The following is a 64,798-nucleotide window of genomic DNA, read 5'->3' on the forward strand; positions in this document are numbered from 1 at the left end:
ATTTATTACAATAATTATAGCAGGTAATGTTTTCGATGTGTTATTGAAAACTTTAAAAAAATTTTTCATAACACCCAGCAGCATAGCTAATTTATGGCAATAACTTATTCTGAGTATATCTGTAATGCTGTTGGTCAGACTTGGATATTTGTGAATCCAGGTCGGTCGTTTCCTAACTGACTTTGCCAATTTTTCTGATTTCATTGTTGAAATTTGTCTAAAAAATTGGCTAAAAACCTTTCTACCTACTACATAGTAGGAAGAAAGGTTTTTAGCTAATTTTTTAGACAAATTTCAACAATGAAATCAGAAAAATTGACAAAGTCTGATAGGAAACGACCGACCTTTGATTATGAAAATCACCACTATTTGATTATGAAAAATGCACAGTAAAATTTATGGATGTCTCGTTATTTTCGAATTTCCAGTGTCTCGTAATTCAGCGACTTATGTAATAAAAATGCTGCATTGTTTGTAATTGGCCAGGAAGGCGCATTGGGGTTTACCTGTTAGGCCTTCCTGGTATATATGTTTGTATGTATGTATATAATAAAAAAAAACCAGAAGAATTGTATGAATGTATGTATGTATGTATGTATATGAAATTTTAGTGTTGTGGTGGATATATGGAGAGGATACACATTTAAGATTGAAACCATATATAATTCCTTGCATGCTGGGATCATTTATTTTCGTTATATTTTAAATTACATTTAGAAAACGGTTCTTTTTATGAAATCAATCACGTAAACGCGTAATAAATGAATGTTAACATTGCGATTTATTACCGAAGAAAAAAAAGAATAGAAAATTGATGGTGGCAGAACGATCCGAGCGTCGAAGCTGATCCGATGGCCACTTCGAAGCCTCCCGAAAGGAGCAACGGCTGCTTCGTCCCGGTCGATTCTGGCTCCAAAAAATAAATAGAAAAACAAAAATATAAACCGACTCACTTTCGTCGGTGAACTATACACTTAAACGACTAGAAATTATTAAATTTTAACGAACGGGCCTAATAGTTTGGCCCTCGGAAACGTGTGCAACGGTTAAACCGGTCGATCGAGCGTGTTTCCAAAATATGCACTCTTCAATCCGAAACAAATAAAAATTCTAATAACAATTAATTAAAACAAAATAAAAAACACTTCAACTATACGACCTACATGCTAAAAAAAAGTTGTTTCGGAATTTCTCGTGAATATTTTGCACGAATCGCGCTCGATTCGACAGGTTCGACATTTCGTCCTCAATGTTCTTATTGAATTAACCAATTGATTGCCGATTAGAGATTTAACCATTTGAATACCGCTCGAGTCTTGCAAAAACGCGATTCCCAATATTGCACCGGAAGTCTAAATATAGTAATAAAAGCTTTTAAAAATCGACGAGTCGCCGATTCAGTTCTGTTCCGGTCCAGCTTAGGAATTGTTTTTTTTTTTTAGTTGATAATTTACGCAGCTGGTTTTTCTTCCGAGACAGTTGTTGCACCGGAAGCCACGGATCCCGTGTCGTCTGATGAAGATTGGCAAGACAGTGAAGGGAACTTCTTGTACAGAGCTGCCCGATATTTAGGATGGCTAAATCAAATAACCAAATTTTATATTAATTTGTCATCGTTTTAAATTATGATATATTATGTTCTGAAATTACTATTTTACCTGATGCCGTAAACGATTGGGTTATAAACTGCGTTAGCTTTAGCGAAGAGGGATCCCCAAATGGTGCCTAGAGGACTGATTGGAGCAGATTCGAATACCCCAGTGAAGTTGATGACCAAGTAAGGTGTCCACGCGATGAACCACAGAGATATTGTCACCAAAGCGACCTGAAATGTATTAAGTAGATTAAGACCCGTATTGTTAAAATTGCTAGGTTGGAATGAAACATAATTAATAATAACCTTTGCTAATTTGCACTCAGCGCTCGTGTTAGCTTGTTCAGATGATCGCAATGATGCCACATTCATCTTCTTTGCTTGTTCTTTCATAGCTTTTTCGTGAGCTGATACTGCCTATAATTTAAAAAAAACATTTTAAATCGAAAAAATGGAGATGTCTTCATAAAAATAAGATTGCTATTGACAATACGCACCTGAATAATGAAGAAATAAGAGTAGATGATTAAGAAGAGAGGAGTAAAGTAGACGAATATCGCATAGATAAGGATGTAGCTGCGACTGAACCAATCCTTGTTCAAATAGTCTGTTCCGCAAGCCGTCATGTTGCCTTCGGGTACATACCTGTTGAATTTAAAATATCAAGGATCTGCCTAGTTGAAAGTTACGTCAAATTTTGAGATTAATGAGCTTTACCTGTTCCACCCGAAGAATGGAGCCAAAGTCCAAATAAGAGAGAACGACCAAATGAAAAGAATCCTGAGCAGTGCTCCGTTGTTGGTCAAAGGTTTGCCAGCAATTCCTTTAACAATGACGTTGTATCTGTCGAAGGCGATCATGGTCATGGACCAGATTGACACACTTCCGAACAGAGATCCAAAAAAGCCGTATAGTTCACACATGAAAGGACCTATAGAATTTTTATTGTTTAAAATCAATCTGTAAATAAAAATAATTGAAATGAAGAGAATTTCGTTTACCTAATATCCAAGTTTCATTATAGCAATTGACAACCATCGGAGGAGCCATCGTGAACATCATGAAGAAGTCGGAGAAAGCCAAGTTAACGACGAAGAGATTCGATGGAGTTTTTAGTGACTAAAAAAAAGCATTGCAATATTACAATGAGGAATTGTCAAAATATTAACAATATGGTGAAGTATTAATTACTTTTTGTCCTGAAAAAATGAAAATGACCATTCCATTGCCAATGATTGATATAACGCCTAATACACCGATTGTGAAGCCTAGAAGTCCGTGCCAGAGAGGGTTCATTGGAGGGAATTGGTACCTGAAAGTATAAAATTTATTTAGTTTTTTAATTGTTCAAAAAATTTTGGTTTATGGAAGAATCTTTACCAATAGGGGTCAACCATGTGCAACATATTGGGTGGCACATGGTCGACGACGGTCACATTGGAGGCACCATAAGCTGCAGCTTGGGGTCCCCATGCCTGAAGCGCGCTATGACTAGCTGGGAGAAGGCCGGAAGACATCCTCGACAGCTATCTGGCCTAAGATCACTACAAAATTATATAATAATTGATTTGAAGTTTGGTTTAAAAAATTATAGGCAATATTGAACATTTTAAATTGATACCCGAAAAGAAAGAGGAAAATACAGAAGTGGTACTGAAGAAAATCGATGTATCGAACTACTTCAGCTCCTGCACTGCAAGGCTGCAGGGGAAGAGCCTCAACAGCTACTCACTCACTGCCGGGGTGCTCACTCGTTATATAGTCTAAGACAGATTAAAGCTCTGTCTCCAATCGATAGTCTTAATTCAATAGAAGACTCTGAAGAAAATGCAACTCGTTCAGGAGTGAACTGGAAGGAAAATGGAAAAATACTCGTTCAATGTAAAATTAATAAGATGACAATTTTTACTATATCTATGTACTTAGTAACAATACATAGATGAAGTTTTGTGATCATGCGAAAATTTGACCCCGAGATTTTGACTGATTCGAACTCAGAATCGATCACTGATCACGTTTTCATGATCTAGAAAAAAATGTGTGTTTTTGTGTATTTTGGGGATTTTTTGAACACCATTAGTCCTATCGAACTGAAACTCAGTATCGGTAACTGAAATGCTTATCGATATTACGTAATTTTTTTTTTAATTTTTAAGTTGACCGAAAATGGTACCTCCACTTATAGGTGTCCTCTTTTTTTTAAGTTTTTGAATTCAATTATCTCCCAAACCGCTAACTGAATCGGACTAATTTTTTTCTATGTAATATAAATTATAACTTTTATATCATAATATTTTTACCTGAACCGGAAGTAGTACCTTTACTCTAGAGAATCGAGGTTTTTTATGTTTTTCTCAAAAACCTTTAGGTTTTATTGAACTAAAATTTCATATCTAAAAGTTTAAACTTAATATCAAATTATGTATAAAATTTGTTAACCATCCATCAACCGGAAGTGGCAGTTTAATCTTTTTCGATTTTTCTTCCAATATTTTTTTCGACCGCTTAAACATGTGTGCTCTTCACAAAAAAAATCAAGTATAATTCTTGTATCAATGTGATGAAAATAAAAAAGATCACTAAATTTAATAAACCGGAAGTGGGATTTTTTCCGACAATCGGAAGTAGAACTTTTGTGTTATGTAAGTTTCCCTACATTTTGTATCGAAAATACTCTCATAACCGGTATGTGTGAACGGGTATGTACATATGTTTAATTATTTATCGAATTTCGTTTTGTGACCTTCATATATTCCTCAAATACATAGATAAATTCATGGGTTGGTCACATCCGACTTTTTTATTTTACTTAGTTTTCTTTTTGTTTTCATGTAAAAAACATTAAATCAAATAATATAGATTTTCTACACATGTACATACATGTATACGTACATTATGCATTATTTATAGAATTCTTCGGTTAAAGCTATGAATAGTATATGAATACATACATAGAATTTTTAGAATTCAATAATACTGTACATATGTATATACATATGTATGTACATACATATGCACGTCGATTTGCTACTTTTTGCTAGAAATAAATCTATAATTTATTAAGTAAGATTATTTTCATCTCAGTATTAAGAATTACTTTTAACTTTTGTGAAAATACATATGTTAATTATTCAATACATATTTTTTGGGAATACAATATTACAAAGTTCTATTCTGTTCCTTAAGAAAATTTTCTTTTTAATACTATTACTTAAAGCACGTGTACATTTCCATCGTCAGTTGGAAACAAGGACAAAAATAATGGGATTATATAGTACCCTCCATATTACGTCTTATCTGTGCACTTAATACATCATGAACTTGTATTATTTCTTAAGTTCAACATTCTTCACCCGTTTAGGAACTAGTTGTCACTATGTTGAAAGATAAATTTATTTTATTTTCTAATTTAACCATAAGAAGAAGCAAACCTATTGGAATATCAACAGAAAAACTGCCAGGGACGTTATGTTAGCTTTTTCCTGAGGAGACGAAAGTTGTTTAGTTTGTGGTTGGTTTTTATAATATTTTTTTTTCATCAACATTAAATTTAAGCTTGTCGTAGTTTCTTCCGGCCTAAACTTTTAGTTACGAATAACCGATTTGATTAAGTTTCATAGTATTTCATCAAATGACATGCATCTTCCTGGCTTGGCCAAATCTAGTGGATGGAAAATACCCCCCTCCCCCCCCCGCTTGTAGTTAAATATCCATAGTTTTCGTAAGCTTATAAACAAGCAGTATTTTTATTTAATTAAGGCATATTTAAAAAAATATATTGTACAGGTTTTAAACGCATACGAAACAAATACTAGTTTCAGGGCCGGCCCGAGGAGCAGGCAGTACAGGCGGTCGCTTGGGGCGCTGGAGAAAAGGGCGCCAAAAAACAAAATTAAAACATAATAATACCTTTTAAAAAACATAATTTTACCCAAATTACAGCTCAAAATTTACATTGATCATTGAACGATCTTCTAGTGTATGATAGTTGATCGTAGATCTTAATGTGTATATAGTAGATCTCGCGATTAAACATGAATCTATAACGCTATCCCAACAGCTATGCGATATTTTATTTCTCACCCTCCTCATAACATGGTATAATATTTTGAAACACATAAATGTAATTAACAAATCAAATCAGTCGATAATAATGGATTTAGGATCAGTAATATAACTGTTAAAATCATGCACGGAATATTTAATCGTACGGATTTGAAAACGTCAAATGTGAAGGGATAGAATTAGCAAAAATATTGGATGTAGAACTAATCTTTACAGAAAAAATAACTCGTATAAAAAAAGAATGTTTGATTATGAATGTGTAGACTAAAGTATCAATAATTCAGAATGAAACTTTAAAAACAAAGTATTTAATGTGATTTTAGATAATGTAATAGCTCTCTTAAAGGGCGTTTTCAACAAACTGACGATTTTCAAAAAACTTAAGGATTCTTGTTTGATTTAAAATATAATCCCGAAATAAATTACTTGAAGAATACATACAAATGTAAGTAATGGTAATGATTTACACATTATATAAATGGTAATGATTTACACGAAGAAATAAAAATAATTAGCACTTTGATATTCGGCGGTATAAATACTTCAATAGAAGTCCTAAATTTTATAAAAATTAACCAGCTACAAAATGTTTTATCAAATTTATGGATAGCTTTAAAAATTTTACTAACCTTTCCGTAACAGTTGCGTCATGTGAACGTAGTTTTAGCAAATGTAATTATTATTATTTATTGACCTATCTCAGGTCAACTTTATCGAACGAACTTTTAAATTCATTAGCTATATTATCAATTGAAAACGAAATATCTCAAAAACTTGACGTATCAAATTCTATTAAAACATTTGCAGATTTAAAGGCTAGGAAGCAAAATTTTTATTCATGGTAGATTTTTTTTTAATTCTTACTATTTTTCTACATATTTATGTAAATAGCACTGTTCGACACGAAAAATGGTTCAGAGACGAGATATGACTTTTCTTATACACAATTAACAGAAACAACAGCGTCTTAGCACAACACACACACACACCGCGTAACAAAATCTAAGCACTTGAAAATCCAAAGTACGACTGAGAAAATCATATTCGATTCTAAATAGCACAGGTCTCATAAAAAGAAAAAAATGTTAGATCTATGCCCAGTAAACTCGAATCTGGTAATAAAAAATGTTGATTGGCTCGAGATTCGGAGATACATATATGTTTTTAAATCGCGCGATTTTTCTATATATTGGTGTTGTTCGGTCGATGTCTCAAAATCTGTCAATTTCCTGTTCAAAATTAATATTGGAATCTATAGTCGGGTATTTTTTTTATCATCCATTTGTAGGATTGGGTTAGTGTTCTGACTACATTATTTTTTGTTTTCGTTTAAATGGGTTAATGGGAAATGTGCTGAACTTTAAATCGGTAAAATTGCGAGCAAAAAGCTTTTATTAGTATTTACTCGTATTTACACGAATCTGAATTGAATTAATAGGGATAATATATTAAATTATCTTTATATGAGAATTAAATAAAATTCCACTTAGAAAAATCATATTTCGACTATTCTTGTGGATTAATAACAAAAATTCGTTTATTTTATCGAGGTAATCCAGTTATCAATACAATTTTTGCTATGTGAATCGTAATAAAAACACTAATAACATCATCATCATCATTTTCAGCTATTCGCCATCCACTGCTGAATGAAGGCCTCTCCAACAAGCTTCCACTCGTTTCTGTTTTGGGCAACTCTCATCCATCTCATTCCACGTTTTTTTCTGATTTCATCCACCCATCTTCCATGTGGCCTTCTTTTTAGTGGCCTTTTACAATCTCTCGAGTACCATTCGAGCACTTCGTTCGTCCATCTATCATCTGGTCTTTTAGCTACGTGACCTGCCCATTGCCATTTCAATCTCTTTACTCACGCCATTTTATCAACCATCTTTTTCATAATTCCCACCCACGTATTCCGTTTTCTGTTTCTTCTCGTTATGCCAAGCATATAGCGTTCCACCTCTATGACCACCTATTTTTTTCCTAATAAGAGAATCATACTATCCGATTTACGGACCGATTCTGTAAATTTGGAGTAAGAAAATACAAATTTAAAATGGTTATAAAATAAAATCTCGATGGTTCTGACGTTTATCATTAATTAATAGCAACATACTCGTATGAGTTTATCTTCAATTAGCGTTAATGTATTATTTTAATCCAAGTGGCCAACGATTACTGCACGGCCGACAGCTAGAATTTCTTCTAATATTCTGACGTTTTTCACTTAATTCAGTACTAAAATGAGAGATTTTAATATTATTACAATATTACCTTGAATTTAAATCGAATGGGTTGGCAAATTTGAAAGAAAATAATTAAAAGAAACAATTTAAGGTCTGTTCATACCTATCCAGCACGACCCGAATCCTGCAAGTATCCTGCAAGTACGGACAATATTATTTAGTACATTCTATATGGACGCGCATGAATGCGTAAATGCGCATGCGCGAATGGAGTATGAATATGTCCATATAATGTACCAAATAATACTATCCGCACTTGCAAGACACTTGCAGGATACGGGTCGTGCTGGATAGGTATGAACAGACCTTTAAACGTTTAAATGTTGTTTTCAGAAGCATGCGATTATAATTAAAATACAGTAAACGGATTATTCCGCAAAAAGTGGTCTCATGTAAGTCACTAAAATCTCGATCACGGAACATCTGGCACTCGTTAGTACAATATTTCGCATGTATTGATGGAGTTTTTGGGTGCCAGATGTTCCATGATCAAGATTTTAGTGACGTGTGCGAGATCACTTTTTGCGGAATAATCAACGAACTTCAAAATGCATAAACGGACTACTAGTCATATGTAAACCAGTCACAGGACAACCGGTCGCTCTAGATCGGTCACACGTGATCACCCGTCACACTAAAACTGGTCACACCCTAAAATCGGTCACGAGAAAACTGGTCACACCCTAAAATCGGTCACGAGAAAACTGGTTGACCGATTTTAGGGTGTGACCAGTTTACTCGTGACCAGTTTTAGCGTGACGGGTGATCACGTGTGACCGATCTAGAGCGACCGGTTGTCCTGTGACCGGTTTACATTTGACTAGTAATCAACGAACCAAATAAAAATGTTAATATTATTGTGAGTTTACAAACACATAGGCATGTTCGCGAGCAACTTTACGCGCCAAATTTCATTCAACTGTCAAACGTAGGCAGGTTATGTTGTTCAAGTGTCATTTGAGGTAGTAATATTTATGAATATTGAAACATCATGGAGAATGGACATAGTGCTAGTTTCAGTGACGACGAAGAGCCCATAACGGCAGATATAGTTTTAAAAACATTAGAGTCTGCTTGGCTAAACGAGAAATTCTCCCCTGAAATTCTTCCCCATCAAAACGACATGGTGGAGTGTATGCTGGGTCAGATTCAGCATATGGAAACCAATATTAATAAGTTGCCCAAAACGGACTTCCGGTTGCCGGTTCACAAAATGGAACTATGCCGGATAAAGTACATCATCAGCAGCTATCTAAGAACGAGACTGGAGAAAATTGAAAGGTATACGTTGCAAATATTGAAAGAAGAAAGACAACGCATGGCGAGTGATACAAACTATTTAACACCAGCTGAATATCAATATGCCAGTTCTTACATTGAAAATTTGAAGTCATACTTGACCACGACTGCTCTCAATAATATGCCCGATAACATGCACAGCTTCGAAGACGATAAAATGACGATCAACCCAAATATGAACGCTCACGTATTTTTTAAAGCCAATGAAACTGTCAACGGCGTAGTATTGGAAGGTTTGGGCGAAGATCAAGATGAGGAAATTGATTTGGAAGGTATGTTTTTATTATTGAGTGCCTTATTTACTATAATTTTCATTTATTGTTTCCGTTTTTGTTTTATAGCCGGATCTCAACACATTCTACCATACAAATACATAGCAGATTTAGTTAAAAATGGCAAGGTGCAACTGATTTAATTGTTTAAATTTGGCACATATACTCTAAAATAATGCTTTATAAATACATATACTGATTTGTCATTTGAGTCATATCAATATACCTGTAAATAATTGCTTATGATTAAATATACATATACGCCATATAACATCAATGGATATTATAATGAAAAAAATCTGGTATTTCGATTTTACTACCTTAACCGAATTATTTCTCATAATTACTCGGATCATTGCAATAATTCTTAAATTGATATTAATCTAATAACGCAGTTAACCACGGAAATCAATCTGCCGGTGATGTGAGATTAATATGATTGTAGATTGCTAATATTTTACAATGACTAATCATTATTAGCCCAAGTTTTATATGATTGACATTTGCTCATGTTGATTTAAACATATATTTCTAGATGTTCTCTGTTATGCATAACATGCAATAAATACAAAATTATGTATCTATTTATAACATTTTTTTAACTTGGGAGTTTATTTAGGAGGCAGTAGAGGTTGAGCAGGTAACATATTTTGTTACAAATTCAATCAAATGCATTAAAAGATTATAAAATCTAACGTTCTTATTTTATCACAAAGTTCCAAATGAATTCGGTCGCGACTTTTTTTGTAGAAAGATTTACCTGGTTATGCCGCTACATATGTATAATACTTGGAATAATTTTATTAAGATGTTATATTTGAAGCTCAATCAATAGGAACTCTTTAGATCAATAGTTGGTCAGTTTTTCCTTTATTCATATTAAAATTATAAATTCTCATAATCTTATGAAACTTAATAAGGGTTTTTACAATCTTATTAATCCCGAAGAGCAGAAAAAGATATGCAAAGTTGCCTTTTCTTAGTTTGATATTTACTTATATGCATATATTGGATTGTTAACAAGGTCATCCATAGTACAAATTTCATCATTTTATTTATGTGTGAATAATGGTATTAAGATATCAGGAAGTCGGAAGAACTACGTCATAAGAGAAACCATATAACTACTGTGTTGACAACCTTGAAATGTAAAAATTTTGCTTGTCAATTATTATTCAATTAAAAATATTAGTTTCATAATAATGATTTCCAGTATTGCGTTTTAATGTGATTTATTTTATATTTGTACATACATCACATTTGTCATACATTATATGTAGTAAACGGCATTCAAATGAAAACCTGGACAATAGTTTATAATATTAACACAATACATATATCTTGTCAAATATAATTCATTTGATAAAGCTCTCAAGGTGATCATTTCTTCAATTAATACAAATAAGTATGATAAAAACCAGATATGATTCAACAAATAGACAGTAAGTATTGAGCCTTGTACAATTATAAAAAATAAAAATCTAAAAACAGAAGTCAATAAATGTTAAACATAAAAATTGTCAATCAATGACATTTTGATGAGTTTGCTGTTTTTCCAATGTCAGGCTTCAAAATCAGAAGTGAGGCCAAGACATTGTAAGGCCACCTTAATCGGGACTAATCCTTTGTAAGACAGATTATATGTATATGTATAAAAGTCAAGTTCACAAATACGTTTCATCACACATTTAAATTTCATGAATTACCAAATGCGCAAATTATCAACAAAAAGTTACTAAATAGTATATCTAATTAAGACATAGTATTTTTGGCACATTATATGTATAATGAAGGCACCATATGAATACAACAACAAAAAAAAAGGTTAAGTAATTACATATCAATGCATATTCTCAAGCATACCTCCTATCTACAAATACATACATACAACATATTTTAAGTAGTGTATACTTCATATATTATTTTTTTTATTAAAAATAAAAATTCCAATTGAATCGCTAATAATGCGAAATTAAAAAAAACGTTATATGAATTTATGAAAATATATCTTCCATTAGAAGAGCAGTCTGGTGCGGTGATATAAAATAATATCATGTTTAAAGTTAAGTAACATTTTAATTTACATACATACGTATATATGTTCACCATCAGTGTTCCCGTGAATAATTTAAATCGGAAACATACAGTTTATAATACTAATTGTAATAAGACTGCAAATCGATTAATGTGCCTTTATATCATATATTTTCATTAAACTAGTGGCAATACGTATTTACATTAGTATTTTCATCTCACAATAGTGTTTTTTTCGTACTGACAAAAGGGGCGAATTTTCACCCTTCTAAAAGTTTCCTATTCAAGTAGCCAATATATATAGGAATTTTAAAGTTATCACTAATACAATTTCAATGAACACATATTTGTTTCTAATGCATTTAAAACCTGCCCAATAGAATGCGTAAAATACGCTTTTGTGAGATAAAAACTATGTACTACTTAATTAGCTCCAACTTAAACATTTTCAGTTGTCCATGAAAAATATACGCATTAAGTCTAAAATAATATATCTTAAGCTGTCAGCCGCAAGGTCCAGAAATGCATATTTTCCATTTTAAAAGGAAGACAAATCTAAATTGATTATAATACTTGTATAAATATATTGTATACATACATAAGTGATTTCGCCCAAATCGATAAAATATTTTTAAATATAAAAAAAATATTTACTAACACTTAAGTAACACGGTGCATATGTATGTTTTCTAAAAAATACGAAAAAAAATCTGTTGATAAAAATAGGAATGTGCATCAAGAATAAAAAATGAATTAATGATCAAGTACGTATTTCAGTGATTTTGCTTCAACATTTTCTTAATATAAGAAAATCAAATATACATAAGTTATAAAATAAAAATAAAATGTATACAAATCTATCGTAAAATAAATTGGTTCAAACAATTAACACTGATTGATATTAACTATCGCACATTCATAAAATCCCATGCTTACATACATATATGAAACATTCATACATTGAATTATTAATGTCTGAATAGTAGTTATAAAAGCTCGTTTTTACAAATTGGACCAAGCAAAGTTGCCAAAATATGTAGATTGCATCCAAGAGAATTCGCGTACGATTCCGAACATGTATGAAATTTTACAGCTCGAATGATATACGTATACACAAATACTCCTCACTCAAAATAATACTGAACATGTTTGTAAGAACAATAATAAAAAATTCGACTGCAATTTATTTCGCAAAAGATCCTTATATTAAATTAATCTCGATGGTCATAAGAGAATATCTTCCATCTTAAGTAGGTCGTCAATCGGCTGGTTCTTCAATGAATTTTATGTGTCTATCATATGCTTCTTTTGCCACATCTTTCAAGTGGTTCTCGGTAGCCTTGCCGAGTTGAGCTACCATCTGTGATAACATGCTGTCTGGATTCTGGAGCAATTTATGTGGGTGTTCAAACTCCATCATTTGTCCACGATCCATTACCAACACCCGATCGGAATCCATCACTGTGTTTAAACGATGAGCGATAGTCAATACGGTACAATGGGCAAACTTTTGCCTAATAGTTTTCTGAATCAATGAATCAGTCCTGAAATTAATTAAAATTGATTTAATAACAAAATTACGATATTAAGAATTTAATTAAAAATGTAAATAAATTTACTTTGGATCAACATTAGCGGTGGCTTCATCTAAAACTAGGATATTGTTATTTTTAACAATAGCTCTCGCAAGGCACAAGAGCTGTCTCTGACCCGCTGAAAAGTTACTACCACCTTCATTGACGGTATCAGATAAAGACCGCACTGACGTTTTCAATTCCACCTATAATATATATATAATTTATATTTAATTGTCAAATATTGATATGAAAATAAACATAAAATTAAATGACAAGTTAAGCTTGGAAACAAGTTAAATTTAAGTTTTAATTACATCTTCTAAAGCTTCCCACAATGACGCATCTGTCTGTTGGGAGAACGGATCCAAATTGTGTCGAAGACTAGCCGAAAACAGCATCGGCTCTTGAGGAATTATCGATATTTTACTACGAAGATCCTAAAATTAAATTTTTATGATTAAATTATTAAAAAAAAACTGTATTTATTTACATATAAGAATTTTAAAAAAATACTTGTAGTTTAATATCTTTTGCATCTTTCTCATCAATTTTAATTCCTCCTTCAACGATAGCGAGTCGGAACAATGCGGAGATCAATGATGATTTTCCAGCACCAGTGCGACCGACAATTCCGACCTTAAAAATTAATTCAGTAATACATATTATAAATAGTTTAAAAACAAATCAATTGAACTCCATTTTCCAGTATACTGGAAAACACTAAATGTAAATATAAATCCCAAGCCTGACAATAATTTCAAAAGCTAGGCTCAAATATGAAAATTCCATCAGGAGATAATTTATAAATAGAAATAATAAACTTTTAAAAATCTAATTTTGATCCCTACAGATCTTAACCGTTTGCCCGCGACTGTCTTCTATGGACAGTGCGGTTGTCTTACATAGAATTTCTGAACTTTGCACGGGATTTTGAGGCTTATATGCGCCTATTTCAACTGTTTTAAGGTTCAAAATTGGTTGAATATATTACTGAGTTGAATGTCATCTATTCAATTTGCTTAAAATGAAAGTCAAAAAATTTGTTTTTTGTGGAACCATACTGAAACCTCGTTTATGTGACGTCACTTCTTCATACAATTATTAAGAATGATTATTTGACAATTAATCCAAAACTACGAGATATATTATGTATTTTATTGTTTAAAATAATACTTTATGTGTTAATTAACATATCTGGTTACTTGAGTAAATATTAAAATCTGTATTTAAGGTCGAAAACTAGATTGCCAAATTCGCGAAAAAGGTTTAGGCCGCGGGCAAAGGGTTAACAAAGCTAAATTATATTTATTATACATAAATCAAGATTTTATGGCTTTATTTAATGGAATTTATGGTGTGTACAAAGTACTATATATATATGGTACTATATATATATAGTACCAAAACGAATTTATCTGGCAATATCAGACAGGGATATTCACGATGCCTTGAGTCTTGACAACTTAAATATCAAAGTAATTTTAATGATTTTACCTTCCACCCGCTTTCCACAACAGCATTCAAACCTTTCAGTACAGGCTGAGCGCCTTCATGATATTTCAAGTAGGTGTTTTTGAATTCAATTCGACCCTTTTTGGGCCACCCGGATGGAGCAGCGGGACCATTCAGGCCAACCTCTTTAGGAAGTTTTGTATATTGAAGTACTCTCTCGACTGATGTCATTTGTGTAATCACATCTGTAGCTTGTTTAATACCATGCTGCAACATTCCTGTCATGATGAGCGACTGACTAATAGCAAGACCGACATCACCAGCAAATGCATTACCTACATACATATAATACAAAATGTTAATGACGAAAAAATAATTTTTTATCCATTTTTAAATAATACTCTTCAATTACCTCTTCCAATAAACAGGAAAGTAAACGTAACAATGGCTACAAATAAACAACAGAAGTTGCTAAGCCACAAACCGAAAGCCGTATTAGCAGCCAATGAAATATACCTATTGTATAATAAAAAAATTATTTATATGCATATCATATAGAAAATTACAGCATATATTGAAAATATGTATACCATGCTCCAGTGTGTAAGTCTTGATGTCTGTCAAATTCTTTCTTTAGCATTTCTTGAGCTCCACAGGCTCTTATCGTACTCAAACCAGCCAACGTGGCAGAAAGATGAGAAAATACTGGACTACGAGTGATTCCTTCAATTCTAAAAGAAATGGTTTATATTAAAATATGTTATTTCAATGTATGTACATAATAATATATACACACGTTGAAGACAATCAATACCTTTTAACATCTTGAGCGGTAGACAGATAAATATCAGTCATTTTGTACAATATCAAACCGATAATAAACATAGGTATGATCATATAAGGACTTTTTATTGCCACCATAGCCAAAATACCCAGTCCTACCATGAATACCTAAAACATTCACAATCATTAATACATCATCCTAAATCATAAGCGTACTTATAATACGATGTTACTTCAACATACACACCTGCACAGCCTCAACGAACAATCTCGGTAAAAATTCATCGACAGATCCCATATCTTTTGAAAATCTATTTAATATACGACCAGAAGGATTTGTATCAAAGAATCTCATAGTTGACTGTAAAATGTTTGAAAACATTGTATCATGTAAGTTTATCGAAGCGCGAACACAAACCCAGAAAAATAATAGAGATCTGTAAACAATATTTATAATAAAATCATGATTCACATTTATATATGTACATAATCAAAGCATTTCAAAATTTTGATTTACCGAATAACGGTGAAGATGATGCATCCCAAAATAAGTGAAGAGTATATGTAAACTGTATAGTCTCTATCTTGGAAGCAATCACCAATAAAGCAATTTTCTGTTCCTTCGTTATCTCCGGTAATATTTTCCAAAGTGTTAACAGTTTCGATTAAAGTGCCAATTATACTGATCGGATTTGTAACATTGTCTGGAAGATTCATAGTATCTGGTTCACTAGAATTTCCATCAGTTACAATATTTCTAAAGTCCTCATCAAAATTTAAATACTCTTCGTTGTTTGACCTGAAATTGTATTAATTATTAATTATCTAACAATATCACGATCAATAATATTAAGCGACTAAACAAACAAAATATTACCATGCTGCGAGGTAAAGATCCCCTAATGATGTGATCGCTTGAGCTACTAGTACCATGAAAAATGTAAACGAAAGAAGGAAAGCTCCTCCTCCAGCATTGAAATATCTAGTGTAGACAGATCCATCCAAACTCCCTGTAGCAAAATTAATTTAAAATAATTATTTAAATTCGATAATAATGTAACAAGGATTAATGGTATATACTAGGGTTTCTGACCCGGGTCGACCCGGGACAAACATTCCCGGGAATTCACGGAATTTTTGTTGTCCCGTGTTCCGGGAATTCTTATCTCGAATCCCGGGGATTGGATTTAAAAAAATCTTGAAAATATACAACATTTTCAAGACTCCACGAAAGGAACTAATAAATCAAATACACAAAGAATCGTAAAATATTCTCTGAAAGAATTTATTCAATTGCTGGAAATTTTTATACCAAATCTAGAAATAGGCTTTCGGATTCTCATTTGAATATTTTAGTATTCTTAAGAAGCTTGCTTACTTAAATATTTTAGTATTTTTTAAATAAGTTTACTTTTATAATTACATTTTTTTCCAGTTAATAGATTATGTATTGTTTACTTATTTATATTTTGTAAATAAATAAATACTTTTTTTATTAATAAAAAATATATTAAATTGAAAAAAATGTGTCCCGGGATCCCGAGAATCCCGGGAACGATCCCGGGTTCCGTCCCGTGTCCCGATAATTGAAAAAGTCCGGGAATACAGAAACTCTAGTAGCTTTCTGCATACATATGTATGTATGTATGCAGAAAGTAAGAAATATCGTTATGATATAAATTTTAAATTACCTTTTTCCATCAGTTCTTTCGTTTCATCTTCTTCATCCTCATCATCATCTTCTTTAACTACAAGTTGTTCTTCAGCTACATTTTTACCCTGCATACAAGTAACAAAATATTATATTTAATAAGTCAATAAAATGATAAAAATATTTTTTTATTTAATTCAAAATAATTACTTCAGTGATGGATTTTTGTTTAATAAGCATTTTTTCTGAATCTAGGGATTCCTCGCCTTCGTCTGACATCAATTCAGAAAATAGTGTATTTTGACAGACTTGATCATATGTTCCTTGGATTTCAATTTTACCCTAACAAATCATAAAATTTAAAAATTCAATTAAAAAAATATACTATACCTTATATATCAAGACAATAATATAGGAATACATACATCTCTTAATATTATTATTTTATTAGCATCACGTAAATGATGAAGTTGATGAGTGACAAGAATTCTTGTTTTGCTGGCTAAGAAACCTCCGATACATTCTTTGACAAGATGTTTACCAACATGCGAGTCTACCGCAGATAGTGGATCGTCCATCAAATACACATCAGCCTTGAAAATATTACATTTAATTTTAATTTCGAATTTGAAGACTCATAGGTTAGGTATAGTGTCAAATTCAATGCAATTATCTCAAATTTTAAAATAAGATAGCCTACCGTCTACAGAAGGCTAAATTAAAAGAAACATTGAGGAAAAAATATGTATGTACTTGACGATAAACTGCTCTTGCCAAATTAATTCTGGCCCTTTGTCCTCCTGATAACGACACACCTCTCTCACCAACTAATGTTTGATCACCACGTGGAAATTGGTCAAAGTCTCTTTCTAGAGAACAAGCTTTTACAACCTACATAAAAAATAAGAATCATTTTAATATGAATATTGAATCATCATATCTCAGATAATGTAAAACAATCTGCTTACTTTCCAATACCGTTCCTTGTCAAAAGGCTGTCCAAATAGAATGTTCTGCTTAACTGTAGCTACAAACAACCAAGGCTCTTGGGAACTGTAAGCAAGTGAGGCTCCACCCAAATCCATTGTACCTTCCTTTAATGGCAACTCTCCTAATAACATCTGCAGGAATGAGCTCTAAAATTTCGAAATGAAAACATAATCACATTTGCGTTCAACATGTTATTCAATAATTGACACTGGTCATTAAAATTACTTTGCCAGCTCCGACTGGTCCGACAATAGCAAAAAATTCTCCAGGTTTAATTGAAATATTGAGATCTCGGAGAGTGTCAACGATCGGATTGGGAATCCAGCTACCACTTGCTTTAGAGAGAACGATTCCGGGAGAAACGAGACCCTTATCAAGTCCATTCTGTGGAATGAACATCGCTTTCGTCACCTTTTCTTCAAGTAATAAAAAGTCCTGAAATTTTTAAAAGCATTGCGTTGAATATACATACATATACATCTGTACCAGTGGCGTGCGGTAAAATTCTCTCACTTTTTTTGTATTACAGCCTTACTTAATTTGCGCGAGCAGGATACAAGAGGAACAGGCTGTTCCTCTTGTATCCTGCCCGTGCACATTAAGTAAGGCTGTACGACAAAAAGAGAGAGAATTTCACCGCACGCCACTGATCTGTACATATTAGATATATTGCATTTAAAAAAAATGATCTCACTTGAAGTCGTTTGACTGATATTCTAGCTTCACCAAAAGTAGATAGAGCATAAGGGAACATAATGGAGACAGTCAATTGCAGCAAATTATAATATTGAGACATGGAAAATACTATATTGCCACGCAGTGTATTACCAGCCAATACAAACATCACGACTGTTGCATATAGCGCAGTACGTTCCGTGAACACCATCAAAGCAAGCGAAAACCCTCTTATATAGGACGTCTTTCCTATCAACTTCATTTCGACCCTGAAATCTTTCGTATTTTAAATGTTTTCTCACGTTTAACGAAAAGTGATGTTATAATGACGATATATTTACCTTCTGGCAAGTGCAACTAATTGCTCAAATGGTTTTTCCCACGCATACATTTTGATGACTTGAATTCCTGATACAATTTCGCTCATCAATTTAACCCTCTCGTCTGTCCTCAAAGCTATTTTTTTCCTCATGAGCGTTTGAAGTCTACTTAGGTATCCTGAAATATGATAATTACATAAAATAAATAAAAAAAGGAAACTTATTTATGTTTGTTTTAAAATAATAAAAAAAACTTCATCGGATAAATGTTGATATATGTACCTTGAATGATAACAGCTTGAATAACTAAAACAGCAATACCAGCGAATGCAGCAACTCCTACACTATCCCACATGAGATAAGCTGCCAATGGGCATTGTAAAGGCATAATCCATAAATAATGAAAGAAGTACGAGGCTACATCGAATCTGTTCACATCATTCGACATTAAATTTACCACTTGTCCTGCAGCAGTTTTACCCATAGCAGCTTTATTCAATCGTAAAATCTAAAAACAGACAGTTAAAATTTAAAAAATTAACTATGTAATGAATCAGAAATGAGAAGATTAGACAGTAATGTTGTCAATTTATTTTTTAATCTCATTATTAACTGTATAATCCTTTCTTTGATAATTCAATTAGGTCATGAGAAAACTTTATTAGTATAAGAGAATTTAAATCAAGTGTTATCTATTACCAATAAAAAATTAAGTATCTATTACCACGGTCTCCGTCACGAGCCCGAATGTGAAACGCCCGAAAACGCAAATATCGGAAGGCAAAGATCGAAAATCGAAAGATCTTAAATCCATGAAATTAAATCCAAATTGAACGTTTGATCATTTTAAATACCTTTCTATAGACAAGGGAACAACATGCCACTCTGAGACGCATACCAATCCTCATTAATCCCATTCCGGAGTGGTGATTGATGACCATCGACAGCAATGCTATAATATTAGTAGCGACACCATAAAGATATCCTTCTTCGATAGTCTGAGAGCTGTTTAAATTAAAGTGAGCTATCAGAAAATCTAAGACGTAGGGTTGTAAATTTCTGAAAATAAAAATAAAAGTTCAATTGTCACAGAACATTCATTGAATTAAATAAATAATTATTGGGAAGAATATAAACATAACATTACAAACGAAATTTTTTTTTATAAGAGTATGCTACCGGAAATAATTAAAGCCTTGTGTGCAGTCAAAGACCGTGAATCTTGAAACAATCTTCGTTACACTCGAAAGACTTCCAAATATCACTCTGGGCTTACGTGAGACTAAATAACGTTGTAGTATAATTGAATCTAATAAAAACCTTGTAAAAAGGCATGATTTCAAAATATAATACGTCGGTATTATTTATGTTATGTGACATAATTTTGAGTTAATCGCTTGTAAAAGGAACTAATCTAGGCCATTCGATTCTAATAAGGTTTACGAAGATCAATATATTAATTTACAACATCTTTAATTCTTAGAAAAGAATACGTTAAATATTGTTATAATAATGAATCACATCGATACTCATAATTTGCACAAAAAATTGCTTCACATTCCGCGGAATTCGAGAAAATTGTTAAAAAAATATTCAAAGTCATATGCAATGTCGAATATAATGCACGCTAACATCTGTTGGTAAAATTCGAAGCAAGTAAAATTATGATTCTAGTCTTTTATGCAAAACTTGAAGGCGAAGCTACTAGACCGGTTTAACGGCAATGCTTGTCATAAACATTGCTTTTTGTTGCTTCTTTTTTTAACTTGCGGTTAATTGCGAATGGATTTTCAGCACCTTGAGTATTATAAATTTATAATGTTCAAATACATATACACATACATATAATATTTCAATTTAGTTAAACATTGGTTATTGTAGAAACAACCATTAAACTTTAAATAAACATATGTACATATGTTTATTATTTCTTAAAAAACGAATAAGTTATATCTTATCAATAGCTTATCAATTCATATTTTATATAATTGATAAGCACTAATTAAAGGGGAGTACATACCGATGGGTTAGTGCACAGATATTGTATGTCGATTTTTAAATTTGTATCGAATTTTAAGTTTATAATAATTCAGGAATTTTAAGGAATCATTCAGGTTTTTCCTTTGAAGCTAATTTGTGTGGTATATATAAATTATCTTGAAAGGAAAAACCTGAATTATCCAAACATCTACAAACTTAAAATTCGATACAAAGTCAAAAATGAACATACAATATCTGTGCACTATCCCATCGATGGGTGACCTTAAAAAAGTCAACGGTGAAAAAGTCGAAAATATTCGTTTACCATGCATACATATGAAAAACGGTTAGTATATATATCAGTGGCGTGCGGTGAAACTCTCTCTCGCCCTGTCGCACATTCTCACTTAATTTGCGCGAGCAGGATACAACAGGAACAAGAGTAACAGGCTTTTCCTCCCGTATCCTGCGCGCGCACATTAAACAAGGTTGTATGACAAAAAGGGAGATAATTTGACCGCATTCCACTGATATATATTATATATACATAGTACCGTTTACCATACACTCTTTTTTTTGATCTTTCGATTTTCGATCTTTGCCTTCCGATATTTTTACTAACCTATTATACGTTTCACATGGTTTTCGTTTAAGAAGTCATTTTTTATATCTCTTATCTCTTATCCGATCGTTTTCATACTTTGCCGATTGCTCATTTTGGTCATCAATATACGTTAATGTATCGTCTGCCATTACGTTGGAGATAAATTATCGTATACAACGCGTTTAAAATTTCTGATTTTTCGGGTTATTTGACGTTTCGTCATCTATCAGGCTATTGTCCCTTGTCTTCTAACCTGTTCGCCGTGATCTGGCCAAATCAGATTTTAATTGTTTAAACGCCTATAATACACTCTATATTTTATAAAATTTGCTCTATAGGTTCTCATTATCTCTCTTATATATTTATTAGACCTTTTCACTTTCGGTGCCGTGAGGTAGACCCCCCATCGATATGTCGATATGTCAATACATACATATATATTGGTCATTATTTTATTCCCAATTCTAAATGTACACGTATGTATTTGTTTACTAAGTATATACATTTAAAACCGGATCAGCAGAATTTTTAAATTACGCCTTCCTCAGGTGAAAATATTAAACGTCGTATTATATATGTACAATTTTAATGCGAATACACATATTATGAAGCATACACAAATTTAGTGCTACTACGTATTGACACTAATTCTATAATTTGTATAGAACTAAATTGAGTGACGAAGACGATAGAAAAGTTGACAGAAGCAGAATAATCAGCTGGTAGATAGGCAAACATTAAATGACAGATTCTAGTGAAAATCTCTCGTCAACCAACTAAACCCGAAAAAAGGACTTGAAAATGAAGAAAATTACTAAATAACTAGTTGGCTTTATTATTTATTAGTAGAAGTTTCATAACTAGAAGCCAATGAACTACAGCGAATGAACCATACTCAAGAATAACAGTCTGAACAATCAGTATATGTACGTAGGTACATACATAAATACTATGGTCCAATACAAAGCGAACAAAAACCTTATGGATCTATTGTGACTGTTTTACACGAGAATATTGGTATGCGTCGGAATGGATTAATTGACATGCCGATTGGTCGACGCCAGCAGACCAATTCAGTCCAATAAAGCCACGCCAGAAGAACGTGATTCATTAGTAAAGAAAGATCGAATCTCTAAGCGTCTATATCCAAAGAAAATTCCAACAGAGAAGGTCAACCTTTGATAATGAATTAATACACGCGACAAGAGTGAATGGCTTTATGTATTATATAAAAATTAAAAAAAAATTCGAGGTCACCAGAACATAATGTGGGTCAACAACGAAAAGCCCTTTATAACGCGTGATGTTTACTTTAATTTCTGTAGAAATTTAAATATATATCCACGTAATTCATTCAAAATAATGTGCTAAGGTCAATTTCAACATGGATACGATGCTTATGTCATTCAATGACACATCGCGATTACTTAGAAAGCTGTAATGGAACCCGAGAGTAACGTGGGTGAAAAGGCAATGCAAAACTATCTCTTTTGGATTAGCAGTTGCCATTGTTTTTCTCTTGGAAATAGTTTCCAGCTGAAAATTTTCCATTATCATTGTACCCAGCGTTGACGAGATCAACCTTTAGGAGAATGAGCTGCTCTAAAAGTGTCTATTGTGCTACACACATACACGTATATGAATTAATTATGTATGTATATTAATTAATCTGCACAAAACTTACACGTAGTTTCTAGGCGTATGTACATAGAAACGGAAAATAATAATGCATTAAGCGCACTGTTCCATATCGATCCAATCCCAAAGTGGGTTGGGTTTTATATCGACCTCGACCCATTTGAATGCATGGTGGTTTTGCTTTGTCGAAAACATCGGCATCGGATTACACTTTTAAAAAATAAAAACAATCAAACAAAAAGTTTCTATTATGTAATTTTATCATTTGGGGTATTATCTGATACTAACTGGTGTAAATGGGTCACAATTTTCGCGTTACACAACAGTTGAACAAACACTGGTCTACGATGTGCATTCAACTTGCAAAACCGAGCAAGTATCATTGTTGACAATTAGTCGTAATTGCAGCGAAAGACAAAAAGCAAATTAGTGATTTGGAAGAGAATGGATGGACATGTTTCATGGGAAAACTAAAAGAGTCACGTTTGAATGACGATGCCGAATTCAAAGGTCAAAAAATCACGTTCAAGTTAATCCAATAACACATATACATATGTACATATGTATATATATTAGAAATTTCGCAAAGGTCCAAACTACTAAGTCTTAATCAAATTAAACATTTGTATACATATGTACTGACGAAAGGTTTCCTTCGACAAAATATACATTCTTCAATTTTAACTATATGTGTAAATACATGCATATACATATATATAAATATTCCATTACATTATATAATTTGAAGAATTTAAAAGAGTTTTTCATCAATTTAATTAAATGCTTTTAACTAGGTATGTATTTGGGACTTAATTGAGACAAAACTCACTCTGATAAACTGTTTTAAAGCAACCAAATCATATAGGATAGGCAGATAGGCATATGATCTAACATTATGGACATTTCAAAGTACTTAGAAAGTACTTACATACGTATCAAGTTACTTAGGTCACCGATTTTACGACTTCGGTCGAAGAATAATGTAATCATTGAAATTTTTTTTAATTTACCATGGCACCATTTAAGGTTTCCTCAAGGCGGCACCTATGGCTTAAGTTTTACGTATGTACTATAGTGTGGGTGGGTGGCCAATTTGGTGAGGAACCGTATCAACACTGAAATGAGATAAACTGGCAAACTCTGATAGAAAACGATCGACCTGGAGTCACAAACCAAGATCTGGCCAGAATAAAACCAGTGGGACTCAAACCCGTGACCACTAAGTTCGAAAGCATTATATGCTAGCCACTAATCTATGCTGCTGATTGTAAATAATAATGAAAATACCAGAGAGGTCACTTTACAAAAATTCTATTATACTTCTGGAAACATTTAAAACATTGGAATTATACCTATGTACATAAATACATACATACATACATACATACATATGTATGTATGTATAGCCAATTTGAAAGATTAGACAATGCCGAGACAAACAGTTTTCTAAAATTGAGAATTGTCTATGAATTAGCACGTAAAACATTATTTTGTATTATTATATAATATAAAGGTTTTACATATATTATTATTTTGTTTCTTTTATTTTCTTTTATATGTTTGACCATTGTGGCGCATTAGGAATTCCTGTAATGCTACAATGGTCCTAACTTGAAATAAATAAATATATCTAAGTCTGCCCGGCAGCGCCGTTGGGTCAGGGCTCGAACCCGTGACCAGTTGATACGTTAGCATTATACTCTAACTACTGACCTTATTGTTTGAAGCTCATTTTACTTTGGTCAAAATTAAAGCAAGTCCAGGTGACTAGCCCCTAGCTTAAATAGCAACGCAATACATATGTAAATATAATTATACTTACATTTGTACGTAGCATACAGAATAATTAATATCCACTACATGTACCTACATAACATTGTTACGTATACTAAAAAGAGCCGCCGAGTAGTTGCAATCGGATTAAGCCGAGTAGCATCCCAGAGACTGTGTGACCGTTATAATTGGTTTCAAGGATTATATCTAGACTCTAAGTCTAAAGACTAGTCAGAAGTGACCGATACCGTGGGAATAAATATCCGGGTACATGCCTAAACAATAGGGAAGTAACCGGATGCCCTGAGAGACCTGCCCCTTATAAAGCGGTACTTAGGCGATATCAAGACATTCTGGACGGAGCACTGCCAGTGCGTGTATCTCCTTAATCATCAATAAATGCTGTGACACGACTTTGGCCTTTTACTTGGATCCTCCACCCACCCCTACGCAACAATATGTATATTCGGTATGAGCTATTTTTTTATAAAATCTATAAACAATAATTAGACAAAATAAAAAAATATAGAAGTATAGTAATTGATATCGGATATGGTTGCAAATCGCTGTACATACGTAAATTAGTTGTAAAACATTGAATTCACACTGAACACGGAACATGCGAGTTTGTGATAATCAGTAGAAAACTATTTAAGTGATAACTGAATGTTTCTGTTTAACAAATGTGGTTTATGTGAGTATTTATTGTCAACATATCACATTTGCGAAAAAGTAAACCGTGTAATGGACGACCGAGTGGTTCGAGGTGTTTAATAATAATGAATATTATTAAAGGTCATTCTGTCAAATCAATTATGCATACATATATTGCATAAAGATTGCATTTACATAATATTTAATTAGTAGGAAAAAAAGTTTGCACTTTAGGTAAATATTGTAGAATTCATTTTATTTACAAATGTTTGAAAGTGTTGAATAAACATATGTATGTTTGTGGTTAAATTGAATAAATGATAAGGTTTCATCGCGTAGTAATCATAATAAGCGATTGTTTTGCATAACCAATAATTTTAGATATAATTAAAACGATAAAAAAATCTCTTAATGAAAGTAATTAGTTACGATATCAATATTGTCAAGTATATTAATCATTATATTAATTATAGTATATTAATCATTATTTAATCACATTAGTTAGTCGTTAATTGGTTTGCACTAGTGAAAACATCGACAAAGAAATCTTTCTTTAGTTGCCGTTGCTTTTAGCATAAACATTCGCAAATGTAATGTAAGCCATTGATTACATTACATATAGGTATATAATATCTATGATCTTTTTTCGCAAAACCAGTGTAATTAACACATTTGAGATAAGATAAGGATGCAAAAAATGAAACATACCTAAGTACGACAGCTTGAAAACACACCAAAACTCCCCATATCATGTAAGACCAAAAGAATGTCTTCGAAATGGCTCTGATCAAACTAGGTTTTCTCTGTCTAGCTTTCGAATCCAACAACTCTTTGCTCCAGTTCTTCTCCAGGTCGTCGCCGAGCGGTTCCGAAAAGTCTCCTTCGAGTGGATCATACAAATCTTCCACCGTCAAACCTCTGGACACACCTTTCTTGAATATGTCGCCAAGCCACCTAAAATGCAATAAATACAATTTGATTAAAAATAAACAAACAAAACGAACTTCAAAATAAGATTTTTTATATCTGAAATCAAATGAAAACTCTACAAGTAAAACACAACTGAGAACTTGAACCATTTTGGATATTTAATAATAACTAAATATGTTTTTAATCGACCTAATTTAAAAATATGACACGTAAACATCGGAGATTGTTTATATTCCACAAATTTTATGTGTATAAATTGACGTTCGATTCATCACGTCACAAATTCTTCGACTATTCGTCTTAAGCTTTTAACGCTAAAACCGAAATAAAACCATTTGGCAACATCTTGACATAATAAACTAAACCGAAAGACCTGCTAGTTTTATAGGTCGAAAATAAATCGAATAAAAAAATGACGTAATTTCAATGTATATGTATAAGGAATTCGACGATGTTTTTAACTGGCTATATTCGGTCCGTATCGGTAAATTGGTATGTGAAATCAGTGATGATGAAATTTCATTATATGGACGTATGTACATATGTATCCATTTCAGAGCGTGGATAATGGAACTGAAATTTGAAGCAATAAAACTGAGGTACCATTGGGTAAGTTATCAGTCTGGATAATTATTTTTTTCAGTTGACTTTTTTATAGAAATTGCAAGCAATATGCATAATAAAGCAATCACTGGTAAATAATATGGTAAAAAAAAAACAAATAAAATTCCTAGAATTGACAGAAAGCTAAATTATATGGTGGTGATGAAATTTGTGACGAATTATATGCATATAAAAAATATAATTATATATAATTATATTATATATAAAAAAAATCTCGAGTTTTAATTTAAGTTATAATAGATAGATAAACTAAAAATGAAGAATAAAATAATCGAGTATGTATGTATTTACAGTTATGAGTATTTACAGTTATAACAATTAAAATATTACCTTTGCATTATTAAATTGCATATGATTAAAATTTTATTTCGCAATTTAGAACGATGCTAAGAACAGTGGAGTCATGGTTGTAAAGTAAATAGGAAGGACAATGCAAATAGTCCATGAAAAATGAATTGCAAATGTGACATGAAACTTATTCGAATTCAAACAATGCATCGTCAATTTATTTAAAAAAATAATTAAACAAGTATGACAACTAATTTAAAACTTTGGTACGCATTATTTTCCTATTGACTTGAAACCTACTTAAATTGGGTTAGTCGGCCGCTTGCACCATTCTTTTATAATATCAAAGAAGATAAACTGAAAAGAAAATCTCCAGTGACCTTGGGTCATCGTCATCATTGTCGTTTTATTATATTATCAGTAAATAGACCGGATTGGTATAAGATTACGTGAGTTTCGTAGACTGCATTCAAACCAGTACGTACTAACCAATATAAATATTTGTTTGAAGTGAAAAATAAACCAACAAGTGATAAGAAATAAACCGATTTTAATAAATTCGATAAAATATTAACGCGAGTTATTGAATTCTGCAGAAAAAAGTATAATAAAAGTAACTTAGTGCATATTAATTTTATATAGAAATTACATATATAATTTTAGGTTAAGGTGGTATATTGATTTTATGTAGATGATTAAATTAATAATAAATTTATTTTCATACATAGTTTGGACTAATGAATACAAAATCTAATGGTGCGTACGAACCAAGCCAACGAACGGCCCACAGGCCAACTTATAAAACCAGTAGCGTACAAAATATCGAAATGAAAATTAAATCAAAAAATTGAAATTAAATATCAAAATTAAGCTTAAGAGCGAGATTGAGCTAAAATTAGATCATCGTTGATGGTTTGAATTACAACAATGTTTTGAATTACGACGATACGCATTTACAACCAGAGAAATATTATAATTTCTCTGCTTACGAGCGAAAAAAAATCTTGTTTTTATATCTTAAAAATCGTGACGATATCCACTGTCCTCTGAGAAAACAATTATATGGCATCACACTTTAGCCTATATACGGTTGTATGAGATGATTTGAGATTGTATTTGTATATTCATGAATTCGCTCCTATTCGATCAAAATCCATCCTCTTGTCGGTCATCACAAAGGGAAATAATATTAATAAATAAATCAGCTCAGAGGTAAAATATTTTATCGGATGTGTGATTTTTATTTTGTTTTTGTTTGTGATTGCCGACCGACTTAAAATATAGAATTCTCTATTAATTTTATTTCGACGAAAGTTTTTCTAGGTTTTAGTCTAGGTTTTTTGTCAAATGTTTTTTTTTACCGATCATCAACGACCGAAATTGTGTGTGAACACAGTAATGGTATTTTTTGACGAAATTTGTTTTAAAGACCGACTTTTAAAAATTTATTCTTTGATTTTTTTTCGATCATAGTGCGTAAATCAAAACATCTTAAGTTAAGGACTACCTGTATATGATCTAATTTTAGCTCAATCTCAAAAATTTATTTAAATTGTGTGTGTTTTGTGTTAAATTTCAATATCTAATTTGAATTTTAATATAATAATTATAATTATATTTTGATATTTGAATTTAATTTTAATATTATAATAATAGTTTTAATTTTGATATTTAATTTCAATTTTTTAATTAAACTTTTATTTCGATATTTTGTACGCTTCTGGTTTCAAAAGTTGGCCTGTGGTGTTGCCATTCGTTGGCCTGGTGCGTACGCACCATAAGTAGAACTAGATGTTATTGAGGAAATGTTATTTACAATAGATAATACGCTGTGTCAAATATCATTTCCATTTAGATTAGGATTTTGAACTTAACGAGTTCAGATTCAGACACATGCAAATCTGCGATATCATAAAACATGAGTAAGTTCAACATAACGGTATTATAGAGGGTCGACAGTGAAATTATAGCAGTTGCATCAAACGAGCATGCAATGGAACAATGAATAGTCACATTATTCTCTCACAGCAACAATTACGAATCAAAACGAAGGACTCGCAGGCGTGTTTTTAAATATATTCGCATACACTTTGCACAATTCATACAAAATAATATGTATAGGAGGTAAAACGTTATAAAATTTTAATTTATTTATATTGCTCAATTTATGATTATGATGAAAAAAAAGCTGGTAACAGGAAGGAAGGTCGCCTCCATATCACATATTTATCACAAATGTACAAGAATATTTTAAAAGCACTATCATATCTTTGTAATTTCATATTTTCATAAAATTTGTCAAAAACTAGTTCAGTAAACATTGAAATTTTATAAATGCACATACATAGATACATGAAGTGGAAGTCGTTTAATATTTCCAATTTTGCCATGTTACACTACAGAATGTCACGAAATTAAATAAAGATAAAATATGAAACAAATAAATTAATACATAATAAAAAGCAATGGGTCTGGTTTCACAAATTCTCGTTAAATAAACTCTCTGTTTCCATACTTGAATATAATTTGTCATCAATTTTGAATAAGATCAGTGGTGGATCAAGTAAATGGGGGGCCCTAAGCGTATTTAAAATTTGAGGCCCACACTTCAGTAAAAAAATGCTATCGTTTATTACCATGCTTTTCAGCATATGGTTTTTCATTACGATTTTAAAAAACCATGTTTTTTTTTATTTACGATATGTACTTGAAACACTAACAGTTTTTTTTTTTTAACCTTTCCTTACCGGTGATAGAAACATAGTCGACATTTACTCTAATTGTATGAATATCTCTTTAAATATACTAAATACAGAGTTCATATTTTGGGTATTCCTCAGCAATACATTAATGTATTAGATAGAATTATTATAATATACACGTATTTATCTGACGCAACAGAAAAAAATATTTTATCGAAGAATCGGGCATAATGCGCAAATGCAGTGTGTGTTATTACGTTTTTTCCTTCAGTCGTGTCCCGTTCTCGGTGCGCGCGTGTTGTTTTTTTCGTTTCGGAGCTTTTTTGTACCGTGTGGACCAGCACTTTATTTGTGTTTCTTGATTATTATATTGTAAATACGGTAATAATTATTTAATGTTATTTTTTTTTTAATTTGCTATGCTACATTGTATATTATATTTATATTTTCAAAGACAATTTTAATATTTGAAAAAAATGGCTGAAAGAAATTTGATGAATGAAGAGGAATATGATAGCGATCTCGATTTTGAAATAAATGATAATTTTACTGATACGGAAGATTTTATTGAAGATATGGAAGATACAGATTCGGAATTAGAGGCCAGTGAAAATGAAGACGAAGAAGTGTATACATCGAATCATGGATTTCAATGGAATTCATTACCACCATCATCCTCAAGACGTAGAGAGTGCAATATTGTTACCGAAAATTCAGGACTTATAAATGGTAGCACTACTGTAAATACTATTAGAGAAATGTTCTCTTTGTTTATAAATTCAAATATGGTGAGAGAAATATGTGAACAAACGAATCGTCAGCTACATCGTACATCCACGAAAATTATCGAGCCGATATTGGCAGAAGAATTGCTTGCATTCATTGGAATAATGCTTGCGTCTGGCAGAAATAGGACCCGAAAATTAAGCTTAAATGAATTGTGGACTAATGACAGCGCTTTTTGCCAACCATTTTTTACGGCATCTATGTCTCGGGATAGGTTCATCACAATATTCAGTCAAATTCGTTTTGACGACAAAGAAACCAGACAAGAAAGAATACACGTGTCGTCTGATAAATTAGAACCTATCAGGACAATTTTTAATAAATTTGTAGAAGAATGTAAACGTAATAATTCTCCAAGTTGCAACATTACTGTGGATGAACGTTTGGCTACCTATAGAGGCAATTGCCCATTCCGCGTGTATATGAAGTCGAAACCCGGTAGATATGGAATAAAAATGTGGGTATCGGCTGACTCTTCAACAGCATATATATTAAATATACAGGTTTATACAGGTATGGTTAATAATTGCCGAGAGATAAATCAAGGGAATCGTGTAGTGATGGATTAAGTTCAACCGCAATATGGCACCAATAGAGGTGTAACAACGGACAACTTTTTTACTTCGGTGGCATTAGCTGATAACCTTTTAGATAAAGGGCTAACTCTAACTGGTACCCTACGTAAAAATAAACGGGAAATTCCTAAAGAATTTTTACCATCGAAACATAGACTTTTACACAGTAGCTTGTTTGGTTTTACATCAACCAAGACATTAGTTTCGTATGTGCCAAAAAAAAATAAAGCAGTTTTGCTATTGTCTACTCAATTTCATGACAGTGAAGTGAGTAGTCATGAAGAAAAGAAGCCGGAAATAATAATGTTTTATAATAAAACAAAAGGTGCAGTAGATACCGGCGATAAAATGTTTTTATGGAGATGCTGGATATAGCTGCGCTAAATGCATATTTGCTATGGGCGCAGAAATATCCAGAATGGAAGGCGAATAACAGAAGTCGACGAAAATTATTTATTAGAGAACTTAGTTTGGAATTAGCTATGCCCAATATTGTATTTTTTTTATTTACGTTTACTTCTCATTTTTTTTTATCAATTTATGTATTTGTGTATTAAAATTATTATTGTGAAAATAAATACATGAAAAGTACATATAAACATATTTTATTTTATTTGATGAAAAAATTGAATATATTTTTACGCATAGGTTTTGAATCTTCGCGTAATTCTGGCGGATGTGGCGTGATTTCTGATCAGCGAGTCGCGGAGTGGGGGCCTAGTGTTCGTCCTCACTTGGAGATGGGCGGCCTTCTGGGATTGTCGTTCACGCGTCTTCAATTTCATGCTTTTTAGATCGTTTTTAGCAGTATATTACCAATATTGATACATATATATTAATTTATATAGATACGGACTATTACTATAGTCATGAATAGAAGGAAAAATGGTTAAATATTCATATTTATCAGACTTTAAAATCACGAATTTCTAGAACGACTGAGTCGACATCACCGCTGCACGCGTAATTTTTTAGCACCGTAAGGGAAAGGTTAATGAAATAGGTACTATTTTAAAATACTATAAAATAGGTATTAATTTAATTTATTATTGGCTTACGAACGTATTGTGGACAATGATAATAATATGCAAGTTGTAAATTTTGGTAGCAAAGGCCCCACGATTCGGGCTTATTTTAATATATAACAAACCGCGGTTGAATAAGATTAATAATTTTATGTTCATTACAGCATCGTGCATACGTATGTATGTATTTAAGTTATTTCAATAAAGGATTGTAAATAGGTTTTTGAGCTCTTTTTCCTATTATGCTGTAGATTAACATTAGAATAATATAATACTTTGATTACTAACCAAATTAAATTAAATTGTAAAATAGAAAATGATCAGTAAATCAGTAGCTATTAAAATAGATATAAGATGTATTGTGAACATAATTTCGTAATAATAAAAAGCATTTAAAAATTAAAAAAAAAGTTATTTCAATTAATTAAACATTTTTCATTGATGATTCGCAGGGGACCGCATATAAACAAACACAATATTGGAACACATTTATGATCTCAAATTAAATAATTCCTCAACCAGATCAAAATCCAAACAGAAACCTGGTTTAGAAGCATGATGGCCATTGCGACAGATGACTAAATCATCAAATTGGTACATGTCACAGGAGAATAGTACAAACTGCGACATCTTATGAAAATGCTTAACATTAAACAATATTCTTGTCCTCACGAAATACCATGTAATTTCATATTTAAATTTGTTTTATTTTATCATACAATAATTAAAAAAAAAACAAAAACGCTTAGCACGAAAGTATTCATATTTCGGAAGGTCAAAAATATTACATAAACTATTGGCAATTTATGACTCTTACTCATGCAGACATTTACAGGTTTAAATGTCTGCATGACTGCAAATGACATTTACAGGTTTAAATGTCTGCAAAGTGGTCAATGTTGTATTACACATTCGTTAACACAATATCGTCAATCTACGTGCATATATTTCGGTTGAATCAGAATGAGAAATATGCAGTTGACAATATTAGTTCTACTGTTGAGTTACTGCTAACGTGAGTACATGTTTATAATTCAAAGTCTGTTGTTAACACAACGATAAATTATACATAAGGAAAAACTACACTTTGTTGTTTCACACGAGTCATTTAAATCTATAAAATATGAACGCACGTACACACATTACAGAACCAATGATTACAATAGCGATAATTGTATGTGCGGAATAACTTGACAATAATATATTGCAACTCACTGACAGCAATGATACATATACATAAAGCCGATGCAACCAGTACGAACAATTTACAATATTGCTTTAAAAACACCGATAGATCACCTTATCTTGCGATTTAAACACATACATATTTGAGTTAGGTGCGTTCTGAGAATTTCAAGAAGCTTGTTTGGGGTTTTTTTTTTATTGAAATTTGAAATTCAATCTCGAACCCCTGCTTTAAACGCTCAACATACAAGAGCTCTACTTTGCGTGTTTAAATATTCCAAAAATATTCCATATCAATGAGATAGCTGTATGTTTAAATAAACACCCATTCAAATCGAGGAGCAGTCGCGGTTGCTTGACCTCGCCAACTTTGCCAAACCGCACTGTTTCAACGCCAACTTGCATAATTTTTAAAAAATAATAAAGGAATACGTAAACACGTCAGAAGTAGCATACAATACAAAAATAGGCACTCAAATCGAGTCCCGGAGAACGACAGCTTCTAAGAACTTGTTGATGGAAGCATTTGTCCAGCTGCGACTGTTAATACGAGTATATTTGTTGTAATATCAATATTGAGAATACTTCCTGTTCTACAACCATTCCAAGACAATGCTATACACGTGTAGGCATTCGTAGCACGATCAAAAAAAAAGGTTGACGAACCCTAGCCCGCACGATTTCAACGCGGTCTTCTTTGAAAATTCTCATTAAGGATTTATGGATGTGTGAATACATTAAATCAAAATTTTACTTACCACATTAAAAGTTTCGAAATGGGATTGGCTTTCACATAGGGGTTGATGTTGGACGTTCTCTTCGACGTGTCCATCTTGATTTATCTGCGTTCTAAATGAAAATTCACGGATTAGTTACAATTTTGATCAAATCATAAACCGTAAAACTGTCAACGTTGCACTATCCAGCTGTTCAATCATGGGTGAAATAACAGTACAGCAGCAGCAAAGTATAAATATATATTTGTGCAGTTATAAAAAAAATCCGGTCAACGCTCGGCGATCTAAATATAGTAAACCAAAATGTTTTGAACAATTAAATATTTTAGATGTGATATCACTGATAAACAAACACATATTTATGAGTAGACTTAGGCTAAAGTTCGGTGCAATTGTAAATAACAATAGAGCGTTCCATTAGTATTCAAAGAAAGAGAGCAAAAAGTATAGTTTTTCTAAATTAGCAATAGTGCCCCATTTTGTGACCATTGCACCCATTTTAACCGCCCTTTACTTACATATGACTTATGAGCTTTACACCAAATGTCAAACGTTTAATATAAAGTGGTAGGTAGAGATTGATATGGAACATATAGGAGATAAGGTGTAGATATGCTTACATACAAAATACTAAAGTTGAGAAATGTGCAGTTAGTCAATTTTGGTTCTGAGCGGCTTACATGTTTATCGTGGTATAGGAGATTATTTATATTCTCGTTTGACTTGAACCAAATTTGGAATATAGATAAATTCATGTTTGTTGTAGGTATACATACAGGTACACATACTTTATTCATATGTAATTACGTATTTACATCCTGCCAATAATAATTTAAATAGAAACATTTAAAAATATGAAGCAAAATGCAACAGCTTCTTAGTGTTCCAATCCAATTTAAACTTGCTTAAGAGCTTGGAGAGACAGCTCGATTAAAATTAAATATGTAAAAGACGAGAATAGATAGGAAAAACAACCACATGTTGAATACATGTGCTTTCATATGCAAAACATCAATATAAAGCATGCATACATATTGTTCTAATGTGCATTAACCTGGCGAAAGTATTATTAGCCAACGACACATCAAAAGCATATTTAGCTTACAGAACCCTCAATTCATTTATATTTAAAACAGATCAAAATTTGAAACCAATCAAGTACAAGCTCGCACTTTTCAAACTACCGTTAACGATCATCTGTACTGTTGAAGTTACCGTCACAGACACACCCTAAATTCCACAATTTGCCCTCGTATAAAAACCCAACGCTGATCCGGATCTATTATACTCGACAGGTACAAATAGGGATAGATGGAAGTTCGCATTTCTAAGCTGCGAGTCGTAAGCCGGTTCGCAAAACCCCATCACCGGTAGAGACAGTGTTAACTTTCGAAATTCGACCAGTGAAAGTGCACTTCAAACTTGACCGTCGCGAATTTGCAAACCTGCATTTTCTTTTGGAAGCGTTTGCGTAAGATTTGAACAGATAAGGAAAGAATGACAAAATCGCGCAAAATCTGCACTGAAGTCTCGCACTACGTATACACAAATAAATATTACATAAATTGATGAAACACGTCGCAATGTATTATAGTATTTAACCACCTAGATCGTGTCTAGGAATAGACGCCGGTTCTACTAAAGCGGAATAAAAAAAAAACAAACGTTAGAAAATCCCGTTCCAGAGTGGATATTTCGATGATGGACTGTGTTTTTTCTGTTGTTTCTACGACGAAAAATTAAATGGAACTTAATTCAGTCAAGGGATATAAAGGAATATGCAAAACGAATAAATACCGAGTTGAACGTAGATGTAAATGAAGATTTTAGGCGAACGTCCGCACCCCGCGGAGAATCGTGAATAACTGAACCACGTCGAACGGTGACAGACAAAGATGGCTTGAGCTTAACTGTAAAACGACTATACCTATAGTAAATCTACCAAAATTTAAATTGAAAACCGTTCAAAAATAGAGTCATGGCACAATACAGACAAAACAAAAATGTGATCATCGGTTTAAGTGTATACAATCGCCGTTGTCCATCGGAAGTCTTGAATGGTAAACATGTTTGATTATTCAGTATGCAAAAAAATAATAATAATTCAAGAATATATTGGAATTATGCCGTCATGATGACGTACACTATACTAGGGCTGCTAAATCCAGGGCTATGGAGTCGGATCAAAATTTACCGATTCCAAATTGAATTTAGGAAGAAGGGCTTTTCTTTGCAACATATAAAATTATAAGTAATAAAAATAAAGTTAAATGAATTAAAAAAAGCATTAAAAATTAACATGTAACCATAGATGTAGAATAACCTAGATATGCCATTACATACACATTTCGTTGGAGATTTTGTCGCCACAAACTGAGGGGTGCGGGGGGTTTAACTAGCGGGGAAATGGTAAAAAAAAAGGACGGGATCGTCCAGCAGTGGTCAGCAACCAGTTTATGTACATATGTATGTACATGCACTGAAGTTTTATTTTATTTATAAATTTATTTTATTGGACACTCGCGTGCAACTAAACCAAACTATTTATGTAATAAAACCATATTAAGAAAAAAATATTTAGCTATACACACTATATTAAATTAAATGTATGTTACTATAATAAAACCATCATTAACTATTACAATATTTAAACATTAGTAACTTCCACAAGGATCAATTTTAAAGCTGACACTTTAATATTTAGTTCATTGTTTGTAGTTTTGAATTTAATTTCGATTTCTGAATTTCCTTCAGTGCCAACAAGATATACGCGTGCATTTAGTGACACCTGTGGCAGAGGTTCTCGACCGCTGTTCCATCAGTACATAGAACACTACATACATCGCGCTGATATTTCATTAATGTTAAAATACTACTATAATTGAAGACATTATATATTAATTCTTTCTTTTAATATGTGATGCCATCCGCCTTTTTATGTTTTCTTGAGTAATTGTAACACAATTTCACTGAAGACGTTGGCATTTTCGAAAAATGTCAATCGACCTTCCTACTTAGAAGCTAACTAGCTACTGAAAGAGAGTATGCATCCTCTGTACTTTTTTTTTGTGTGTGCATCCTCCAACAGGGTGACCGGCTTGGAGCGTCAGGGCCTATCTACGTATTCTATATCTATGCATGTAACCCAATTGATGGTATGAACAGTGGCGGATCAAGTAAAATGGGGGGGGGGCTCCAAACGCATTTGAAATTTAAGGCGCCCACTTCAGTAAAAAAAATGTTATCAGCGTTTTTTACCATGCTTTTCAATACGTGATTTTTCATTAGGATTTTACAAAACCATATTTTTTTTTATTAATTTACTATATGTACTTGAAACACTAACAGTTTTTGGAATAAAATAGGTGCCATTTTAAAATACTATGTAAAATAGGTATTAATTTCATTAATTCTTGGCTTACGAACGTATTGCGGAACAATTATAATAATTTGTAAGTTGTAAATTTTGGTAGACAAGGAGCATTTCAAGATTCGGGGGCCCCAAGAGCGCGGATATTTCCATGTATGATAAACCGCTGTATAACTAAAAAGTAAGTAAGTATAACTGTAACTAAAAAGTAAGTATGTACATTTATAGTGTATAATGTATTTAAAAACAAATTAATTTAACAAAAAAAGTATGATATGAAGGAAACATCGGTTTTGGCCAGAACACATCAAAATATGTGCAATTCAACGATTTTATTTAAATTCATGATTTTTAAAAAGAAATGATTCAATTTCAATTTATTAGTCGATTTACTTAAATTAAATTAGAGACTGTAATTGACGCATTCCGTGATACTATTAATTAAAAAATAATAAAAAGGATTCGAGGGTCGGTTGATTTTTTACGACTCCGACTTCGTTTGAAATGCTCCGGCTCCACAGCCCTGGTTAGATTGTTAGAAAAATCGCGACTTTAAATGGAAAATGTAACAAATTGTAATTAATCACCGAAGTTTTGTAAAAAAAAATTATCACAATGATGCGCAGCCCATTTTTGATAATTATAGTATAGATCAATGGTCTTAGAACTTGGGCTCGCGGGCAAATCAAATAATTGAAAACTGTAACCTAAAGGTGAATACATACATAGAATCGTAGGCAGCACGTGTTTTTTTTTTTAGATAGTTTTTTATTGATATGCAAAAAACGCTAGCATGCCCAAAATACGCACGGCAAAACTCACCCCCTGGAGGGTTTTTTCGTGAAATTTTATCCTTGAATGTTAATTTATGGAGAACATTTCACCAAAAACCCGACAGTGATCAATAGCGGTATAGACAGTGATCGATAAACATAGACAAAGATAGATCGATAGACATAGACAGTGATCGATAACGGAATAAATTCGTACGACAAGATTGTACCAATGAATAATCCATGAATACGTACCATAGATGTGTATTCTAGATCTATGATACGTACCAATGAATAATTTATCCATGTAAGAAGTATGATAATTAGAGTATGGATAGCCAAGGTGCGGCTCATTGTTCAATTATTGTAAATGCTTTGTAAAAAAGGTTCGGCAAACCTTTAACAATACATTTACAACATTTGAACAATGAACGGCACCTTGGTTATCCGGGCTTTAATGATAAGGGATACAGTAAATATATTGAAATGGCAATGGGAAGGTCACGAAACTAGAAGAATGGACAGTGCTAGAATGGTACACGAGAAAATTTAAATGGAAGGCCGCTAGGAAGATATTTATATGTAATTAGAAAAATATGGGGGGTGAGATAGATGAAAGTGAACAGAGACGAATGTTGGAGAGACCTTCATCCAGCAGTGGGTGGTGAATGGCTGTAAGTGTTGATTCCAAGATTAAAAATCTTTTAAAAATTAGTGCGCTTATGGCTCGATTCACAATATAAACTAGTAAAGTAATTATATACTGCTATTGATTAGTAATAAAAAAACTACGGATGCGCAAGTTCCCCATCTATTCTGTTTTTCAGTTCGAATATTCAAGTTCCCTACTTTATGTATGATTTACTAGTGTCGTGCCCGATGGAATATTATCGCATGGGCTATGGCATATTCAGCTATTGAAAAATTAAAAGACATGTGTCAGTTCTGTTTTCGATCCGCACGCGGTCGTATTTTTTTCAACTACCTTTTAAATATATTTAATTTAATATTCATATGTAATTGTTTAGTATGAAAATAAATTGTAAAAGCTACCTACCTACCTACATATAAACGTTATAAAACACCAATAGAAAAATTAATTAATTAAATAAATTTTCAATACATGGCGCTAACTGCTCAGAGACTAATTTGCCTAGAGGACGCATTGGTAGCAAACAGTATATATGGAAGATTTTAGTTGATCTGATATGATGTTCGTATTATATTCGTACGTTTTGTTGGCAGTGTTTTAACTGTGACGTGCATATGTCAATCGAAACTACTATTATAGTACGGCAATGACTATTTTACACAGACACACAGAATAACGATATTATATACCTACATATATGATTTTATTTCATATTCCATTCTCACTCACTCATTGGCTGTTTGTGCGTGGATGAAAATATTTTCACATAGCAACATAAGCAGTTTTCTTGTCTCTCGAACTCTACATATGTAGTATCATATCTATTATATAATGTAATCGATTGAAACCGAAACTAAGTCATTTATGTCTGAACGAAGCCGTCTATTGTCGTAGAAGGGTTAAAGTGTGTCACTTGGCGCCATATGAGAATTGTGTGTGCGTGCAGAATGAACACATTTTGATTACCAAATGTTATACTATATAAAATTTTCAATGAGAATTGATAGAAATATTTTCATATTATCTTAGTGCAAACACTTGCAATATTTTAAATTTTGCTATGCGTTTTCCTTGCCGAATACCAAGGTTTAAATTTCGTTAAATTTAATCGCCATAGTTCTCTATCAACTCAAAATAAAATAAAATTATATTGCGCGCTCATATTACCATTATTAACCTAAGCTTCACCTGTATGGAATAACGCCTTGAATACTAACCTTTCCAAGCTCCAAGTAATACAAAATAAATCCCTAAAAATAATTTTTAATACACCCATATATACTAACTTGAAAAAACTGCATGCCATATATAATATTCCGTTTGTTACAGACATAACTAACAAACTAACCAGTAGATTCTATGACAGAATCACTAATAACCATTCTAACACACTTGTGAAGAGTCTCGGTGACTACAACAAATTGTCTATACCCTTCAGGTATAAACACAGATTGACTAAACACAATCTGCTTTAGGTCATCGACTTTAGTGAGTCTTTAATTAATATTATGTATTAGATGTATTATGAGCATTTATAAGGATTGTAAATAGGTTTTTGAGCTCTTTTTCCTATTATGCTGTAGATTAACATTAGAATAATATAATACTATGATTACTAATCAAATTAAATTGAATTGTAAAATAGAAAATGATCAGTAGATCAGTAGCTATTAAAATATATATAAGATGTGTTGTGAACATAATTTCGTAATAATAAAAAGCATTTAAAAATCAAAAAAAATTTCGTTACCAATGGAAAAATCTTAAGCAATATTTTGACCATGGCCACTAATTTTGATTAATTATATCCAAAAGCGTACACAAAGTATTACCAATATTGCTGAAAATGATGCATATTAAAAAAAAGATAAATTATACTTACATAGTACCAAAATGCTATCAATTAATCTTACTTATTTTATATACCTACATATGTTGGAGTAAAATTAAATATTATACCTGAAAAATGTTGGTACATACATATTTGTCATGAATGAAATTTACAAGTTGAAATAAAATAAAAATGCTATAAATTTAGCCACAGTACAAGCGATGCGTTGCTAAGGGAAACAATGACGTCAAGCGTTGCTAATGCAAACACTTCACATTTATGTTTATTGGGAGACGCCACTAGTGTTCGTGTAGAGAATATCGCGAAAAATGATACCTACGAACCCTCACAATTATAATAATGACTTCCCGAAATTAATTAGAGAGTCTGGTTTCATATTTGACGCCTGGAAAACTAATACGCGCATCGATTGGAATGAAATCAGTGAGTAAAATTGTTTTGACCTACATATATTTGGCGAGTGGTCTATAAACATATGTAGACCAGTTTGTAGTTTTTGCTTATCTTGTATGAAAATTAAACATCTATGTATATCTGTGATAAACTTGTTTATGTTATCAGGGGCCATCGATGTTGAGAGATTGGTTCTTGAAAGGGATTTCCGAACAATTGATGATCACACATATGAGGTAAAAATTGTTGTGGTTTTCAGTATAATTTCAATTACACAATATGATAAAATTTTCTTGTCGCAATTTAAAGGTATTGAACTGTCAATTAGATACAGAGTTTGATTTGAGAATTTTAGACAGTGGTTTTGTGAAGCTTTTTCGATTAGCTCAATTATCAGTTGAATATCTGTTACAATGCCGGAGGCAATTGGATGTAATAATTTCTTCATCGAAAGAAGATATGAAACAATTAAGAGAAGTATGTTTAGTCGTCATGTATGTATGTATATTGAGTATCAGTATAAATAAAATTTATCTTAAATTTTTTTTTTGTGTGTGTTAGGAGAAAGAGTATTTAAAAAAGCAATTAAACAGCAAAGAAGATGAAATAAGAAAGCTTCAAAATAAGGTTCGCAAGCGACATAAGTCTGCAGGTCAACATAAATACGATGAAATTTCGGAATTTTTAAAGAATTTGGTTCTCAATGGAAGTTCTAATACGACGTTGAGTGTTGGCGAACAAAATTTGGCTGCTCTGTACAAATGTACACACTGTGAGAAGTTATTTCTCAATCAATTTTTCTTACAATCTCATGTTACACGAAGACATTTAAATGGCAACTCACGACTTGATAAAAATAATGTTTTAACTGGAGAAAATGTAGGAGAACTTGTACAATCTAGTGGATTTCATCAGGAGAGTGAGTATAAAATTATGACAGAGAATTTACATCAGGAGATAAAGGATATGAGGGAAAGACTTAGCATTGCTGAAAAACGACATTTTGATGAATTTTTCAATCCGATTAACAAAGTGGAAAATAATGAGATTCAAAAAGAAGAAACTGAATCTAACGAGAAAAGTCAAATTATCGTCGTGGGAAGCACAGAAAATAAATCAAGCATTTCGGAAACCATTGTAAACAATAATGTCACAAAAGAGATGTTTGAAGAATGGAGAAAGGAAGAACAGAATAAGTACATGTCAGAAATAGAAATTTTAAAAGCTCAACTTTTGGATAGCATGAATAAGATGACAGAAGATATAAAAGATTCCACCGTGAAGAATGAGAATATTGATGACAATACTGAAAAATTATTAAATATTACTACTGCATTACGAAAGCAGGAAGAGGAAGTAAGATTTTTAAAAGAACAGTTGGATAAAAAGGTCAAATTCTTTCAATTTAAATACATATGTATGTATATTGATTCATTAAATTTATGCCATAATTTTGTTACAGGCAGTGTCAACTGAATCAGAACTGACATCCCAATTGGAAGGACAAGAAAAAATTTGGAAAGTAAAATTACAATCTTTAGAAGAACAATACACTAGCACAATAGAAGAATTAAAAAGAAATATCACAATAAATACCAGTGAATCTGAAGCTATTCAACAGCAATATAAAATTAAAATCGATGACTTGGAAAAAAATCTAAAAAGTCAACGTCAAGCTCTCGATATCCAATCGCACAAGTTAGATACTATAAATGAAACAAATAAAACACTCTCAGAAATGGTAGAGCAGTATCAACACTTTTCAAAAAATATGCATTACCGTGGCGAGAAAAGACAAAATTTACTTTTAGTTGAAAGTCAAGAAACTCTACCACCTTATGAAGATAATATTCACACTTCTAATGAGGATGTAAGAAGCCTCAATTTAGTAGTTAATAGTGCAGCTGAAAAATTAGTTAGAAGTAGCAGTTCGTTAAACAATAGAACCAAAGAAATTGTAAATCATTTTTCAAGCGACACTAGTGTTGACACAGAATTCGCAGCTGTAAAGAAAGATGACATCAATTCTAAAACTCGTCATCAAGCTAATTTGAAGAAATCTGTATCAGCAAAACAATTATTTACAGAAGCAAAACAAGAAAATATAAGAAAAAGTCCACTAAGGAATAAAAATCAGACATTAAAAAAATCGCAATCAATTGATCAAGTGAAAGACAATAAAAATTTTGCCTCTAATATTGAAAAAGAAATAAAAAATAAACATATAACTAGCACTTCTGATAGCGAAAGCATATCTGGAAATATTACTAAGAAAATACGAATGAAACCAACAAAAAAACAAAGAACTACAAATCTTAGTCCAAGTACTGCGAATAGGTATGGATATTGCAGGTAAAATCAAAATTAAATATAAAAATAATATATTATGCAACTTTAATACTTTTAGCTGGGAGAAAGTTTTGGCTCAGAAACCAAATTTGACAAAAGCCGTAAAGAAAGATCTTCAACTGTTAGTTAAAAAAAGACTGCAACACATTGGAGTTAAATCAAAAGAAAAGGGTATTTCATCTGAAGATTTTAAGAAAGCCGTTAAATTTATGCAACACAAACAACAATTAATGTCAAAAGTAAGTTATTTTTAATTGATTATAATATAAATTCATGTATAGACATCAAAATTGAAATTTTATGTAATGCTGATTATTACATATTTGTTTTAACTTTTAGCAATATCGTGGATATAGCAAAAATAGAAAAACCATTATGAAAAATTTGGATGAAAAGCTTAAGCAGTTGGACATGAGTGAGAGAACGTCGACATCGTCTGCTGTTGAACTTAGTAAACCCAACAGTCCTTTCAGAGTAATGGGATCAATTTTTAGCAATGTAAAAAATAAAGCTTTGAACATTGTTCGATCCAGAGAAAATCTGAAATCAGATTTAGACAGCACTCTACCGATGAAAACTAGACTTACACAAAATAGTCGGTTAAACGAATTCCAAAAGTCCACAGAAGCTATTACTTCCACACCGAATAAACTGAGTGCTAAATCAATATTAGCTATGCTCGACTCACAGGATAAGAACCCTAACATAATGCAAGATACAATTGAAACCAAGGATGAGAAATCAGAAACAAGCACTGGATCCAGCGATGCATCATCTTCCGATGAAGAATCGGAATATTCAGATCCGAATAAGCCTACAAGTGAAGTAATCGTCACCACGGCAATTGCTCACACACCATCAAAATCAATTGAGAATTTATTGAAGTCACCAATACGAAAACCAACCACGAATCTAATTAAAAACCAATCCCCCATCAAAACAGGTATAAAATTATTTGCCATACAATAAAATTATTTGCTCGATCATTTAAAAAATATTGTTTTTTATTTAGTCGAGGTATCAAAAGCTACAATTGTGGAATCTAATGTGCAGTTACATAGTACAGGACGATTTTCTAAATCGGAAACAAATATAAGTAGTACCATATTGGATGACAGTATGTCATTGAGCGAAACTGATACAGGGGATGACACATTGGATAATATTAAAAGCTTTCCACCGAGGAAAGCAATGTCTGAAGACAATGTGAGTACGAAGACAACTTTAATATCTCCAAAAGGTGTTTTGAAGAGTGTCGCTTCTGCAGGATCACTAACAAAGAAGAAAGTATTGTTTGATTTGGATGCCAACGAAGTCAAGCCACCGAGTTCTACCAACTCAACATATACTATTACACAACCAAGTACCCAAGAAGATTCTACCAAAATAGTATCCAATGATTGGAATATTTCGGAGTATGCTACTTCACTATCTTATGACAAATTTTAGAATATAAATTATTCGTTATTAAAATGTTGATTTTTTGCAGTGACGATTTTCAAGATGATGCAACTAATGTGGATGATGTAATAAATTTGAGCACTAAACAGAGTCCCAAGATAGCGGAGATTTCAAAGCTTATTCAATCTCAATTGGGGAGCCGTAGTGAGATCAAACCACCACTCGGAAGTGTTGAAGCAATGTTTCAAGCCAGTACAGTGCAGAACTCTCATAAAAATCTCAAGGAACTAGACTTTACTGTTACTACAAATAAACTTCCAGTACCAGCACCCAGAGCAACTCATAAAAACAGAATCGAGAGTGATATAGAATTATCAGACTGGAGTTTAGATGAACTCATAAATGCAAAATAGTTTCCATAAATAGCGTATAATTGTAAATTCATTTCCAATGACTCGTTAAACAATAAGGCGTAAAAAAATAAATAAAACAATTTCAGTAATAAAAATTATGTTATTTTATTTTAAAATAAGCTGACAGTTTGGAGATAGTATTAAACTGCAATTGATGTTTCTTATGTAAAAATGATGGTGTAGTATACAAAAGAAATCTTCAAGCTTCATTATTAGCCTATTCGTCCTTGACAGCGTCTCCCTTTCCTCCTCTGATCCTACCGGTTCTTCTGGCAGCGATAAGACCGATCTTACGACCAGCGGAAGTACCTCGCTTGACGGTAGATGCCTTACCTAAAATTTGAAAAGTGAAACAGTCAATAACAAGTCATAAATTAGCCTCAGATATAAATGCAAAAAGTTAGAATGAACTTACCAATATGTTGATGGTTACCACCTCCGTGAGGATGCTCAACGGGGTTCATAGCAACACCACGAACCTTAGGCCAGCAGTTACGCTTAACCTTGTATTTGTGATAGGCACGTCCAGCCTTCAACACTGGTTTGTCAACACGACCACCACCAGCAACGACACCTAAACATTAAAACCATTAATTAGTTTAAATGAGAATTGATAAAAAATAATTCGAAGTTCATTAAAATTTCAGATAATTTTTCAATCGTTCAACGCAATACTCAGAGTAGGTAAGGAGTTCATCATGTAATACTATATTATTGAATTTTTGAAGTGATTACTTACCAACCATAGCCCTGTTGTTGGATGGCATGACTTTCTTGGCTCCTGAGGGCAACTTGATGCGAGTTTTGGAGGTTTCGGGGTTGTGAGCGATAACTGTAGCGTAGTTACCGGAAGCACGGGCCAATCGGCCTCGGTCACCAGTCTTTTCTTCTAGATTGCAAACGATTGTACCTTCAGGCATCGTTCCAACAGGCATAACATTTCCTAGAAACATAAAATAAATTTATATGTAAAATAAAATATACGGAGTTAAACGTGAATAAATGAGATCAAAATACTGACCGATTTGGAGAGTTGCTTTTTTGCCACAGTACAAGAATTGTCCGGTGTACATTCCTTCGGGGGCAATGAAAAGTTCCTTACGTGTCTTGAACTTGTAAGGATCTCTAAAGTGAACGACGGCTAGAGGTGCTCCTCTACCTGGGTCGTGAATGATGTCCTACGAAATATGAACATTGTATCGAAAATTCTCACAATCTATTTTGAATAATTGGACAATTGATAGTTTCAAGTACCTTGACGACACCCTTGATGTAACCATGACGTTCGGCATAGTCGAGGGAACGGAGTTTTGGTGCCCCCTTACGTTTCTTTGTATGGGCAACGAATACAGAGCCCGCACCTTTACGCTGCGCCCGGATCACACGACCCATTTTGAAAAGTCTGAAAATTAAAATCAACAATGTTCAAATAAACGTGTCGCAACTTACATTCAAGTTTTGTGTAATTATTGAATTCTTAAAACCATGAAAAATTTCGGTACTGAAATACAAGGTTATGGTTATAAGTATATTAGATATTTGACAGTGGCTTTAAGGTTATGTCTCGTGCCGGGCCAATCGACAATCAAAGTTTGCGCCCTAGTCGGAGACCAGCTCAATTTGTGTGTAATTAGTACCGCTTAAAAGGTCACGAAGATTTCAAAACAGGCATGCGACTTGCCGTTTTATCAAAAAAAACGGCAAGTGTGAGCAGACGTGGGTTGTGGGTTAAGTCTGGAAGAAACTTTCAGGGGGGCCCCGGAAACAAAATATTGCTCGGATAATGAAGATAGTGGGTTTCAGTACCGGTAAATTAACAATTGGGGGCTCGATGGTTGTGAAAAATATAAATAAAGTGAGATTAGCGGGCCGCAGCCGATCAGTTGACGTACCGTGCGGACCACAGACAACAAAGAGAGTGCGTTGGTAGCGCGTTTTTGACAACACCACATGGTTGATCCGTCGATCACGTTTGTCTATGGTTTTGCGTTGATTTTTGTTATATTTTGTATTTTACGCTCAATATTGTTCGAACAACGCTGTGATATTTATCCAATATCTCATAAATTAAAAATAATAATGAGTTGGAGTTTGATTTTTTGTAACACGACGTAATCCAATATATTTTTATAAATTTATATGATTATTTACTACAGTTGTAAGGTTTTAAGTTTGAAACATGTACGGCAGGTCTTTTTAATCTTTTTGAATAGCTGAAAAGTAATCTTTAGGTATATCGGGGGTCGCAAAGTATTTTTTATTGAGGGGAGGAGGCTAGTGTTTTGTACTATTTAAAAACATCACGTACATATGTATGTATATTAAATATTTGTAGACATGTTTTTGAGAATATCAGAAATATAATGTCTTTAATTAAATATAATTAATAAAATGATTCGTTGGCAGGTTAAAATGTTTTTCGAACACATATTTCCACATACAAATTACATTCAAATGCTATTTATCTTTATATCAAAAACAGTATAATTGAAATCTAATGTCCCTTCAAATGAATATATTTTTTAAAAAGATCATTTTTGTAAAATACTTTCCAAAATAATGAATAATGCAAAATTTGTATCATATGGCTATATCCACACTACCGATATTTTCGAATTTTCCATATCCAGTTCCCATATTGCAACTTGTAGTTGCTATTTAGGAAATGGTTATGGAAAAATTCGTAAATATCGGGTGTAGATATCGGTAGTGTGGACGTAGCCTATGACATGCACAATTTTCCACAATTTTCAACATACTAAAACCAACTTTTCCACCAACATACAATTTTCCACCAACAAACAAAAAAAAAAATGTAATGAAGACGTAAGCAGGATTGATGTACAGGTTTATTTAAAAATATAATCTACCTACTAGATTAATATGAAATAATATATGATCTTAGTTGTTATTTTGTTTTTTGTTTAAAAATGATTCAAAACCTATTGAAAATCATAAATGATGTAAAACTAAAATAATTATGAAATAAATAATCACATTTATTTGTGTAACATTACAAAGGTAAAAATCTATTATTGTTTATTGGCATTTTAGCATTTAATTAAGTAGGTATGTACATAAATTTTTTTTAAACTCTGATCTATCCTTTAGTAAACATATTGACAATGTTGTAGCTCGAGCGTCGAAGGCCCTCGGGTTCGTCATCCGGTCCTCCAAATGCTTTACTTCTATAAAATCATACAAAATACTATATTGTGCATACGTAAGAAGTATTGTTGAGTTTGCATCCCAAGTTTGGAACCCAGAGTACTCTGGTGCAAGAGACAGATTGGAGCGCATTCAGAAGAGATTCTTGAGGTACGTCAGTAGCCGTTTTGGATTAACCTATACTTCCTATGAAGATGCTTGTAGGTGTCAGCATCTACTTCCTCTTGTCAAAAGAAGGGAGATAGCTGACATCTCAACAATTTTGAACATCCTTAACGGCTCGATCGACTGTCCTCAATTATTGAGCAGACTATCATTGCGTGTACCAAATAGAATGACTAGATGTAATGAGCTCCTTTACATACCTAATACTTTTTCTAATTATGGAAGAAGCTCATTCATCTGGCGTGCAAGCTCCACCGTCAACACACTAATCTTAACAATTTCTATGTTTGACTTATTTAATATTAATGCTATACAAGCTAGAGTAATTATTGCAAATTTGTTTTTCGATGATTAATTTTAATGAAAATTTACGATTGTGATTATGAATTTTTATTTTGATGTATTTATTTTGTCTTTTTGTTTTTTGTTATATATTATATTTTTTTTATTATTTCATAATTTTTATCATATTATTTTGATATTTTTATTATACTGTCATTTCTATTTTTTTTTTCTTTTTTTGTTTTCTTTAACTATCTTACTCTATTATCATTTTTGTTTCTTATTTTAAATGTTTGAGCTTTTCTTTTTTTTACCTATATGTGAAAATTATTAATGGTTTACTTAACATAATTATATTTTTTTACTATCAATCTATGTAACTTAATAAACTGTAAATTTTCCAAATAAATAAATAAATAAATAAATAAATAATTGTATGTGTCACTTAATTTTTTTCAGTAATATAATTTTTGTATGTTGGTATGACGACGTGTAGAATAGATTGGCAAACGTGAGCTCTGCCTCTTCCTTTGCCGGTGTGCTCGCCCTCGTGTCGGTACGTACGCTCCCAGCGTCTTCTATTCGTTGCTTTTCCATCGGCATTCGTTCGATTCGGCTAACAATAAGCTTTCTTATTTCCAGTTTGTCGTCGACTTTCACACTCCCTCGTCAAGATGGTCGCACCAAAGAAAGAGGTAACTAATTCAGCCCACTAGTGACACGTGCCCGAACTTAACCTCACTTCCATACTGTACATTTTCCTATCTATCTTTAGTGCACCACCTCATGTATACTTATTTAAATTTCAGAAAAAGGATAAGGAATCCATCAACTCCAGATTGGCCATGGTCATTAAATCTGGAAAATATTTCCTCGGATACAAACAGACCCTCAAAACCTTGCGCCAAGGAAAGGCAAAGTTGGTCATCATCGCCAACAACACACCTCCTCTAAGGTGAGACTACTAAGAAGTAGAGTTTCCCAACTTTTGTTACAGGCATTTTGCCTTGTTATTACTTTATAGGGGAAGCATACGGAGTCACATGACTAAGAAGTATGGTTTCCTTATACGAATTCTCTCTCAAGAGAATGTTTACGGGAAACCTATGGAGTAGTCAGTGTAACCGTGTGTGGACTGCCTCATTGAATGTGAGTGTAATTTCACACACTTTCTGTATGTAAAGTAGTAGTATTTATACACATTAAATATTCATTTGGTTTGTATCTCAAAAGAATATTAAATAAAACTTGATAGTATATACTAAAAAGCTTTCCGATTTGCAAGTCTCATGTTTAATTTAAATTTATAGGAAATCTGAGATTGAATACTACGCTATGTTGGCAAGAACCGGAGTCCATCACTACACTGGCAACAACATCGAACTCGGCACAGCTTGCGGTAAATACTACCGAGTGTGCACAATGTCGATCACTGATCCAGGAGATTCAGACATCATCAGATCGCTGGAAAAGAAAGACACAGCCCAAACCGCTTAAATTTTATTTGTATTTTTTAAGTAAAATAAACCTGTAAAAATCTAATGTTAACTTGTTTTATTTTATTTGAACAAAATATGTGTACCACAGAACAAAATTTATAGTTATGGCCATTTTCAATTTTGCGAATTTAATTAACTTTTAACATTTGAAAGAGATTTGTTATAAGTTATTTATCAATTGACTTGACACTGAACAGAATTCAATGTGGGTTTGCTTCATGATATTGATCTATCACCTGTTTCAATCAACGTTTTATGACTTGTTATTCTTTGGTCTAATCTACATCAGTGCTACTCAAACTCTGGTTTGCGACCCAGTACTGGTCCATGCACCGGCAGTAGCCGGTCTGCGGACAAATACGTCATTAAAAAATTAAAACTAGCTTATGACAACGTTGTATCATCTCATCCATTATATAAAGACAAGCCCTGCAAACTTGAGATTATTTAGGGTACTATTCCGAGATATGGGCGCTAATTAAGAACAATTATTATCACATGCTGCCATATGTTGGTTGTCAACGGGTGTCAAGTACTGAAGAGAGTATTTCAGCTCAGGGATGAGATCGCTAAATTTCTACAACAAAACCAATAACTTATGTCAGAACTATTTCAAAATATAAACTGAGTAGGCAAGCTAGCATATTTTTTTGGATTTTGAATGAAATTTTTCCATGCAAGGAAGAATGTCATCTTGATTTGCAATAGCAGACAATGCGGATAGGTGGAAACGAAGACTAAAATCATGGAAGATTCGTGTTTTTAAAAGATTGCTATTCACGAAGGAGGAGAGGAGCCTAATATGACAATTTAAAAATATGATGGTGGTCCGTGAGAATTACTGAAAAATATATGCTGGTCCGCCAACTGAAAATGTTAGAGTAGCACTGATCTACATAGAGATGTACAATAACAGATGTGGCCTGAAACGTGTTTCCCTTTTCAGGAGTACAATCTCTTGGAAGCTAGCTGGTCATTTTTGTCTTCCTTCCATTTTTTTCATACGTTCCCTTGCGCATTTAACTCCCCGCACCTCGTTTGGTCTGCTTTCTCCAGGAAAATTTGTTTGCAATGCTTCATCTATGTATGTTGTATATCTATGGCTAACCTGAGTTTGTTATATCTCCGTCAATGGTCAGAATTCAAATGATCGACATTTCCAACTAGAATTGAAATATAATACAACATAATATATAAAATACATTATGTTGATTTGAATGGTGGTTAGCAAGGTAACCAGCCTAAATTTGTTCTGATGTAAGCTGTTAAAGCGATTGTTGCCAATTTTAGGTTCTAAAGGGGCACTTGAATATAATTTCTAAATTGATTCAGTTTCAGCTAATACAAAATGTTATATTTTTGGTAAAATATTCATTTTGAAAATTCAATTTTCAAATTAAACGTTGCTAGTTGATTTGAAAATAACAAATGAACTTAAGTTAGATTATTCATGGCTGACTGAAACGTCTTTCGCTACCTTTATATTTAAAGTAAGTAACCCTTTTGATATGGTTTATTTGAATTTGCGAACTATTTTATTATGTCTGTAGACGATATATAGTACTATATGAGTATTGAGTACATACGTACATACATACATATTTGTAAAAGGGGGAAAGGAAGGCTGCAAGGAAAAAAGATGGATGAAATTAGAAAAATGTTTGAGGGGGTGAGAGTTGCGCAAATTAGAGACTAAAGAAGCGTATTGGAGAAGCTTTCATTTGGCAGTGGATAGTGAATGATGTAAATGATGATGATGACATATTTACATTAGACTGTATTTATTTAGTAACTTCGTTTGATTTGATCAGTTAGTTATATTATCAGTCTCACTGCTTGACTTCTGTCTATCAAAGAATACTTGAAACAATAATAAGGTGACTAGCCGTCCTCCTTTAGAGAGAACAGTCCTTTTGTAAGTAATGTCTTCTCTCGAAAAGTGTCTTCCTTTTCGATATTTGAAGCCTAATCTGTAAATCTCGGTATTCGAAGCTCAATCCAAGTTGTATTAATTCATTATTTATAGAAATTATTTCCAAATATGTAAAATTTTATTTAAAAGTTTATACAATCCAGTTAACGGAAGTATAAAATAATTTAAATTTCAAATTTAGTGGAGTTTATTCGCTTGTATTAAGTTTCAGTTTTAATAATTAATTTCATTTATTTACAATGTGCTTGTATCGTTCTTGTTACTCTATATTTTATTTTCAATATCAAATTTCATTTAAGAGATGGAGAAATCAAAAAAGTGGTCGTTTATTGTCGAAATTCCATTTCAACAATCAATTGAAAAATACATTTCCATTCCTCGCAAAGAAAAATACCAATGTGTTCTGCAATATTCTTTTATTTAAGATATTTTTTTTTATCAATTTATTTGTGTCTTCCTTTTCATTGTAAAAAAGTTGGTCACCTTAATAATAAGCGATTTACTGACCATTCATTTTTATTTACATATGTATATACATATGTTTATTTTATTTTATTTTATTGTCACAAATCAATACACACTCGCCATTACAGATTTGCTCCAATGCGACGGGTGTTCGTTAATGAAATACATAAACAATCAGAAATCAGAAATACAGTAATACATACATATACAATCAGAATATATAGAATATAACAATTAATCAGAAATAATAATCATAGTGACATCTATGGATTTTCAGATTACTGTGTATAATTAATACAAATTAGATTTAATACCAATTTTCAGGAACCGTTTCAGCAATGATCAGATAAAATTGGCAAACTCTGATAGAGAAACGATCGATTTGGAGTCACAAAACCCCCAAATCTAACCAGCAGTGGCGAGGACACGAACCTATGACCTCAGTGATGCTAAATATATACGCTATCACTAAGCCAAACTGCTGGCTTAGTGATAGCGTATATATTAATATTAATGTATGTATAGGGTGGCCATAATTGTCAAGCAATGATATGGGACATTTAAGTGCTACATAAATAAAATATGGAAAAGTAGGTAGGTAATAGTTTATTTTAAAAAATTAGTCTTTTTTAACTTTTAACTTATTTAACTTTTTTTAATTAAATCGTTTTCCTCTTTTACATGATGTTAAAATTTGTCATTTTAAAATTATACTGGCAAACCAAAATTGCCTCAACTGTCTCAACTGCCAGCTTATTTCTTTCATCCGAACATTGTGTTGAAATCGGGGAAAATATTCTCTCCACATTGGCATCGGGGAAAATATTCTCTCCACATGACATAGTTTTATTAAACATGACTTCTGTTCAATATGCTTGGTATCTCTAAGATACTTCAGCCATTTCTCTTCCATACTCAATTTCAGCGTTGTCTCCCAGTTTTCGTTGGTATTATTTTTATTTAAATAATCTTTTAAATATACGAACTAGTTGAAAAGAAGCTCATTGTTTCCAACATCGATGTTCCTTACTTGCAAATATTCAACGGTTCGTTCTATTTCCCCCCCATTCAGGAACTTGCTTGAGAGTCATCCAATCGAAAGCATTACATTTTTTGAATGATTGGGACCACTTATCAATGTATTCCACAGCAGTTTTAAAGAAATCGACAGTCTGTTTTTGGAGAAAAGTTTAGGGAGAAAACGGGACAAATACGGGACAAATTGTAATACGGGACATGTCCCGTATATACGGGACGTATGGCTACCCTATGTATGTAGTACACTATTATCACTAAGTTTTCGTAGAAAATACTGACCATTTGAATTGTTGCCTATACTTATTTGATTGTAATTTGGAGGTTTGCTTAATGTCTGCTTAATGGCTCCAACTCACACGAGTAAAAGTTTTTGACGCCCGCAATTTCATTAGTCGCTTTTATATAATATTCAATTCGTTCATCTGAATTATATTTCAATGCCATATTTGGTACTCGAACGGTACTCGAGAGAATGTAAAAGGGGCGAGGAAGGCCACAGGCGGATGGAATCAGAAAAATGTGTGGGATCAGATGGATGAGAGTTGCGCAAAATAGAGACGAATGGAAGCGTGTTGGAGAGGCCTTCATCCAGTAGTGCATGGCGAATGGCTGTAAATGATGATGATGATATATTTTTAAATTGAGTACTACCCAAGGCGTCTTTTGTAGTGTTAAGGCGTCTTGGCACCTTTTTTTTTTAACATTTTTGCTTTTTTTTAAATTAAGATAAATTATAATTAATTTTATATTCGCTCCGTGGCATAGGAAAATCTATTTTAATTTTTTATTAAATGATATTTAAATATAGTTTTCTCTAATAAAAAGTGTTCCGACTCCTTTTTTTTTAAATAGAATTGGTCCTATCACTACATATGAGCCGTCTAGTTTCAAAACCAGATAGATCCATTTTTTTCAATTTTCATTTTATGTTATTTTTGTTAGGTCAAAATACGAATCCATATGTTGGCCAAGTAAGAAAGTTCAAAGCAATTTACATCCTATTGAATTACTTAGCTAAAGTCAAGGTTTGTTTCAAAATCAGATAAGTCTCGTAGTTATTGGTCAAAAGTGAAAATACAGTCAAGGATGTAAACATCTATGTTTATATAAAATATTTCAAAAAATAAAAATAAAAATTAAGCTAGTTATAAGTTTTTCCTTGTTCCTGAAAAATTTCTAAAAACTGACTTATCTGGTTTTGAAACTGGACGGCTCATATGTACATATATTTTGATTAATTGATGGGTTTGGGAAAATATGTTTACTTTCAGCATACAAACAAATCATATTAGATTTGTTATGGTAATAAATAAAGTTATAATAACTTATTTCGCATTAAATTCAAGGGTAGGAGAAATTTGCCAAATCTTAAATCTTATCAATTCCATTGATACCACCTGTCGAATAGACGTTTACAATTTTTCATTTTTTATATTTTTACGTATTTAATACACAGTAGGTCGTTTTCAGAAATATACCCATGGAGTAAGTATTTGTTAGCCACAAAGGTACTTTACCTATACAATGATTACACTTTAATTAAATTACTTACATACACGCATACGTGCTTTTATTGTTTTGTTTGTGGCGCGAAACTCCGAACTAAACTAATCATAATAAATTTTCAATAATTATTCCACGACATAGTAGGTAGGAACGACATTATTAAATATTTAGGAAAGTCGTAAAGTCCAGATTGTGCAATTTGTAGTTTTTACGGCTCGCGAAGATGTTTTTCGCTCGCTATTTACGTCGATTGGGATCGTAAACGTAAAAATGCGATAAACCGAAATTATTACAATATGGTCGTTTATTGCGTGGCACGATTATTAAATATAGCTTTCGTTAGTTATGCATATAATACGCACAGCGTGTAAAGGGTTCCATTCACTAGTTTAGTGCGGTGCGGCCAGCTCTGCTCACCCCTACACAGGGGTGGCTCGATCCCAGTGGACATCGACCTTTTTTGCAATTGATTCGTATTTAAATTAGATACATTAGGGGGCAGAATAAGGTGTATATAAGCATTTTTACTAATAGGCTTTTTGTGGCTACTGGTCAACTCGGGACTAAAACAAATTCCTTAGTAATGTACAGAGTAGTAAAGAATTTGAAAACTTTGATTTAAAATTTTTACTGGCATCAATTGTACTCAAATAATAAAATATTTAAAATAAGTTTTAATGTGTAGGTCAAACAAGTATTTACTTACTTTATACAATACAGTCAAATCTTATTATACCTACATATATAACGTGCTAGATCTGTTCCGCAAGAAAACAAAAAAAAAGTAAGAAGGGAAAAGAAAAATGATGAAATTGTATAAAAATATGATACATGTTATGAGGTAGTTGAATTAATTGAAACTAATTGAAGTCTATAAAATTATAAATCACCATTATAATCGTCCTATGATAAACCTTTTACAATAACACTCATCTGAGAGGTCATACTCTCGGACTCCAAAAAGATAGTTACATACTACAAAATAATTAAAGAATCCTTCTTTTAAAATAGGGTGGTTAAGGTTTGGTTAATAGTATATCCAATGAATTAGTAACTTACATCTTTTTAAAAATAAATTTGACGATTTACTTAAAATATAATAAATGGGTTTTCGTTGCTCTTCCTTTTTTAAATTAAGTTAATCTTTTGTATATTCTTCTGTTTATTTTGTTTCCGTCTATTTTTAGTTTTAAAATTTTCTTTTTTTTTTGATTATTATTTTTATTTTATTTTTTATTATCTTGTTTGATATTTGTACATATTTCTGTACTTTTCTGTCTTTGCCGACTTTCCCAAGTATTCTTAAATAAATAAATAAATGTTATATCTCCCTGTTACAGTTTTACTTTGTTTTTTTTTTTTGTTTTCTCTCTTCTTAGACTTCTTACGCCTTTCTGCTGGACCGATTCAGCGCGTTAGAGGAGGGTTGATTGTATTTTTTTTAAATTAATTTCCTTCCTGTCTGGAATTAATATGTTGCTCAGATCAAAAGAGCTGAAAATTCACTCTTGCACCCCTTTTGGTTGAGCTTCTGGCACAGTCGAATATATGTTTGTACATCCATATAACTATATAGCGGATGGTTGTTCGAGAAATATGCTTTTGGGGTTTTATGGCTATTGTTGAATTTATAGAACACATTTTTTAGATCACATAAATAAAAAAAACGTACAAAAAAAAAGAAATATCAAGAACTTTCATTTTCTTTTCCAGTTTTTCATTTTTTTGCGTTCTCTTATAGGAGCGATCTATTTTGTTTCATAGGAGGGGTTTAAGAAATGGGAGGTTTTCTTTATTTTAATTTTATTTATTTTGTACGACGGACTGTTGAAATTCATTGAAACCTCATGTGAAATTAGCATCACTCACAAGATACTCATACAAGTGTAGATTCAGATGTAGATTCAGTATATTTATGTATATATTATGTTTGGAAGATGCTTTTGATCGACATGTCAAAATTTGTTGCAGTTTCTGCTGGATTAAACTTTTAGTAACGAATAATCGATTTGATTTAGATTCATTGTACATATTTCGTCAAATGAAATGCATGCTCTTGGGCTGACCACTGAACACACAAATAGTGTCCCTGCTTTTTGATGGGTTGAGAATTTGAGCTTAAGTTTCCAATTAATTTATTATTCGAAAAGTATTGTATAACGCTTTTTATTGAATTTGTATTTGATTCGAAATCAACCGTAAAGCAACTAAAACTACCTACGCTAAGAGTGCTTTATTCGAGTGGGTCACTAAACGAGCATCAGCTGTATCTTGTTCAGATTTATGAGAGGAGGTTTTGCACCCCTGGTCTCGACTAGGTGTTACAGTGGAGGCTGTGTCGCCTTTCGGCCCAGTTCGATCGCGCCAGTCGTTCGGGCTGCGCGCTTTCCCGATTACGATTCCGGGATTTTCCGGATTTTCTTTGAACTCGTCGGAAAACATCGGCGAACAACGCGCGTAAATTTCCCGCAAAAATAAACAGTGTGTCTCATATTTGCAGTTTTCCAAATTACTCCACGTACCTACTATATGCACAAGGAGGCGTATTTTGGTATTATTTAAAATATTTATCTATTTATTTTCAATTATAGGTTGTGCATATTTATAAAAAAACCTTAAGTTCATTTATTTGTAGCTATTATATATAGCAAAATGTTTTTGGGTAGTTGTTTTTAAATTGTATTGATTTTAATATAAATAAGCTATTAGAAAATATACTTGATATAGTACAAAGTTTAGTAAAATATAATAGTTATAATAATTTGTATATAGGCATTGAAACTTTTAATAGTTGCTTTAAATGTTTTGAATGGTTTATATAAGCCATAGTATTTTTCTAATTTATTTGTAATTATTTAATGAATTTTAAAAATATGTACTGTTGCGGAAAGTGGTGTAAATAAGTAATAACATTCTCTGAAGTAACTTTCAATATGAGTGACTAAATTGGCTGAAATTTTAGATGACTCAGAAAACTCAATTAATTCGGTGAGTAAAAGCAATTTCCAGTCATTTATTTAGTTCGCCTTTCTAGCTGTTCAAAAGAAGAAGGGGCGGGGGTGGTGGGAGTAAGCGGTCTTGGCACTAAATAGGGTGGGTCAAAAATACGGGTCAAAGGCCAAAAATTTACGTCGTCGATTTACGACCAACTTTAGCGGCAATCGGTCGCAACGCGAAAGATTCACCCCATTAAAAAGAAATCTCATGAATATTTATACGATGGGGACTGTATGGAGGGACGAACGTTTCATGGAAAAAAGGGATGAATCACAAAAATAACCGGAAAAGAATATTTCAACGTTGTATACGACTCAAAAGGAAAGGCTTTTCATGCGCGGTTTCCATGATTTTCATAACGCGCGGTACAAAAGTATATACATAATTTAAACTTTTCCAGATCATTATTTTTGTAGCATTGAATTTGTTTGTCAATAATTATAAAATTAGTAATATATTTACTTTTTAAATTTAATCAAAAAAATTATTTCTATATTAATGTGTGAAAACATTCGCTTTTGTAAGAAATTTTTAATCATCCTAAGATACTATTTGATTGGGTAATACAGTAGAACCTTGATAATCCGGAATAATTAGGAATGACAGTAGTTTGAATAAAATCGAAAAAAAATCATAATTGACAATGAAAGAAAGGATCATTTAGTATGAATAATTTTGAATGTATACATTTAGTTTTACGTAATGAATTCATTTATTGATTTTTGTGCTGATGAGGCTGCAAAAACTTTTAAGATATACATATGTAAGTTGTATTGAGTTACATATATTTTTCTTGGTTCTATATGGTTGGTTCTACTTGGTTCACTACATGACGACATATAAGCATTGAAAAGTTAAATTGTGTATAGGATCAGTTTCATCCCCCCCCCTCGAGAATCTCCTCTTTGTATTTTTTTTTATTTTTATCCTTAAAGTCAGAGATTTCCATATTTATTGACTCATCATTCAAAATTTAGAATCTAGAATAGGTCATTTCGCAATTTAGCCACTCGGTGACATCTTCTTCCTCACATTCTCAGCATATTAGTTCGTTGTCAGTCGATTAATATATCAGTTCGCCGTCGTTCGTTGTCGATCGATGACGCATTCGCACCGTTATTAGCTCTTCCATAAATAATATTTAATTAAAGTACCTAAACGGTCTAAAAAACACAAAAAAATAAAAAAAATAAAAAGATCTGTCAATCAAAGTTTGTTCCTGTTGTGCTATTTTTAATTCGTACTTATAAAATATATTCATAATAATTTCAAAAAATATAAATTCAAGTTTCAATTGGGTAGTCCATACATTCTCGTTCGCAGAGTGAATTTCATAGATTGTCAACCTTTAGTTCAATTCAATTTGGCAATCATGCAGTGTTGTGCATCTTGTGAAACGCAATTTTCTAATGGAGTTCAATGTGCTAATTGTAAGAGGCATTACGATTTTAATTGTGCCAAAATTACTGAAGGCGGCTACAATAAATTGGGAGCTACTAAAAGGGCTACATGGAAGTGTCCACGATGCCGTAATCCACAAAGTCCTCAGTCTTTGACCGAGTCACCTTCGCCGTCATTGGGTACACTACTTACGGAGATCCTGGATATCAAACGTAACATATCATGCCTGCCGTCGCTTGCAGAGGACATAAAAACGATAAAAACTGATATTAGCGACCTCAAAGCTACTTGTGAATTTAACAGTTCAAAGATTATTGAGGCCGAAAATAGGATAAGTGCAGTAGAGGATAAAGTTAAAGACATCGAGTCACTTAAGAATATTGTTGATGTATTACAAAATAAAATCGCAAGCAATGAACAGAGATTAAGGCTCAACAATGTTGAAATAAAAGGAATCCCTTGTAAAAATAATGAAAACGTCTTTAATATTTTTGACTCGATCTCCAAAACTGTAAATTGCAATATTCCAAAATCAGAAATTAATTATATCACTAGAGTTCCCACCCGCACTTCGGATAAACTACTTGTAGTGAGCTTCATCAATAGATATATTAAAGAAGACTTTGTTGCGACTACCCGTAAACACAAGAATCTCACAGTTAATGATATAGGTGTTGGTGTTGATAATACCAAAATCTACATAAATGATCAATTAACCATTGCCAATAAGCAACTTTTGACCAAAACAAAATCCTATGCTAAAGATAAGGGGTTTCAATACGTCTGGGTAAGAAATTCAAACATACTTTTAAGAAAAAACTCCACTTCAAAGATTCTACACATAAAGACTTTGGACGACCTAAAAAAGATTATATAAATATTTTTTCAATGAATAAGCAATCAATTCTAATTTTTTATTTATATTTTTCTTACCTTCTCTTTTATGTGACAATTATATTTACCGATCCTGTTATTCTCTTCTCTATATTTTATATCTACATTTCTTACTTTATTTTTTACTGTATTTTCCACCATATTTTTTACTATATTTTCACTTTTATTAATAATATTTATTTGAATATAAATATTATTATCAAAGAATATACACTAACTAATTCCATATTTTATTTTGCTTATACTTATTTCAATTCAATTGCTATCATCAATAATTGTTGTTTGATAATTGATTCTATATCTTCATTTATAATTACATATACTTGTACATGCAATTACATTTTTTACTGTAATTTCTTCCATACTTTTTGCTCTATTTATAACTATAGTTTCACTTCTATTATTGATTATTGTCTTAATATTAATATTATTGTTAAAGAATATAAACTGGTTAATTCCATTTTTCACTTTGTTAATATATTTTCAGATTCATTTACTACCATCAATGATTATTATTTGAACAATAGTTCTATATCTTTGTTTATAATTATTGATGCATGCTCATTTGTATACATATGTCTATGCTTACCTACGCATGTAGGCTTATACGTCTATCTTTATGCACTCTATCAATTCTACCCATATATTATGGTTTTTGTTTTCTTTATTAATTATTGGTTCTTTCTTATATTTCTGAACGCACTTTATTTTCAATTCTATCATCAATTGTCATCTAAATCATTGTTTATTATTATATTATGAACAAATACTTGCCAAAAAACTATATAATTCGCTTTATTAATTTTATTTTAACTCAATTGTTATCACGAGTGATGGTTTGCTCGGTAATTCCGTATCGCTTCTATGGATGCAAGTATGTATGTGTATATTTATATTCATATACACATAACTGCTGATATTTATGCTTCTAGATATCTACACGTCTATCACTACGTACTCATCAATTGCCAATTCTATTTACGTTTTACAATTTATCTTATTTTTATTACATTGCTATATTTTATTCTGTGTACTTTCCATGTTCCTTATTTCCATGTGCTTTATTTTCCTACTCTATTAATACGTTTCATTTTTATGTTTGCATACATATTGACATGTGTATTTTCGTGTATAATTGTATGTACATATGTGTGTATGTGTTTATATGCATTTGTATATGCACATATATATATGTGTGTGAGTACCTTTTTATTATTTTTCTGAGACCACTTAATGGATTCTATTAATTTATATTATCAAAATGTACGTGGTCTCCGTACAAAAACTGATATTTTTTTACGAAATATAAACATGTCCAATTATGATATTATTTTGCTTACTGAAACTTGGTTGATGGACACTATAAGTGATCAGGAACTCTTTGATGAAAGATATATAGTGTGGCGAAGAGATCGTAATTATGTTAGCTTAAACCAAATACGTGGTGGTGGTTGCCTTGTGGCAACTAAGCGTGAACTTGGAGTTGTTTCACGTCCAGAGTGGCACTCTTCTGCGGAGGATATCTGGATATCTCTCACTTTACGCAGCACCACTAATCATCGCAACCTTCTCAAATTTCATATATGTGTATTGTATTTATGTTCTGAGAACATAGGTAATTCTTTTAATACTCAACTTACTAATTTTCTTGAAAACATGTCTACTATTTCAACTAACTACCCGGATGATAGATTTTTAATTGTTGGAGATTTCAATCTAAGTAACATCCAATGGTCCCAGGATATCTCCAGAGGAGGACTTATACCTATCAATTCGTTAAGAAGCACCGAAATGACTCTTATTGATGCATTACATTTTTGTAATTTTAAACAATATAATGGAGTACTTAACTTATTCGGCCGTATTCTTGATCTAGTTTTATCAAATGAACATTTGGTAGTAGATGCCTGTTTAGATCCTCTCGTTCCTGAGGATCCTTATCATAAATCTCTGTTAATTACTGCTGATCTAACTTTTTATCGATCACTTAAATCTAAACCTTATACTAGATTCCTTTTTGATCTTGGTAACTATAACGAGATTCAAAATGAATTAAACTCTGTTTCTTGGTCTTATTTACATACTGTTTCTCTTGATGATGCTGTAAATTCATTTTATAATCTTATATATAATTTAAGGGATAAATATATCCCACAGAAACATGTTCAAAGTAGAAAATTTCCCGCTTGGTATACTGCACCCCTAAAAAAAGTCCTGAAGGAAAAGTACAAATTTTTTAAGAAATTCAAAAATTATAACAACCTGGCTGACCATCATACCTTTGTACTATTACGCAATCGGGCAAAAACTTTAGAGAAAGAATGTTTCAAAAATTATATGACTTTAGTAGAAAACGACATTTCCTTGAATCCCAAAGCATTCTGGTCCTACATTAAATCAAGGAACAAAAACAACGTCCTACCTCATATTCTGTATCATGGTGACATTACTGCTGATACGGGGGTGGACATTTGTAATTTGTTTTCTTCCTTCTTTTACTCGACGTTCCTTAAACCGGTCTCTAATCAATCGACTTCCTCTTATCCCTTACCAACCAACGTCTGTTCTGTCACATCTTCCTCTGAAATTGGATCAATTGAAATTCGAAGTGAAAAAGTATTAAATATTTTGAAATCAACTGATATTCATAAAACAGCAGGCCCAGATTTAATTTCTCCAATTTTTATCTCAAAATGTGCTGAAAGCCTAACTTTACCACTAACCATTATCTATAAAAGATCTATTAGTGAGGGCCTTGTACCTTGTATCTGGAAATCAGCATTCATATCTCCTGTACATAAGAAAGGAAAAAAAAACGAAATTTCCAATTACAGGCCTATATCAAAGCTATGTATATTTGCTAAGATATTAGAAAAATTAGTGTACGACCAACTTTTTCCAGCTATCTCGCAATCTCTTAGTATGCAACAACATGGTTTTCAGAAAGGACGCTCAGTTACAACAAATTTACTACTATTTAATGATTTCGTTACTAATGCCATGAACGATCGGTCTCAGGTTGATACTATATATACAGATTATAGTAAGGCATTTGACAAGATTGATCACGATATTCTCCTTGAAAAACTTTTACAGATCGGTATTCATGGTGATCTCTATAGATGGTTCACCTCATACATTACGCGTCGATCACAGGCTGTCTCATTAAATGGATTTATATCGAAATGGATGAATATTCCTTCTGGTGTTCCACAAGGCTCCCTCTTGGGACCTCTATTATTCAATATTTTCATCTTCGATATTGAAAAATGTTTTCAGAATTCAAATGTACTATTATTTGCTGATGATATGAAGATTTTCAAGAGAATAGACAACCGAAATGATGCTTTGGCCCTACAAGATGATTTGTTCAGACTAGAGGCTTATTGCAGCATAAATAAGTTGGAAATTAATGTAGCAAAATGCTCCTGCATAACCTTCACCAGAAAACTATGTCCAGTTGACTTTCCTCATTCAATTAACGGACATAGACTCACAAGGGTATCGGAAATTAGGGATTTGGGAGTCTTTTTAAACTCTGATCTATCCTTTAGTAAACATATTGACAATGTTGTAGCTCGAGCGTCGAAGGCCCTCGGGTTCGTCATCCGGTCCTCCAAATGCTTTACTTCTATAAAATCATACAAAATACTATATTGTGCATACGTAAGAAGTATTGTTGAGTTTGCATCCCAAGTTTGGAACCCAGATTACTCTGGTGCAAGAGACAGATTGGAGCGCATTCAGAAGAGATTCCTGAGGTACGTCAGTAGCCGTTTTGGATT

The 64,798-nt window shown here is 32.2% G+C and overlaps 6 protein-coding genes across 8 annotated transcripts; 3 read left to right on the forward strand and 3 right to left on the reverse strand.

The window, feature by feature from the left end:
* Nucleotides 1-663: 663 nt before the first annotated feature.
* Nucleotides 664-6,690, reverse strand: LOC143917042 (opsin-1-like). 2 transcript variants are annotated; one of them, XM_077438412.1, is made up of 10 exons: nt 6,289-6,690; nt 3,216-3,443; nt 2,975-3,138; nt 2,786-2,906; nt 2,596-2,713; nt 2,312-2,525; nt 2,092-2,239; nt 1,901-2,011; nt 1,659-1,825; nt 664-1,577 (listed from the first exon to the last, which is right to left on the reverse strand). In XM_077438412.1, the coding sequence occupies exons 3-10, from the start codon at nt 3,109-3,111 to the stop codon at nt 1,451-1,453; spliced, it is 1,143 nt and encodes a 380-aa protein (XP_077294538.1). In that variant the 5' UTR covers nt 3,112-3,138; nt 3,216-3,443; nt 6,289-6,690; the 3' UTR covers nt 664-1,450. The 2 variants fall into 2 exon arrangements, with proteins under 2 accessions (XP_077294538.1, XP_077294539.1); XM_077438413.1 differs by having other exon boundaries at nt 6,524-6,623.
* Nucleotides 6,691-8,639: 1,949 nt separating this feature from the next.
* Nucleotides 8,640-9,770, forward strand: Sld5 (DNA replication complex GINS protein Sld5). Its single transcript, XM_077438416.1, has 2 exons — nt 8,640-9,479; nt 9,549-9,770. The coding sequence occupies exons 1-2, from the start codon at nt 8,900-8,902 to the stop codon at nt 9,620-9,622; spliced, it is 654 nt and encodes a 217-aa protein (XP_077294542.1). The 5' UTR covers nt 8,640-8,899; the 3' UTR covers nt 9,623-9,770.
* Nucleotides 9,771-12,364: 2,594 nt separating this feature from the next.
* On the reverse strand, nt 12,365-26,558 carry LOC143917040 (ATP-binding cassette sub-family C member 4-like). Its single transcript, XM_077438411.1, has 22 exons — nt 26,319-26,558; nt 19,816-20,020; nt 19,244-19,469; nt 18,983-19,139; nt 18,661-18,910; nt 18,192-18,401; nt 17,945-18,112; nt 17,730-17,867; nt 17,402-17,569; nt 17,187-17,318; nt 17,017-17,104; nt 16,203-16,335; nt 15,843-16,124; nt 15,573-15,762; nt 15,357-15,493; nt 15,133-15,273; nt 14,955-15,058; nt 14,585-14,877; nt 13,604-13,726; nt 13,405-13,527; nt 13,133-13,293; nt 12,365-13,057 (listed from the first exon to the last, which is right to left on the reverse strand). Exons 1-22 carry the CDS (start codon nt 26,360-26,362, stop codon nt 12,772-12,774), a joined length of 3,759 nt encoding a protein of 1,252 aa, XP_077294537.1. The 5' UTR covers nt 26,363-26,558; the 3' UTR covers nt 12,365-12,771.
* A 14,519-nt stretch (nt 26,559-41,077) lies between these two features.
* On the forward strand, nt 41,078-45,755 carry LOC143916758 (uncharacterized). Its single transcript, XM_077438000.1, has 9 exons — nt 41,078-41,532; nt 41,671-41,738; nt 41,812-41,979; nt 42,064-42,891; nt 42,965-43,839; nt 43,910-44,090; nt 44,191-44,794; nt 44,864-45,266; nt 45,341-45,755. The coding sequence occupies exons 1-9, from the start codon at nt 41,418-41,420 to the stop codon at nt 45,663-45,665; spliced, it is 3,567 nt and encodes a 1,188-aa protein (XP_077294126.1). The 5' UTR covers nt 41,078-41,417; the 3' UTR covers nt 45,666-45,755.
* RpL8 (ribosomal protein L8) lies at nt 45,752-47,825 on the reverse strand. 2 transcript variants are annotated; one of them, XM_077438001.1, is made up of 6 exons: nt 47,558-47,825; nt 46,920-47,067; nt 46,687-46,843; nt 46,405-46,608; nt 46,081-46,239; nt 45,752-45,998 (listed from the first exon to the last, which is right to left on the reverse strand). In XM_077438001.1, the coding sequence occupies exons 2-6, from the start codon at nt 47,055-47,057 to the stop codon at nt 45,883-45,885; spliced, it is 774 nt and encodes a 257-aa protein (XP_077294127.1). In that variant the 5' UTR covers nt 47,058-47,067; nt 47,558-47,825; the 3' UTR covers nt 45,752-45,882. The 2 variants fall into 2 exon arrangements, with proteins under 2 accessions (XP_077294127.1, XP_077294128.1); XM_077438002.1 differs by having other exon boundaries at nt 47,472-47,581.
* A 1,920-nt stretch (nt 47,826-49,745) lies between these two features.
* RpL30 (ribosomal protein L30) lies at nt 49,746-50,867 on the forward strand. Its single transcript, XM_077437310.1, has 4 exons — nt 49,746-49,836; nt 49,923-49,975; nt 50,090-50,235; nt 50,591-50,867. Exons 2-4 carry the CDS (start codon nt 49,955-49,957, stop codon nt 50,775-50,777), a joined length of 354 nt encoding a protein of 117 aa, XP_077293436.1. The 5' UTR covers nt 49,746-49,836; nt 49,923-49,954; the 3' UTR covers nt 50,778-50,867.
* The last annotated feature ends 13,931 nt before the right edge of the window (nt 50,868-64,798 follow it).

This window comes from Arctopsyche grandis, chromosome 9, assembly GCF_051622035.1.
Source record: "Arctopsyche grandis isolate Sample6627 chromosome 9, ASM5162203v2, whole genome shotgun sequence".
Lineage (NCBI taxonomy): Eukaryota > Metazoa > Arthropoda > Insecta > Trichoptera > Hydropsychidae > Arctopsyche > Arctopsyche grandis.

Bases quoted from the DNA above. Each gene is read 5' to 3' on its own strand.
- RpL30 (XM_077437310.1), top strand. From the start codon at position 49,955: ATGGTCGCACCAAAGAAAGAG. The intron at 49,976-50,089 runs GTAACTAATTCA...TTTAAATTTCAG, and splicing joins TGGTCGCACCAAAGAAAGAG to AAAAAGGATAAGGAATCCAT. The intron at 50,236-50,590 runs GTGAGACTACTA...TTAAATTTATAG, and splicing joins AACAACACACCTCCTCTAAG to GAAATCTGAGATTGAATACT.
- RpL8 (XM_077438001.1), bottom strand. From the start codon at position 47,057: ATGGGTCGTGTGATCCGGGCGCAGCGTAAAGGTGCGGGCTCTGTATTC. The intron at 46,844-46,919 runs GTACTTGAAACT...CATATTTCGTAG, and splicing joins ACATCAAGGGTGTCGTCAAG to GACATCATTCACGACCCAGG. The intron at 45,999-46,080 runs GTAAGTTCATTC...TTCAAATTTTAG, and splicing joins TGGTAACCATCAACATATTG to GTAAGGCATCTACCGTCAAG.
- LOC143917040 (XM_077438411.1), bottom strand. From the start codon at position 26,362: ATGATATGGGGAGTTTTGGTGTGTTTTCAAGCTGTCGTACTTAG. The intron at 18,113-18,191 runs GTAATTTTAATG...TCGAAATTTTAG, and splicing joins GACCAGTCGGAGCTGGCAAA to AGCTCATTCCTGCAGATGTT. The intron at 13,294-13,404 runs GTAATTAAAACT...TATATATTATAG, and splicing joins TGTGGGAAGCTTTAGAAGAT to GTGGAATTGAAAACGTCAGT.
- LOC143916758 (XM_077438000.1), top strand. From the start codon at position 41,418: ATGATACCTACGAACCCTCACAATTATAATAATGACTTCCCGAAATTA. The intron at 41,739-41,811 runs GTAAAAATTGTT...CGCAATTTAAAG, and splicing joins TTGATGATCACACATATGAG to GTATTGAACTGTCAATTAGA. The intron at 44,091-44,190 runs GTAAGTTATTTT...TTTAACTTTTAG, and splicing joins AACAACAATTAATGTCAAAA to CAATATCGTGGATATAGCAA.
- Sld5 (XM_077438416.1), top strand. From the start codon at position 8,900: ATGGAGAATGGACATAGTGCTAGTTTCAGTGACGACGAAGAGCCCATA. The intron at 9,480-9,548 runs GTATGTTTTTAT...TTTGTTTTATAG, and splicing joins TGAGGAAATTGATTTGGAAG to CCGGATCTCAACACATTCTA.
- LOC143917042 (XM_077438412.1), bottom strand. From the start codon at position 3,111: ATGTCTTCCGGCCTTCTCCCAGCTAGTCATAGCGCGCTTCAGGCATGG. The intron at 2,012-2,091 runs GTGCGTATTGTC...TTTAAATTATAG, and splicing joins CTTATTTCTTCATTATTCAG to GCAGTATCAGCTCACGAAAA. The intron at 1,826-1,900 runs GTTATTATTAAT...AATACATTTCAG, and splicing joins CTGAGTGCAAATTAGCAAAG to GTCGCTTTGGTGACAATATC.